Raw genomic sequence first — 55,692 nt, 5'->3', positions numbered from 1 at the left:
GCTGGGGAGTGTGAGGCGAAGGTGCCTGGGGAACTTTGCTCGGAGCTGGAGGACGCGGATTCCTGGGAGCGGCAACCATTGCGGCGGGTTTGTAAGGCTGTGACCCAAGGAATGGAGAGAATGCAACCTAACCCTTTTCCAGCCTCGGCGCGACCCCAGCTTTTGCGGGGATTCTAGGATTTGGCTGTCCCGGTGGGTTCAGGGCAGCCTCCTGCGGACTGAGAAAGGAGAAACTGGTCTGTGGGTAAGAAAGCACCGAGGTGAAGTTCCTCTTTGAGCCTGGAGGGGAAAGCTAGCCAGTGCTATTGGGCACATTGCGCACGGGACACTGCCCCCTCCCCACTAACCAGTGACCTCTCTGTGGAGTTTGGGTGTCTAGGGACAGACCCAGGGTATACTCGTGGGTTTCCTCTGTTCCCTCCCCCAGCCTTTTTTCTTGATGCAGTCTCCTCTGAGCACCCAGCTGCCCTGCCCACGCGGTAGGGACCACAGGCTTGCAGGGAGGACTGGCGATCTTGCTCTCCCTTATAGCTGGCTCACATTGTACCTTCATTCCTTCCATGTTACCGGCAGTTGTAGATTTGCAGGAAGATTAATGGAGCCCCTTCTCTTCAGGCTCTGTCTGTGCAGCAATGTGTTCACGGGAATCAGAGTCCAGGTGAGGGGCTGCTCTGGCCTCAGCTGCTCCCTGCCTTGGGCTTCCTGATCTCACACCTCTCTGTGCCTTGTTCCTGCCTGTGTAGAATGAGCACCATTATAACACATACCTCCCAGGCTACACCAGTGTACAGTGCTCAAGTACTGACCACGCAGGACTGGTGGGGACTGGTGTGCCCTGTCCGTGTGGCCCAGGTGGATGTCTCTCAGATTGGGCACGAAGTGAGTGAGGCAGTGGTATGTAAGTAATCAGAGGCAAGCACCAATGAATCCTATAGCAGTAATAGCTATTACTTCCTTCGCAGCAGAAGGTATGGCCAGAGGGAACTGCCCCTATGAGCTGACTCCCTGTTTTGATCAGGCTGCTCTGTCCTGCAGTGCCCTCCTTCCCCCTCGTGCCTGTCATGTGTCGGCCACCCCTGTGCCTGCTGCCCAGCAGAGGGACAGACCATACCCTGTGCTGTCTCACACAGATCTCCCCCTCCACTTTTCTGGCACCGGCCAGTTCTCAGGACCCACCTGGCAGCCTTGAGTACCATTTGTGTGGCTGTGTGTCTTATCTCTGCCTGTCCTTGATCTCTGCAGTTCAGGGCTGCTTCCCGTTCACTGCTTGGTCTTGTACATATAATAGCTTCTCAGTAGTTAGACTGTCGGACTCATTGGGAAGGCAGTCAAAGCTGGGAGGGTGAGCTGGACTTGCACCCAGGCTGCAAGATGAGAAAGGAGCCAAAAGGTCAACTTCTACTACATGATCCTTTTGAGCCAGGATAATGAAAAGGACCCATCCTATCCTGATTGTTCTGTCCATATGGCCAGGACTTCCGGGACTTGTGATGCTTTGGTCGTGTGAAGGGAGCAAGAAATGGGAGTTTGGGATGAGTGGTGTAGAAAAGAGAAAAGAAACCCAGAATGGGCCCAGATTGGGGCCCAGGACCTTTTCTTCCTCTCTTCCTTCCTGCCTTCTTTCCTCTTAAGGCCACAGTGATTCCTGGCAGTAGATCTCATGGGAGTCCTCTGGGAGAAGCTGGGTGTGGGCTGCCTCCGAGGCAGCAGACTCCAGTTTCTCTAGGTTTTTCTTTCCGACACCCTTGGATCCTATTGTTCCCAGAACATTGGGAATTTGAGTGACTCTGAAGTAGGAGAGCTCCTAGCGTAATGAAGAGACTGGGGTTTCCTTGGTGGGAGTTGGTGTTTGTAGACAGAGTTGTGGAGGTCTGTTCAGATGGGAACTCTGACGGAAACCATTCCACATTAGCCCTGCTGACCCTCACCCTGAGACTCCTGAAATGAAGGTCTGACAGTCAGTCACATGTCATGATTGAGGATCCTAACGACGTACGTGATTACAGTTGGCTCTGCCTGGGCTGGTGTGAGGCAGGGATGGGTGGGGGCACTAGGAATCCGGCACAGAGTTCTGATCTTTGCCATTTAGTCACCTGGCCCCAGTGTTCTGATGACAAACTGCTGCCTCAGGATGTCTGTAGGAGGCATGTGGGAGCTGGGGCGCAGTGGTAGAGCGCTTGCCTAGCGAGTGTGAGGATATGTATATCGTGGATGTGTTACTCAAACCACTTGCTGCCTCAGGATGTCTGTAGGAGGCATGTGGGAGCTGGGGCGCAGTGGTAGAGCGCTTGCCTGGCGAGTGTGAGGCTATATATATCGTGGATGTGTTACTCAAAGAACCATGGTGTTGGGGTGTTTCAGCTGGTGGGCAAAGCCTGGCTCTGCCCCATCTCTTAGTGTCTAGTTTCCCAGGGGTGTGTGCTCATGAAGGCCCCACGCCTTAGAAGAAAAGAAGTAGGTGGACGATTGAGAAGGAAGTCACGGGTCGCCAGCCTCCCCAGTCCCAGGGCAGTGGGGAGGCTGATTTGGGGAACAGTGAGGAGAGGTGAGGGCAGTCGGGGTAAGGGCAGAGAGGAGGAACGTGGCAGAGGGTGAGGCAGTTTGTGGCATGTTAAGCCTGCATCGTGGCATCTCTGGGGAAAGAGGTGGCCAGTATGATGGGGTTGGTGGTGGCAGATGTGAGCCTGCTGTGTCTGCCAAAAAGGTCACAGATATTTTTAGGAAGTAGGTGATGAGGGTTGTTTCTGTTGGACTCCTCATTAGGGTCCGCTGTTGGCCTAGCTGTGGGCTGGGTGCCCAAAGGAGAGGCTACCCTCTCCACCCAGGCTTGTCCCTGTGGGTGTCCCGAAACCTGGGTTTGGAGGTGGGGAAGGTAATGAGTTCAGTTTAGAATTGTGGTGCCTTTGAGATCCCAAGTAGGTCCATGGGTTCAGGGCTCAGGAGGTGTCTGGCTTGGACAGGGGTTTTGCTGAGGTTGTGTTTATATTTGAAGTCATTGTCATGGTGATGTAAAGAAAGTTGAACAAATAAGGAAGACGGAAAAAGAGGAGCCCAAGCTAATTCATTGCAGGAGCTAGAGTCAACCTGCTTCAGTAGGACAGGGTGGCCAGAGGTGGCACTGTTGCCGTGGTGGTCAGGGATGTGCAGTAGCTATTATGGTGGGACAGTGGGAACAGATGTCAGATTGGAACAAAGGAGGGACAAGTGGACCAGGATTTTGAGGCTTTGACAGGAGGATGTCCCCAGGGAGTGTTTGTGTGTTCTTAGCTCCTGCTGCCTTTTGTCTGGGGGTGGGGCTGGTGTGCCCTCTCTACGCAGATATAGGTGCCTGTGAAGCTTTGGTCCTTTCACAGACTCATGCTGCGGACCTAGTCTTGAAGCCTGTTTGTGACTTCTTTGTCACTGGCAGTAACTCTGGGATACTGTTGGTGCAAGTGACTCCAGGTTTTTGTTCTTAGTGTGGAATCATCATAATTTATTATACCTTTTTCCACCCTGCTGGGGGTTTAAATCATTTACTATTTTGTTTGTTTGTTTTTAAGAAGGGAAGGGGTGTGTTTTAGTCCATAGTCAGCCAACTCCAAGGCAGGGATGACAAACAGGAATAGCAGAGCAGAAACAACTTGGCATACACAAGGTAGCAAAGGTAACGAGAAGAGATACTATTTTTTTTTTTTTTTTTTTTTTTTTTTGGTACCAGGGATGGAACTTGGGATCTTGGACTTGTAAGGCAGGCGGCGGAACCACTGAGCTAAATCCCTGGCCCCTCGTTTACTGTTTTCATTGATTTGAACATAAACACTTTTTTGGGGGGGTACTGGGGGTCAAACTTGGGGCCTTGCAGTTTTGAGGCAGGCAGCAAAACCACTGAGCTAAATCCCCGGCCGTTTTGTTGATTTGAATTAAAGCTGGAATAAGCAGCTAGAAGAACCCTGATTGGACTCTTATTGAGTATTTATTTGGGAAGAGTTTATGTTATTATGCTATTAAGTTTTTGGAATTATTAGACATTATGAATGAGAGTCTAACTGGATGTACTAGAATTTTCAGTACTTATATTTATTTTTTGTCCTTTCTACTTTTTTCTTTTCCTATTAGTCATTAACTTCCCTATTATTCATTCCTTCTTTTGATTTATTTTATTGCTCACCCTTTAATATCTACTTTGGTTCACTGATTTTTAGTCCTTTAAGAAGTATATAATATGTAGCCCTTTGCTTTGAGTGCAGTACTAGCTGGTGCCCTTTTGTACAGTGCCCTCCCTGTCCTTTGCTCTCTAGTCATTCTGCTGTAAATCAGTTTTTGTTGTTTGTTTTGTTTTTTTGTGATCCTGTAGCTCAGGCTGGCCCTGAACTCATGATATTCCTGTCTCAGCTTTCCAAGTGCTGGGATTATGGGCGTGCACTACCACACCCAGCTGTAAATCAATTTCCATCCAAGGATTATTTAGTAGGTGGGATCCTGAATTTCCAAGTACATAACACTGCGGAGAACATAATTAAATTTGCTTGTTGAGTTTTAGTTTTATGGGTTATGATTAATAGATGTGATCTGCAAAAATATTTTATCAGACAATTACATTTTCTTTGTGGCCAACCACATGATTACTATGAAAATGCTTCATGTATTTGAAAGAAGAAAATATGTAGTATTCTCTGGGGCACAGACTTCAGTTACATATTTTAACTTGAATTTATCCTTGATTTCCTTACTTACCCATCCATCAAATTCTGAAAGGTCTATAAAAAATTCTTGCTATCATTTTTTTTCTAAGTCAAGCTCTGCTTGTATCTGCAGGAGTTTTCCACTTTCCTGTTGGTGTCTCTGGATTTATCAGACTCCCACATCAGATCATCTGTTGCATGTTTCATGCTTTTGGTCTTTGGGTTTCACATGCTCACGCTGTCTTGCTGCTGGGCGGCTTGAACTGTTGGTGGTATTAGTAAACAGAGCCATAAAACTGATTAGATCATTTGTATTACTGGCGTTACTGCTGCTGCTCAGTGAGGCAGCCATGCATGCTTGTACCGCTGCTGGTTCGAGCCGGTGGGAACATGTTATATTCTTTTATTTTCTGTGTTTTGGGGAAATATATAGCCGAGGATCTAAGAGAATCCCTTTTCTTTACAGTCCTAAAATTAATAAATAAGTATATCTTATAAAACAGCAAGGCTCAAGATTTAAGGTATTCATCAGTAGGAGGGCAGGAAGCCAGCAGGCCTCTGTAGTGTCTGTTCAAACTGACTTCCAGTGGAGTAGTTAGTGACCAGGTCCTGCTTTTCTGCTGGTAAACATAATGCCCTCTCCTTGGCTGTCCCCAGGGTCCTCATGATAGCCAGGCTTTTAGGAGGAATGGATTGCAAATTCCAGGGATGTGGCCTACAAACCCCTTTCAATCTGTTTTCTGTTGCTATAACAAACATCTTGGGGCTGGATGATGTATAAAGAAAAGAGTTTTATTCAGCTCAGAGTTCTAGAGCTCAGGGAGCACACTTGGCTTCTGTAAGGGCCTCTTGCTGTGTCACAATACAGTGGAGGAGTGACAGGTACAAAAGACAGTGGGCAGAGAAGGCTGAGCTGCTTTGTAACACCCAGTTTTCACAGGAAGTAATCCAAACCCATGACCTGTTAGCCTCCCACTAGGTCTCACCTCTTGAAGCGCCCACCACATCTGGCGCCCTTACAATGGGCAAAATGCCTGTTCTAGCGGATGAACCTTCAGAGGGCAAAACATCCCCAAACAACAGCAGAATCTTCTCTTTCTTTGCAGGTCTGGCTCTTTCTTTGGGTCCCGGGGTTTGGGTGGCTCTACCTTGCACTTTCCTTGTTTCTGCTTTTCCTTCTGCATTTTGGGCAGCAAGATGGGCTCTCTCTGCACTTGCAAGGAAATGACCAAGAAGTACGGAAACATGGTCAGGAGCCAAATATCAGCTATGGAGGCTTCGTCTCTGTCTCACCCTTTTTCTATGCATGTGGGCTTTTGTTTTTGTTTTCTTGAGACAGGGTCTTGGGATATAGCTGTCTAGTCCAGGCTGGCCTTGAACTTGCAATGCTTCTGCTTTAGCTTTCCCCAGTGCTGGGATTGTAGGCATGCGCCACCATACCCACCTTCTGGGCTTGTGTTTCAAGTTACTTAAACTGTCTCAACATACTAGAGCGGCCTAAGCCTGGCTAGACTTTGAGATGTTAATGAGTCAACTTCCACATTCTTCTGCATTTTCAGATAGAGGCAAGTGGCTAGGAAAGACTGGCTTGAAAATACCCAGGGCCTGCTGAGGAAGGCTTATCAAAGAGCCCTCCACATGCTTTTAATATTCATATTTCCACCTCTGGTTTTTCTTTTCATTTGCCTGGTATGTCCTTGCCTAACCTTTCATTTTAAATCTTTCTCATTTAAGATTTTAAACCGTTAGACAACTGCCTTGCTCTGTTCTGAATGTACAGAAATCCTTTCTGTGTATACTTGAGTAAGGGCACTGCCAGTACACAGAAAACACGCAGTTTTCCAGATATTTCTGATGAGAGCCACAGTCAACAGGAGTAGCAAATGAAGTTCCCTGAAATGGGAAAGAAAAGGCAATTTAAAATAACTTGGAGCCGGGCGTGGTTGTGCATGCCTGTAATCCCAGCACTCGGGAGGCTGAGACAGGAGGATCACTGAGACCCGTCTATGCCTCATGCCTGTAATCCCAGCACTAGGGAGGCTGAGACAGGAGGATCACTGAGACCCGTCTGGGCTACATAGTGAGTTCCAGGTCAGTCTCCACTACATAGTGAGACCCTGTCTCCAAAAACCAAAAAAAAAACCAAAAAACTTGGAATAGTGGTCCGCTTACTAAATGAGGACAGAGACATTGTTGTGTGTTGTTGCATAGTTTTTATAAATGCTGCTAAGCCACTACCTCTATATTTTTGGTGCTTGCACTATGTAATACTTTCATTACCTTTTGATTTTATTGTTTGTGTATTAAATATTTTTATTTTCAAAAAACTTTTTTAAACCATTGTCTTGTATTAGCACATAGCTAGGTGTGGCAGGAGAGCACGGCAGAGGCAGGGATAACAGCAACAAAACTAATTTGGTGCATTCTGCCCATGATTTGTTTTGATTCGAAATCATGGTTTTATTTGCAGCACTTAGAGGCTGTTTCTTTCCTCGCCTGAGTTTTGCTGTCTTGGGTAAGTTTCTCATTGTTGCTCGTTCCCCGGGTGCCTGTGTTAGGATTCAGGTTTGCTAGTGAATTAGGACAGCTTCTCTCTCTCTCTGTTTAGAAATCAGAGCCAGGTTTCACACATCTGTTCCGTGAGACTATCCAGGCCCTGGGCTCCTCATGTCATGATGTTCCTGGCATTCTCTAGTGTTATGCTTTGCAGAACGAGCGTGGATTACATTTACCTAGAGGCAGGCTCGCTAGCTTCTGGGCCGCGCCCCTGAAGGTCCAGATTTGGAAAGTCTGTGGGGCCCTGAGCATCTTCATTTCCAGCCAGTGCCCAGGCTGTGCAGATGCCACCAGTCAGTCTTGGGGCCACCTCACCACCTGATGGCCCAGGACAGCACACTTTCAATCTGACAGGGCCCAGTTGAGCTGCTGGCAGGGTCCTTACATGGGACAGCGATGTGCCGAGTGATAGCAAGTGTTCTGTTGCTAAAGCAAGAGAGGGCAGATGGTTGAGGGTGACAGCAGGAAGTTTCTGGAACACCACCCACCGCTCTCCTTACTTGGAGCCTTTTCCTGTGTGTATGAGTCTTACTATTGGCCAGGCCCATCTGCTTGGGAAGTGAGGCATTGTTGCAGGGAGCTCTGGCCTGGGGCTGGTGAACAAGCTGGGAGGACCGCTGCATCCTTGCTGTTTCTGAGAGCCATTGGGCTGTTCCTGGAAGCTGGGTCTGGTGGGCACATGCTCTCCACTCAAGCCGCCTCCAGATCTTTCAGCCCTATGGGATCAGGTGCTCCTTTCAGAACCCAGCTTTGTGACAGAAGTATCTTGTTGTGCCACCTCCTCATGTCTTGCCTTCTTTAACCCCAAATAGAGCACTTTTCTAGGAGAACTTGGGGGCAGGAGCCATTTGAGCCCTACTGAGCTGGGTGGCTCCTGGCACCCCTGACATAAGAGCAGTGACTGCCAACCCAGAGTTCCTGCTGCTGTCGTCAGCTGTCATGGAGGTGAGCTGCAGAGGACATGTCCCACAGGTGCCCCTGTGGCCGATGGTGTGATTCTGTGGAAAGTGTTTGGGAGGCTGCAGTCCTGCCCTCACTGTCCAGGTTACCCTTTATGTTCCCCGAGGCTGCTTCCAGCCTGGGGGAGCCCAGACGTGTGTTCAGTGGTGGGGACCCTGGCTGGGCCATAATATATCCGAGTCAAGAGACACTGCCCTGGGCCTTGTCCTATCTCCAGCCACCCTGCCCCACTTGCAGTAAAATAAGCCAGCAGATCCAGATAATCCCATGAAGGCTCCTTCCAGCGCAGTGTTTCAGGATCCTTGTGTACCAGGGCACTGGGGATGGACACTCTTTTTCTAAGAGGTGTCCTTCAGGACCAGCATGCTCAGGCTGAGCCTCTGGGCGAAGCCATGGGCAGTGCCCGTGGCCCCTCTCCTGACCTTTTTTGCCAGGAGAGCTCCTCAGGATGCCATGGCAGGGCAGAGTCTGCAGCACAGCCTGGCTAATGATTGACGTGGGCTCCACTATTTTTAATTCCCGGCGAGTAGGTGGGGACTTGAATGCTTGACAGCACTTCTGTTGGCTCTTGGGTAGTGCCTGGCAAATCTGGTCAGGGTTGGTGAACTGCTGCCCAGGGGCTCTCTGCCCTACATCAGTGACTAAATGGCATCTGTGAGCCACACTTCAGAGGCGAGGCAGTGCCATACAAGGGCAGAGTTGGGGATGTCATACACCCTTGCATGTCACTTGACGGCCCACCCTGGGGTGGGAGGGAGAGAGGGGAATGTCCTGGATGTGTCCTTCCTGCCCCCAGAATTCCTGGAGCCTTTGTACAGCCCGGGGCTTCCGGGACAGGTGCCACCCAGGGTGTGGAGAGATGAGTCAGGGTGCCCTGGTGTTCCTGGCGGTCTCAGTGGCTGTTGAGGACCTCATGGTGCCAGCCCTGTGCACTGATTTCAGTCCTCCTGGGAAGTCTGGGGTCTAGTGTCCTGACTGTAGCCCTTGTAGGATGTAACCTCTGAGCCTTGGTTCCCTTGTTATAAAGTAAGGTGAAAATATGTGTCAATAGGATAGTTATGAAGGCTACAGGGGTGATGTATCATGAGGTCTCAAGGACTAGAGAAAGAGGAACATGGTTAGAACACTGGAGGACACAGAGCACTTTAGAGTGGGGGAGCTGTTGTGGGTGGGAAGATGACGGTGGGCTTCCTGAAGGAGGGGGCTCCATGTGGCCTCAGGGAGATAGACAGCCAGTGGGGCCTTTGAGGATGAGTCTAAAGGAGGAAATCGCGGGCTTTGGCCAAGTGAAGGCGTGTATTTCCCATGATTCTTTTCATCACACACAGACCTGGGAAGCCCCCTCTTCCTACTATTCCTTAATGGCCCAGTGTAACTCTTAGCCCAGGGTAGGTAGGCATGGCTTGAGATGCCTACCACAGAAGCCAGCCATCCCCAGGACCTGACAGAGACGCCCCCCTGGCCATTTGACCTGTGGGTTCTCTGGAGATTTCTTTCAGCTTCCAGTGTGCATGGCTGCTTTTGTCTTTGCTAGGATATGTTGTAAGGAGGGGCTTCAGAGGCTGCTAGGTGGAACAGGAGGCCTCAGCCAGGTGGCCCTGGAGGGGATGCATGCTCTCAAGTCATCTGGACCTGAGGGCTGAGATTCCCAGGCGGTGACCTGTCCCTGAGGACAGGGTGATAGGACCAGGGCCTTCCTGCTGCCGGTGATGCTGGTCACATCCTCCACCCTCGCCCCCTCTGCCATTTTGAGAGAAGGGCTGTGAATATCATTTTATGGAGGTAAGGTGGCTTATCATCTCCTAACCAGAGAGCCTCCTGTGGTACTTGGGGAATAAACCCAGGGCTTTGCACCAAGCTACATCCCTAGCTTTTTTTTTTTTTATTTTGAGAAAGGATGTTACTAAATTGCCCAAGCTGAGCTCAAACTTTTAATCATCCTGCCTCAGCCTCCCACTGTGCTGAGATTACAAGCCTGTACTACAATGCCCAGCATAATTCAAGAGTCTCTTGCAGGCTTTCCCCTTCTTCCAAAGAGGGTAAACTGTTATAAATGATGCACATGAAATCACTTCCTCAGAGACAGGGCTTTGTGAGGAAAAAGAAAAGTTTATTCCAGTGAACAGAGACTAAAATCGGGGATAGATTTTAGCAGCTAGCTGGGAAAAGCCAAATCTGTTAAATCTATGAGTGGATGGGCTGGCAACCAGAGATGGATATCAGCAGCTAGCAGGGAGAGATTTCACCCATGGGTGGATGGGCCAACATCGTGAGGGAGATATTAGCAGCTAACAGGGCAAGGAATTAGACATACAGGAACTGAAAAGGGGTTTGTAGGAATTAAAAAGAAATATTTATAACAGAGGGTCCACGGATAGCCCATGCAAGCGTGCAGATAATCGCTGGACTTCTGGTGCCTGTAGATTGTATCCTGTTTGGGAGAATGGCATGCTGGCTGTGGAGGTCTCCTCCAGGCCAGGCATGCGTGATGTAAGCTACAAGTCCTCCTCGTGGCTCCGAGACAGCTCCAGTAGATGTGGTGGAGAGCCCGGGTCAGCCCGGCCACACTGAGGGAAGCTGGTGAGTCCTCATCCTCGTCCTCGTCCTCATCCTCGTCCTACCCCACACCGCGCAGGCGCAGTCGCAGTCGCAGTCGCAGAGCCTGCATTTCCTGCATCCCCAGGAGGTTTCAACTCTCCCGCTGGGATGGCTGTGTGTCCTGGTGGGCGCGTGTTCCTGGAAGTGTGCTACAGTGTTTACCTCCCCTGCTGCTGCGGTGAGCCTGCTTCGGGCCAGGACTCTGTGTTCTCCCGCCTCTCCGGGCCTCTCGCCCAGCCATGGGACCTCTCTGAGCCCAGGTGGAGTCACTGTGAAGCCAGTGGCAGCTGAGCACCAGCCTGCCTTGCCCAGGCTCTAACCACGCTCAAGGAGGGGCCCTTGCAGTGAGTGGTTTGAACATTTGCAAAAAGTGTGATGTTACAGACATTACCTTAAAGGGGACCCCTAAGTTCTGTAAGTTTCATGCTTCACAAAACTTGGATGCACTGCTATAGATGCTGACAAAACAAAACAAAAAACAAAAAATTCAAATAGAGCACTGGCTGGGAGAAAGCAACACTGAAGCAAAAGACGTTTTAACTTTTGCCTTTAAAAAGTTTAGTTTTTCTTTTCTTTCTTTCTTTTTTTTTTGGAGACGTGGTCTCACTGCATAGTCCAGGCTGGCCTTGAACTCACTGTAACCCATACTTTCAACTCTCCTGTTTCAGGCGTCCTGAGTGCTGGGATTACAGGTGTGCACCACCACACCTGGCTGTGTTTTGCAAACTAGTTGAATGCTATAGTTCACTTGTACCGACAATAGCCTGTTCTTTAAATTAGATTTCAAGCAGTGCAGTTCTCATTATTGTGCTTTTTTACTTTTATTTTATTTATTTTTCTCTCATTGAGTTTATTGGTACATTTTAGGGATACAGTACAGTTACATTCATCATTGGGATCTTGTACCTCTACATGACAGGTCTTAGTTTAACTTTTATGTGTATTGTTATTTATGTATTGCTATAATTATAAAATACTTCATAATTTAAAAATGAGAAAAGACAAATACATTGATCGGAAAGGCTGTAATGAGACCAGCCATCCCGACACACTCTTCCCCTTTCTCTAAATCTGTGTTTTTATCTTTTTTTTTTTGGTTTTTTGAGACAGGGTCTCTATGTACTTGAGACTGACCTGGAACTCACTATGTAGCCCAGGCTGGTCTGGAACTCACAGCAATCCTCCTGCCTCAGCCTCCCGAGTGCTGAGATTACAGGTGTGCGCCACCATGCCCAGCTTAAATCTCTGTTTTAAGTAGCTCTGTATGTTTAAATAATAGTTTATGTTACTATTTCTTAATTTATCAATTTAGACATTACGTGCGGACTTCCTGCTTGGTTAGATAAGGAATTAATACATATATCAATATTTAATGCTGGCGTTATTGGAACCATAAAGTATATCGTTCAGTATGGTGCCAAGTAATTCATCCGGATTACACATTTGGGGTACAACACCCACTGCCCCTGTGGTTTGCTGTAGCATGTCTGTTGCTCCAGACGGGACACAGCTCCCCAGGACACCGGCCGGCTGTGGAGTTTTCCCTCTCTGGGTTCCATGTATTCATTTCTTTACTTACTTCCTCACCTTGCTGGAGTCCTTCAGAAGTTCCTAAGCAAAACTGCATGAGAGGTGGGGATTTTGTTTTGGGTCTTTTGAAAAATCTCTTCCCCGCAAGTTAGCTGGGTCCATTCAGAATTTTGAGGACCTGGGTCCATTGTCTTGCGCTGTTCAGTGTGGGTGTTGAGGAGTCCAGGGTCATTTCAGTTCCCCAGAGAGGACCTCGGTTCCCATTTTTTTCTGGAAAGCACCAGCGTTTTTTCCTTGCTGCTTCACAGCAATAGGCTTTGCTGACACTCTGTGTTTTTAATCATTGGGCTGCCATGGCATGGTCTTTTCAATATAGACATTTATTTCAGTGTCAGGCAGTGTTCTTATATAGTAACTGGTAATTTTCTTGTCTGTGTTTTTCCTATTTTGTTTTGTTTTGTAGTTTCCTGAGATTCCTTTTAGTCAGATATTGAAACTCTTACATCTTTCCTTTTGTTTGTTTGTTTTTTTCTTTGATCCTTGGGGTCTTGTTGTTTTGTTTTGTTATTCTTTGTCCTGACTCAATCATCTGCGCTTTTTGGGGTTGCAGTTTTAACTTTAGCCCTCTTGTTTTCAATTCCTGAATACCCTTTCCTGTTCTGTGATCATTCCCCTCTTTGTAGCATCTTCTTTTTGCTGTATAGATACAGTATTTTCTTACACCCTGAGGATATTATTATGCTTTTGTCCTCTGCTTCTCATCAGCTTGAGTTCTTCTCTTTCCTCCTCTTTTCCGTGTTCATCTCTCCCTGGGTGATCTGAGACTGCGCAGATATTGGATCCTTCACTGTTTGTTTACGTGAGGGAGGTCGCAGAGCTCTTAGGCAGCCGAGGGCACTGGCCTGGGTGGGTGGGTAGGTGGGGACTTGGGATTTTATAGCCTCTCTACGCTCAGAAGGGTCACTCTGGAAGCTCTCATCCTCCTGCACTGCGCACCTTATGCCCCAGCCTCCAGGTGGCCCCTGATAAGAGGAACCAGAAGAAACACCTGGAGAAGGCAATCTGAGGTCCACTTCTTCCCGCCCTGTGGATGAGGTGCTTCTGTTGCTTTTGTTGTAGGGGCTGGAAGCTCTGTGTCCCCCTCCCTGGGTGTCAGTTTCCCCATTTGCAAATGGAGAGAGGAGGTGGGAGGGTGGGAATGAGCTGAGTCACCTCTCAGGGCCTCCTCCAGCATCCTGGTTGTATGAATGACCACCCATCAGTGGCACTGCCCTGCTAGTGCAGATGGGGCCGCCTTCCCTTTTCCTGCTGCAGACAGAGCATTTGCATTGCTGGCTGGGTGTGCCTTGTCTGCCACACAGAACCCATCCTGGAGCCAGAGTCTCACCTCAGTGACTCACGGTGACCGTGGTGACTCTGTTGTTGACCTGTAATACAAACAGGCACCTGTGCTGACTCCCCGAAGTAGGGAGGAGGTGGCCACTGGGTCTGTCTTGCATTGTTGTCGGAAGGGCTCTTTTGTGGTTGTGGTGATCAAATGCTTCCCTTGTCTAAGGCTGAGCCTAGTGCACGGGTTCTCAGACCTCTGTGCCAAGGCTTCTCAGGAGAACACCGGGGAAGGAGCTGGAGGGAGGAGAGGAGAAATGTGTGGTGCTCTGTTGACTTTTTGTTCCTGCCATAGCGGATTATTACAAACCCGTGCCTCAAAACCATGCAGCATTTTTGTGGCAAACTATATATCCCGTAAATGTTAACCATTTTAACTGTTACTAGGATAGTTCAGTGTGTGAAGCGTATGAACACCGTTGCGCAGCCATCCTCCCATCCTGATCAGAATTTTTTCTTTTTCCCAAACTGACTCACAGTACCCTTTTCACATGAACCCCCACCTCTGGCAACTACGTTCTCTCCGTCTCTAGATACCTTTCCGACCCCAGATTCCTCATTTCAGTGAAATCATATTAGAGCCATCCTTTGGTGGCTGGCTTATTTCACATGTTTCATTCTTGTGGTTCCATGTGTTTCTGTGCTGTTCCATATGTCAGAATTTTCCTTCCTCTTTGAGGTGAGTAAAACCCACTGGATGAATACACACTTTCTTTACCTGTTCAATCTTCGCTAGACTTGGACTTTCGGGAATGAGGATGTGCCCTCTCCTGTCCGAGGCCCTGCTCTTGTTCCTAGCTGTGACCTTGGAGTGGGCTTGCTGGTGGCAGGGTGGTTCTGTATGGACTATTTTGAGGAACCACCATGCTGTTCCCACTGTAGCTGCCCGTTCGACCACATGACTCTTATCTTACCGTTTCATCTCAGAGTCTGGCCTTGTGGGTGTCGCGGTGTTGGTGGGCGTTCTGTCTGTCCTCACCTTTTCCAGCCTGCAGCGGCCTTTGCTCCCCTGGGCTGTGGTCCCTTCTTCCACAAGTGGCAGGCACGCTCTGGTGCTCAGACTGGCCTGCATTGTTTGCTTTCATCTCCACTTTTAAAGACCCCTGTGATTTGATTGTGTTCACCCAGATAATCTCGGTTGGGATCCAGTCTTTGTGGCTGGTCACTTAAGGTGACTTTCTCAGGGGCACCAGGGTGGGGACTGTCTGGGACATTTTTGAAGGAACTTTAGCCTCAGCCTTTGCAAAGGCCTCCCTCCCTCCACCCTTCCTCTGACTGACACTGTCCCCAAGCCTTGCTAGTGACTCACGCTCCTCACTTGTGACCTGCTCACCTGGAGGTGGGCACATATGCAAGTTTGCTTTGTGCCTGGGATCTTTGTTTTTTTCCTCCCCAGTGTCAGTCTGTCCTCTTCTAGCTGCTTTGGTCAGATGAAGGTAACTGTCCCCAACTTTACGAAGCTTGTTCTAATCCTTATGCATTCAGTCCTTGCGGTACTTTAGGCTAAGTGGGGCAAGTCATAGCTTTGTGGAGAGCATGGAGGTTCAGAGAGGGTCACACTGTGGGTGGCAGGTTGGGCCCAGACATTGTCTCTCAGGCTGCTTAGGGAGCAAGTTAAAATTATTATCATGCAGGAGCTGAGCTCAGTAGCACATACCTGTAATCCTAGCTACTTGGGAGGCCAAGATAGGAGGATTATAAGTAATCTACATCCTTTAAAAAAAAAGTTATTATATACCACCTACCATATGCAACATGATGGTAGCTTTACATATGAATATTAATGCTTGAATCCTCACAACCTCCTCCCTTGCCCCGTTTTATAAGGATGGAGAAAGGGTCAAAGAGGTCAGGTGATAGGCCTGAGGTCACATAGCTAACATGTGGGAGAGATGGAATCGGAGTGCATCCCTGGGTGGTCCAGCAGCAGTGTTAGAAGATAGGATCAGAGCTGTGTGGGGTGTGGGCAGAATTCGTGCAGCAGAACTGAGGAGTCTCTTATGACTCCATGACCTTTGTGGCTCTTGTTGGGGGATCCTGGGCTGTGCAGGGACGGGGAGCTAGTGTAGAATGTGGGAGAGAGTCATCGGGGTGGTAGAACAACCTGCAGAGGATCTGAGCTCAGGCATTGGGAGTCAGTGTTGCTGCTGTTTAGCCTATGTGGCCGGGAAGCAGCTCCCCAGCTTCCAAGTCCCCAGCTCAGTGAGGGAGGGGCTCGAGGCAGGAGTCTCCAGGGTCCCTTCCACTGGGAACTATTTGAAGGGCCCCACTTCAGGCAAGTGGTTACTACTGCCGCAGGGCTGGGGTGTGGGGCATCCTCTGCCAGGGTGGCCTGGGAGAGCCTGGGTGGTCTCCCTGGGACTTGCTCTTGATCTCCACCAGCCACGGCCATGGTTGGCTGTCTCATCGGCTGTGTTCCTGGGAGAGATTGTCTCCTCTGTACCAGTGAGCAGCTGTCCCCGTGCGGAAGTGGTGACATAAAACGTAGACCTGTCTCTTCCTGTGGCCTGCGCTGTGCTCAAAGACACAGCCCACAGTTTCCCTGGGGGCGGGGTATGTAGAGTGCACGTTTTTTCAGGCTCTCAGTCCACGGGGGCTGCTCTAACGAGCACCATAAACTGGGCGGATTAGAGAACAGGTCATACTGCTCACCGTGCTAGAGGCTGAAGTCCAAGACCAGTGCCATCAGGCGCACTGTCTGCTGAGGAACGGCGCTCAGGCTCATAGGTGGCACCTTCTCACTGTGGGTTCACGGGGTGACTTCTCTGGGGTCCCCTGTTTACGGGCTTCCATCCTGTCATGAGTGCTCCTCTCTCCTGACCTAGTCACGTCCCCAAGGCCTCAGCTCCTGACACCAGCACACCTGGGCTTAGAAAGTCAACAGGTACATTTTGGAGGATACAGATGTCCCATCTCTAGCAGATACTGACCACCCCACGAAGTTAGGATATGTTGCGGGTCTTCTCTGTCACTGTCACTGTGTCTGCCACAGAACCTTGATGTCTACAGAGAGCATGAGCTGAGCCTCCGTGACATGGAGGCCACATTCTGGTCTGTGTGGAGCGGAGCCAGGTAATGACACCGTGTCCACGTTGACACTCTTTCCCTATTAACCACTTTCCTGTCCTTGGAAACCCTGTCTTGGGTTTGTTTTTTTTTTGTTTTTTGAGACAGGGTCTCACTATGTAGTTGAGACTGACCTGGAACTCACTATGTAGCCCAGGTTGGTCTCAAACTCACAGCGATCCTCCTGCCTCAGCCTCCCGAGTGCTGGGATTACAGGCGTGGGCCACCACGCCCAGCAGCGGAAACCCTGTCTTGGGATCGGCATCTGACTGTGTGTGGGCTCTGAGTGCCCGTTTGGTGTGGGCAGGGCTGTATCCCCCGGCTGAGGCTGACAAGAACTCTGCCAGAGGAGGGTGAGAGGGATCACTTTGTGCCCATGGGATCCTAGCATCCAGCCGTGGAAACTCCCTCACTGCCCTCTCAGCCCTAGGGACCTGGCTGGGAAGGGCAGGTGGTTCTGTGTGCCGGGGTGGAGTGGAAGTTCTGAGGATAGGGTCAGAGCCTAGTGTAGGCGCGGGCCCTGCTTCGGCGGCTGCCCTTGTGTGGCTTCTCCAAGGAACCTTTCAGGGAGCTCCCCATCAGCTCTTGCTCCTGCTGCGCCCCTACTCCTGGAGTTTGTGGCAGATGCCCAGACAATGGGGGGGATGCAAAGAAAACATCACCAGTTTCCTGTTGGTGCTTTCTCCATCACGTGGTTGAAAATTCAGCATAGCTAAGACCAGTGTGCTCTGCCTGCAGCTTTCCGCTACTATAACAAAATACCTGAGCTAATCAACTGAGGGAGAGAAAGGGTTAATTTTGGCTCGCAGTCTCAGAGGGCCTTAGCCCATGGTCAGTTGGCCTTGTTGCTTAGGGCCTGTGGAAAGGCAGCACATCATGGTGTGGTGGTTGTGGTGGAACAAAACTGCTCACCTCATGGTGGCCAGAAAGTACAGAGGAGGGGCAGGCACAGCCCTCTTCCTGTGCTGCACAGCCCTCTTCCCTCTTCACAGGCTGGGCACCCTGTGTTCTGTCCACTCTGCTTCAACTTGTCCCTACCCTTCTCCCGTAGTGTTCCTCCTCAACCCTTCACCCGGCCTTCAATCCCCCACGTTTCTCATCCTGGATATTAGCAAACACCCACCTAGTGGGACCCCCTAATCTTATTCGCTGTTTTATATTAGGGAAACCGATACAATGAGAGATTAATTGATATAATGAGAACAAGCTTGGTATTAAATTCTTACCATTCCCATGTTATAGATAGGAGAAATTGAAGCTCATGAAGGTTAAATAACCAGCCCAAGATCACCCAGCTAGGAGGGGCAGAGCTTGGATGGTGTTGCTTTAGAATCCACGTTCTTTTTCCCACATTGCCTTTCGAAGGAAGTATGGGCCCGCCATGACAGTGGACACAGAGACCAGTTTGTACGTCCTGATTCCTAGCTCCACACCATCGCGTCCCACTGGTGTCTACAGCTGGGCTCTTGAGATACCATTCCCAGGGCCAGTGGGCTCCGTGAGGAAGTGTGGGTAGCGGGGGATTCCTGGGCTCTGCGATCAAGTCCTGGCTCCACTGTCGACAGCTTGTCTCTCCCTGTGCCTCCTCCTGCAGCTCTTTTGGCAGAATGTTCATTTTAGTACTCGTCTCAAAGGGTTGTTGTAACGTTAAATTCCACGCAAAGTCCTTAAAGCCTGCCTGGCACATAATGCCTATTTGGTCAATGGTGGCTGTGATTAGGACGTAATACATCGGGAGGTTTGAGGATAGAGTTAAGCCGCTTTCTTTGTTACAGGGCCTCCCAGGGCTTTCACCATGCTGTTTTGAATTGGCAGTTTCCTGGAGGGGAGTGTTTGTTGTATTACCCAACCATATGTAGCAACCAGCATTTTCTAAACTGTTTGGACGACTGATTGCTTTTGAGCTGTGTACCTGCCAGCTTCACAGTGTGGACGGTGCTACTTTGGGGTCCAAGGACTCGATTCAGGCAGTGCTGAGCTGTACCTCCTGTTGCCTATGATTGCTTGGTGCCCCCGCTGGATGAGGGTCCGGGTTAGGTTTTGGAGGCGTGGATGGTGGAAGCTCAAAAGCGAAGTGAACAGACTTGGAGCCTCACCTGTGTCACACCCCAGGATGGGTCCTGCCCCGCAGATGGCCAGTATGCAGACACGAATATTGGCAGCTTCTCGTCCTTGCCAGGAGCCCCGAATGTGTGTATTGTCCTGCTTTTGCTCTGCGTGTGCAGGCCAAGCATGCAGTCCTTACTTCCGCTGAGGAGTGAGTGAAGGCAGAAGTTCTACAGGAGAAAATGGAGGCTGAGCCACACTTGCTCAGCTGCCAATCAATCGGCAAGCAGACGCCTGGCCCCCACCTTCGTGAATTCCCAACTCAAGCTGTATTTATGGATGTACGTTAAGCCAGGTGCTGGGGTAATCATGGTACACAGGGCTGATGGCTTGTGTGTTTGACCACTGCCCTGGAAAATGACAGACGCAGATAGCGGGGGACATTGGCACTTGATGAGAGCTCACTGGTCCAGGGACTGGAGAAGTTCTGGGGTGGCTGGTTTTCGGGGTCACTTATATGGAAGGTACCTTGCATTCATTCCAGGCTCCTGCTGCTCCCTGGTGAACCAGCGCCTGAGTCCTCGACTGGCATAGAAGCCTGATGTTAACTAGAGTTCCTCTTGGTGGTGGTGGGGGTTTGATAAGTTTGTATTATTTAGGGAGATTAAAAGTTATAGGTGGAATGATATATACTGTGTAGGGTTTTCTCCAGAATAATACAGGGAGTGTTAGGGGGACCCTAGATTCATCAGATTGCTTTTGGGGTAATAGTTTTTTTTTTTTTTTTTGGTACCAGATGTTGAACTCAGGTCCTTGTGCTTGCAAGGCAGGCCACCGAACCGCTGAGCTAAATCTCTGGGCCTGGGGTAATAGTTTTTGAAGCTGAGGTATGATGATTTATTGTACTATTGTTTTATTGTGCTATTGTTTCTCCATAATAAAAAGTTGTAAGAAGTGTTGAGCACTGTGAATCATTGCTTCCTTGCTGAGATTCATGTCTTGGAACTCCAGAGCCACTGTGTCTCATGTGGTCTCCTAGAGCCAGCTCCTGCAGAGACTTGGAGTGGGTGTGCGGCCAGGGATCTGGTTGTGTGTGGCTCCCCTCCCATCATGGCCAAGAGCCTTGGATGGAAGCATTGCATTTACTGGGGAGAAGGAAGAGGTAGGGGCCAGGCACTGAGGCCAGGAGCAGAGGTTGTGCAGCCCCCATTCATTTGCTGGGAGGGAGGGGAAAAGAAGGGAAAATAGAGCTAAGATGTGTGATGTACACGTACCAACTCCCCACAATTAATGTAATGATTACGTACTGCTAACATGCTCTAATAGAAATAAAAATTGAAAAAGCGCATGGCCAGCACCGTCTCCTGCCTTGGAGGAGGAGGGGCCTTAAAGCAGGCCCAGCTTGGAGTGGAGGGGTCACTGGTTTTGTGACACGCGACATTTTTTTGTTTGGAACTAGGGATGTAACTCAGATCCTTGCGCTTTCCAGGCGGGTGGTAGAACCACTGAGCTTAATCCCCAGCATGACACACCACACTTGCTGGAGGAAGGCAGGCTTTTCTGTCAGCCACGTTCTGCCTGACAGGCCCCGTCCCTAGTGCTCTTGCAACCTGAACAATTGTGCCTCTGGTGTATTGTAGCTACAAAACCAAGGGATGTGGAACCAGACAGTCTCAAGATCTCTTCCAGTGTGGATGTCGTGACTCTGGAAGTCAAGGTTTGGGGTGAGAGTCAAAACGGGTCCTCTTCAGGAGTCTTTAGACCTAAGAGGAAGGAAAAGCCCTGGAACAGTTCCATGGACACGCAGGGTCTGTGCTGCACAGGTCGCCAGTTGAGATGCTTGCTGGTGAGAGCCTTGGAACTTGGCTTCCTTAAATAGAAACTGCGTCTGTTCTGACCCCTGCACCTGGCTCCCTGTCGCTACATGTTCTCTCCTGCATGGTGCCTGAGGACAGTCGTCAGCAGCTGCTTCTGGTGGTGCATGGAGGCCGTTGCTGCTCAGAGCTGCTCAGAGCTGGCTCTTCATCTCCCAGACAGCGCTAGGAGTGCAGGGGGAACGTGGACAGAAAAGGAAACAAAACAAAAGCCGGTTTCCTCCACACCCACACCACTCTCCCTTTGGCACTTCTGTGACCCGATGGCAGGGTTTTTGCAGACTGACTGATGCTCCAACACCAGCCCGTTCTGCTATGGAGCTCCATTCGCACCTGAACCGGAACAGTGCAGGTCTCACAGGTAACAGCTCCGTCCCGCACGCCTGCCCTATTTGTGCTGCTTTTCATATCACAGTGGTACCCCACATTTACAGTGGGGCCGAGCGAGGACATTTACGCATGTGTAAGTAGTTTTTCCTGTAAGTCCGGAACATAGGTGAACTAAATACACAGGCATGCGCATTTACTTGTGTACACATTTACAATATATATGCATTCTTTTGTGTTTGGCTGTCTTGAACTATACATTAGAAACTGCTCACCTGAGCCAGGTGTCATGGTACACTCCTGTAATCCCAGCACTTGGGAGGCTGAGGCAGGAGGATCGCCATGAATTCGAGGCCAGCCTGGGCTGTATAGTGAGTTCAAGGCCAGCCTGAACTACACTGCAAGATCCTGTCTCGAAAACAGAAAAACTGCTCACCTCTACCGAAGGAGATAGACTCAGAGAAGAGGATAGAGGTGCTTTGTGCCTTTCTGTTCCCTTTGGGTTTCTCTACAGTGTGCTTGTGCTCCTTTTATTCTTTTAAATATAATGTATTTAGGGACGTTTTATGTTCTCAGCAAAACTGAGCAGAAACTGCATAGCTTCCTCCTCCCACCCCACTCCCCGCTCCCACCAAACTGTTGAATTTGTCACACTCTGTGAACGGACACCAACACGTCGTTGCCACCCACAATTCTTAGTGATTGTTGGGGTTCACTCTGGTGTTGTGCGTTCTGGGGGTTTTTGACTAACGTATGATGCTGTGTTTCTACCCATTATAGGGTCACATAGAAGAGTTTCACTTCCCTAAGAGTCCTCTGTATTTCACCTCCTCCTCCGGGCACCTGGCAACCATTCACCTTTTCCCACCGTCACTTGCCATTGCTGTGTCCTGCAGTGGGAATGTGACAGTCTAGATGCAGTGGTGGTGAACCCATGGGCTGTTCGTATCATTGAAAGCTCCAGAAGGTTCGCCATCACTGATCTATAGCCTTTCCAGATCGACTTTTTGCTCTTAGTAATATGCATTCAATACACACCTGCCCATGTCCTTTCATGGCTTGAAAGCTCATTTCTTTTTAATGTAGAATAATATTCTGTTTTCTGAGTGTGCTATCGTTTATTTAGCCATTTGCCTACTGAAAATCGTTCTAAGTTCAGCACTGTGAATAAAAGCACTCTAAATGCTGCTATAGTTGGATCTGAAATGTCCCCCAAAGGCCACATTAAAGACTCGGTTCCCAGCCTGCCACACTGTTAGGACATGGTAGAGCCTTTGTGCAGCAGAGCCTGCTTGGAGGAGGTTTAGCCTCTGGGACCCTACCTCTTCCTCCTCGTCCTCCCACCATTGCTGCCTCTTTCCTGGCCCAGAAGCAGCTGACCTCCGGCTTAGACCTCTGACACTGAGAACCGAAACAAACGCTCCTTGTCAGTGGTTTGTTTATCTCACCCATTTTATCACGGTGACGGAAGGCTGACTCGTGCTCATACCTGGGTGCAGGTATTCATGTGTGGATGTAGGTTCCAAACTCATTTGCTGGGTTGTTTGGTAAATGTTGGTTTTTTACGAAACTGCCAGACGTCTTCCAAGGGGGCGGTGTCACTTTGTACCTCCTCCCAGGAGTGAGTGAGTGAGCACCCCTCCTACTCCACGTCCCTCCGCAGCATCTCACAGTGTGGTGTGGTGGACCTGGGCCACTCTGATGGCTGTGTGGTGGTGTTTCCTTCTCTTAACTGGCGGTTCTTTTTTTGTCTTTTTTTTGGTTTTTTGAAACAGGGTCTCACTATGTAGTTGAGACTGACCTGGAACTCACTATGTAGCGCAGGCTAATCTCGAACTCACAACGATCCTCCTGCCTCAGCTTCCCGAGTGCTGGGATTACAGGTGTGCGCCACCATGCCCAGCTTGGCAGTTCTTAATAACACGTTGTGAGCTTTAGCATTTGCTTGTCATCTCTGTATCCTCTTTCATGAACTTTTTGTGTAGGCCATTTGCCCATTTAAAAAAAATGTGTGGTTTGTTTTCTTGTTGAGGTTGAAGTGCCTTTATCTGAAGTGCCTTCTACACATACTTTCTACCATGCTGTGGCTTATCTTCTCTGTATTTTATATTTTGAGATGGGTCTTATTATTTTGCCATGGTGGCCTTGTCCCCCTGGACTTAAGGGACCCTCTTTCCTCAGCCTCCCAAGTAGCAGGGATCATTACATGTACGCACCACCACACTGGATCTTTTCTTTTCATGTAAAAAATATATAAGCAGCCTGGCGTGGTGGTGCATGACTATAATCCCAGCACTTGGGAGGCTGAGGCAGGAGGATCACTGTGAGTTTGAGACCATCCTGGGATACACAGTGAGTTCCAGGTCAGTCTCAACTACATGATGAGACCCTGTCTCAAAAAACCAAAAAAAGGGCTGGGGATTTAGCTCAGTGGTTCCGACGCCTGCCTTGCAAGCGCAAGGACCCAAGTTCGATCCCCGGTACCAAAACAAAAAAACAAAAAAAAAATTTAAAAAATGTGTATGTATGTATGTATGCTTATATATATATATGCTTCTTCAGAGCTGCGTAGTTTATTTATTTTTGGTACCAGGGATTGAACTCAGGACCTTGCACTTGTGAAGCAGGCGGTGGAACCACTGAACTAAATCCCCAGCCCAGAGCTGCATAATTTAGATAGTATACTGAGATTTTTGTGGTCAAAACAGATTAAAGTTTTAATATTAAAAACTAATGAACACCCGTTCTGGGTATCTTCCCAAAAGAATTAAAAACATCCTACCACAGTGGTATATGCACACCCATGTTTATAGTGGCATAGTTTGTAATAGCTAAATCTTGGAAACAGCCCAAATCTCCCCATCAGCCAATGAATAGATAAAGAAGACGTGGTTTTCTTGTACAGTGGAGTACTTCTCTGCCATCAAGAAGGGTGTGCTTGAGGATTTCTTGCTAAATGGATGCACCTTGAGACCCCACTCTCAAGTGGAATAAATCAGACACCCGTGTAAATATCGCATTGTTTCTCTGGTGTGAGAAACCAAAGTGTAAATAAGGACCAGAATGTATAATAGATACTGGGAAATGGGAAGAAAATGTTCAAATGAGAAGGGCAACAAGAGAGGGCAGGAGGGGGAAAGGATGGGACAAGAAAAAAGAGAAGGAAAAAATGGAAACAGAGCTTTTGTAAATAAGGAAGCAGGGAGGGGTTGAAGGGAAGGGAATGGGAAAAAAAGCAGCAGCAAGATGTATCACATTACAGGTACGAATTCCCTATGATGGGTGTGATCATTATGTGTATTTAAAATGTACCAATAAAACAGACCCTAATGAACACATGAGTGTTCCAGCCATCGGGGAGGGTCATCCCACGGGGGCATCCGCTCTCAGCCAGGCCTGCTGGGTTTGCTACTGGGCACTGAGGGGCTCGGGCCTCTCTGCTTCCCAACATTAGCTCCTGATGGGCTCTGTCCCTGTGCAAGCCCCTGCTGTCCCTCCTCGTTACCCCCTCTGTACCTGTGCCAGGCCTGACACTGCCCCCTTCTGGTCTCCGGAAGTCACGCAGGCTCTCAGATGTGCAGTGGGGAGTCCCGCTGCCGGCCTGAGGCCGGGTCTCCCATCCCACTCTTAGGGTGGGGAAGTGCCAGGCTCCCACGGTGCTGGGGTGGCTGTCACCTCCTGTCCCCACAGACAGTTTCTAGATTCCTGTGTTTGGAGACTCTGGCTGGTGTCCTTGTGGGGCCTTTATGTTTTACCAGGGTACTGTGTACATGTGTGCAGCTTTCGAGAACAGGCCCTTTGGTGACCCCGAGAGAGAATGTGTCCAAGAATCTGGAAGAACGTTTTCCCTGAGTGTGGAGCACAGAGTCAGTGACATCGAGATTTCTGGGACTCAGGGTTGGTGCATGAGTGTGTACATCTTAGATTCCTGGGCTCACCCCAGAACAGGACCCATGGCTCTCCAGGAGAGATCCGGTTAGGCAGGGCTACACCAGCGTGCCCAAGGTCCAGCATGAAAGTCTCCCAGAAGTGTGTGGGAAATGCTGCTTCTCAGGGCCCCTGACCTGTTGTTTCTGAGGTTCTGGTGTGGGGCCCCCGCAGACTGGGTTTTATTGAGCCTCCAGTTTAGCTGGGGAGGCCACAGCTGCAGGCAGAGGGTTCCAGTGAGGAAAGAAGGTGGTGTTTTTGCTAGAGAGCCAGGACTGGAGGATGGCCAGGTTCTAATAGCTGGAGTCATGCTGGAGCCAGCTGCCTGCATGCGGGAAGATCTTGCCACAGTCCCTGCATCCAGGGCCATGATCAGAAGCTGGCAAGGGGGATGTCCTGGCTGTTGGATCACACCAGCAGTAGGAATCACCCCCTGCCCCTGCCCTCCTTGCGCCTATTTTGTCAGAGGACTGAACAGGAGCTAAGAGTAATCCACTCACTTGGAAGGCTGAGGCAGGTGGTGGAGTGTGGTTCAAGGCCAGCTTGAACTGCATAGTGAGTTCTAGGGCGAGCCTCTGTCTCCCAAATAAAAACCAGTAGAAAGAAGGCAGCGTGGAAATGAAAATACTCAAGTATATGCTGAAGACCTGAGGCAAATTAAACCTTTCCTTTAAAAAAACAAACAATGCTGGAGAGCAGGCGGATCAGCTGGCTTTTGTCACCAGCCACTGGAGGCTCAGGGCTGGGTGGGGCTGGGAGGGGAGGGGAAGTCAGTGTACAGCCTCGTGGATGGATGGGGATGGTCCGGTTACCACCCTCCTGTGAGCTAGATTGTGGCAGAGTTAGGGGAACAGCTGCTTGCATGCCTGTGCCCTGGGGCACTTGATGTCTGATGTCACGCTGGGGAGTGGCCCTTGTGACAGGTCAGGACTGGTCGCTTGGGCCTTTGTCAGGTAATAATTGGAAGAGCACTGTGCCGGCCAAACCCACAGATAGGAGTCCGAGAGAGCTGCGGGGTTCTGGAGCAGCACCGGCGCGGGGCTCCATTACCTGGGAAACCCACCCCGGGGAGGGACAGCTGTGTCCCGGGAAGGGCATGGTGTTGGCCTGTGTGCTCAGACCCCAGTGGGGCCTTGGAAAGGCTTGGGGAAGACGAGATCGAAGCAGGCTCGAAACAGATCCTACTGCTTTCAAAACTGTGCAGACGGGAATTGAGAGGGTGAAATAGGAATAAAATGGCTAAAGGGGAAGTGGGAAGGGGAGGGGAAAGGAAATAAGGGCAAAGAAAAAATGGGAACAAAGTCTTTGTAAATAGGGAAGGGTGAAGGGGGTGAAGGGAGGGCAGGGGTGTGGGGAAGAATGAGAACCAAGACCTGTCATGTAAAGGTACAAGATCCTGTAACTGTATTTATTGTTTGCTTTAAATGTCCCAATATACTTAATGGAAAAAAACTGGGCAGACGGGGCTGTGCTTTCTGGAGAGGGAATGCCGGAGGGAGTGTTGGGGCACTGGGGACACCGTGGCCCTGCAGTGGAGTGAGCCCCACCCTGGGGCCCCCTTGGGACAGAGCTCTTGCCCAGAGTCAGGGAAACTCCCCAAAGCCCTCTTGGGAATGCATGCGGTGCCTTACTGCTCCCCTGGCTATTAAGATGAATGGGGCCTGTGTGAGTTATTTTCATCCTGGAAGAGCTTTGTGGCTGTGTGAGGCAGGAGGGGCAGCCACAGGTGCAGTCAGGAATGCCCCGCTGAAATGGGCCTTTTTGTTTGGGTCTCACTGTACACTTCAGACTGGCCTTGAACTCACTAGTGTAGCCAGGCTGGCCTCAGCCTTCTGGCGATCCTCCTGCCTCAGCCTCCCAAGTGCTGGGATTACAGACATATACCACCACACCAGGCTTAAATTGAGCCTTTTAAAGGCTGCTTTTAATTAGATAATACATGCACATGGCAGGAATAGGAAGGGCTCCTATGTAAGCAGCATCACTTCCAGCCTCTGCTTTCCCCTAGTGTTGGTCACCATTCCAGGGATGGTGTGTGCGCATTCACACACAGACACCTCCCAGGTCGTGTGTTTCTGGTTTGTTTCTTTCCATATTAGCCTAGTTTACCCGTGGTATGGCTCCTTGATCAGCAGTGGGGATCATTCCATGTCCTGGTAGACAGAGCTGGCTGATTCTGAAATCAGCTTTACACAGCTACTTAGGGCTCTGTTGTGAGGTATTTAACCAGCATTAAATGGTGTAGGTTTTCTGTTGTTACAGGTAATTCCACATGAAAACTGTGTCCTTAATGTCATTTTGCACAGGTGTAAGTGAGTCTAGGAAGTAAAGTTTTAGTAGAGCTGCTGGGTCCAAGGTGTATCATTGCTAATCTTGGCACTTTTGTGCTTTTTGTTTGGTACCAGGGATTGAACTGGGGACCTTGTGCTTGTGAGGCAGGTGGTGGCACCACTGAGCTAAATCCCCGGCCCACCTTTGTGCTTTTAATTGATGATTCTCTTAGCATCTTAGAAGGTGAACCTCTTTTGCCTGTTCACCAGTTTCTGGTCTTTCTTGTTGTTTCTATTATTTTATAAACAGGGTCTCTGTGTTGCTCAGGCAAGTCTTGCACTCCTGGGCTCGAGTGATTCTCCTGCCTCAGCTTCCTGAGTAGTTAGTCTTTTCTTTTCTTTTTTTTTTTTTTTTTTTTTTTTTTTTTTTTTTTTTTTTTTTTTTTTTTTTTGTAAAACTTGTTTCCTAAGTTTGTCATTTCTCTCTACACCATTTTCTTTCTCTCTTTCATATCATATAGAAGCTTTATTTTATACCTTTGGGGTTTGGAACCATTCCGAGATTTGTTTGGCACATGAATGAGGAGTGAGTGGAGTGGAGAACAGGGCTTTGGTACCTGAAGGCCCTAGGGTGTCTCTAGCGGAGCAGGCGCCAGCAGCAGTGGGCATTCACAGCCCCACCTGCCCTCCTGTGGGGCAGTTCCTGTCTTCAACACCCCCAGGCTGCCTCCACCTGTAGGGCCAGGGCAGAGGGTCAGGCCAGGCAGGGACACCACTGTGTCTCAGGGCAGCACCGTTGGGGCCTCAGCCACCTGTGCTTAGGGCTCCAAAAGATAATACCGTGTGTGTGTGCATGCACGTGTGCGAGCGCTTGTGTGTGTGTGTGTGCCTGCCTGCGGGAGGCCCTGGGCCTGGTCTGTCTGTTTGACCACGCCTACTCTATCCAAGGTCACCAAGGTGTCACTGGCTTCCCACTGCTTTGCCTGGGGTCACTGCTGGACCAAGTGGCTGCACCTGTAGGCCTGAGAACCAGCGCACCTGCAGGGACCAGCGACCCCTTAAGGAAGTCCTTCATCTTCCTTATCAGCCACAGGCTCTGTTCTTCAAAGTAGCAGGAGGGTGCCTAGAGTCTGGTGGGTGAAGGGTGTCTGGCATGGCCCCTGGCTCAGAACACCACTTGGGAACTCATTGTGACCCAGAACCAGATATTGTGTGATATGGTGACTGATGTGCAGAAGAAGGAGCAACTGTGGCGGTGGATGGGTGGCTGTCCAGGAGGGGTGCTGGGAGCTGGAAAGAGCAGGCAGGTTGCCACAGTCTCTGAGTGGCTGGTGTCAGTTGATCGGGTCCCTCCTGGGCAGTTTATCCGGCCCGGGACATTGCCAAGGATCTGTGTACAGAGGGACTTAGGGCCAGCTGTCCCACTTGCTGCCCTGGGTTCCGGGCCTCTGCCTCCCTGCCTGTGTGATGTATGAGCAATCGCTTCTCTGAGCTTCAGCTCCTGGGGTCCTTCCTGCTGCCAGGGGCCAGTCGGGTCCCTTCGCCCAGTGAATTTGGGAGATGGAGAGGGCAGCCTGGTCACCCCAGGGTAGCGTGGGCACAGGGAGACTGGCGGGAGGGCTGGGGATAAGGGCCCAGGAGAGAAGGCAAACAGACCTGGAGCCCTGAGGCCGAGTGCTGTCTGGCACCTGAGAACAGGTGCGGTGCGCAGGCTGTGCCCTGGTCAGCGGAGGTGGCCGCGAGGCGGGGTGGACTTTAATTTTATTAGTCCATGTTTGCAGAGCACGATGGTTACATTCATTGTGGGGAGTTGTACGTGCACGTAACACATCCTCATTCTTTCTCATCCCCCTCCCGCCATCTCTTGGTCCTCTTCTCTTCTGTTAACAGATCTATCTCACCATTTCCTATTATCTGTCTTTTATTTTGCTGTTTATTTATCCTTTGGGTTTCTTGTATAAGACAAACCATGTGGTAGTTAAGCCTTTATGTCTGATTTTTGTCCGTTAACATGGTTACAGGGGGCCGAGGATTTAGCTCAGCGGTTCGGTGGCCTGCCTTGCAAGCCCAGGGACCCGAGTTCAATCCCCGGTACCAAAAAAATCAAACAAAAAGACAAACATTATGGTCCCAGGGTGCATCTGTTTTCTTACAGATGACTCAAGATTATCCTTCTTTAGAGCAGAGGAGTACTCCATTGTTGGGAACCCAAGGGCTCAGACTTGAGCCTGGCAAATCCCTGCAGCCATGGTGCAGGGCCTGGCCCTGAAGTCCTAGCTGGAGGCCTTGCAGGGATTGGAGATCTGGGTGCAGGGAGGAGAGAGGGTATAAACTGCATTGCAGCAAGCGGGCCTGTGCACCTGCTCCTTCCTGGGCCCCGTGGTCGCTGTTCTCATGAGGAACCGGGACTGCAGGCCAGGGTAGAGATGACCTGGCTAAGTCTGAATGCCCCTTTTCTTCCCTTTCAGATCTGACCATGAGCTACCCAGGCTACCCCCCGCCCCCTGGCGGCTACCCCCCAGCTGCACCAGGTAAGAGGGGTCGGAGTTCCCTTGCTCCCCATCCTCCCCAGCACTGCCTCGTGGGAGGAGAGAACAGAGGAGGGAGCCTTGGAGCTGGTTCCAGGAGTCCTGGACAGGGCCAGGGTCCTCCTGCCTTGTTAGCCAGTAACTGTGAACAAGTCTTTCACCTCTCTGAGACTGCATTTTTGCCTTTCCTGGATCTCCGCTTGCAGAGCTGTCCTGGACACCAGAGATAAGACAGGTGAAGCCTCAGTCATGGTGTCCCCTAAAGCATTGCCATTGTCACAGGTGCTGGCTGCACAGGAAGGAAGTAGAGGCATCAGTCACGTGACTGAAACTGGCCTGGCAGCAAAGTTTATCTTGACCCTTAGGAGTCCTTTTTGTCCTGTTTGGTCCCCGAAGCTGGAAAAAAGTAGGAGGTCTCCAGGGATGATAGGGAGACATTTTGAGGATGGTCATCTTCTAAGGGTGTCTGAGCCGCACTGTCCCTTCACCCCGGGTTACCCCAGGCCCTCATTCATTCTGGAGAGCCGAGGTCCTGGGGCCCACTTTGGACTCGCTGTCCCTCGCCTTCGGCAGGCAGAGGACAGGCCCAGTGGTGGGGCATTGCTGCTGTGGCCGCACTGCTGGAGCAGCACCCCCACCCCCGACTGGTTAACACTGACCTTGTGCCCCTCTGCAGCAGAACTCCCGCGGCTCTGCTCTTTCACCCCTGAGCAGCAAGAGAGGGCGGGCAGGCGGCTTAGTAGAGGCTGTGCCAGGAGCGTCTGCAGCCTCCCCCCATGGTGCCAGCTGCCCTGCCGCAGTTAGTTCTCAGGGGCAGAGTTCATGTGAGGCATCGCTCACTCAGCCCTCACCGCAGCAGCTTGGGCTGCAGGAGACGAGCCCCGAGTAGCTGAGAGCCCAGGACATGGTTGTTGCTGGTCCAGAGCCGGGCATGTCACTGCTATCCCCTTGTGGGTAGTGGTTGGGGTCCATGTTTCCCGAGATGCAGGCCCGAGTCCCTCCAGGCTGTCATTCTGCCTCTCCTTTCCTGTTACCGACTTATCACAGTGAAGAGCTCAGCTAGTGGGGACCCCTGCCCTGTGCCCGTGCAGCTCTGAATCCACGGGCCCAGCGCAGAGTCCCAAGGTGGTAGTTCTGTGTCTGTGCTCCTGCTCCATGTCGTGGGCCCTCGCTGCCTCCTGAATGCCCCACTGAGTATTCAGTGGGGAATGGGGGCGAGGCCTCCTCTCTGGCCTGACTCTCCACCTGGCCTTTCTGTCCTCTGTAGTGCTGGCCCAAGGCTCTGTTCACCTCTCCCGACTCCCTCTGCCTCCCTCCACTGGGCAGGGCATAGGCTGGGGCTGAGAGCTCGGTGTTACTTGCAGGTGGCGGCGCCTGGGGAGGTGCTGCCTACCCGCCGCCCGGCGGGCCCCCCATCGGGCTGGATAACGTGACCAACTACGCAGGGCAGTTCAACCAGGACTACCTCTCAGGAATGGTGAGTCTATGCTTCTGCCCGGGGCATGGCCACACCGCCGGCCCCCGGGGATGTAGGGTGTGCCCAGCTGCCTCTTAGAACAGGAGGGTCTTCATCAAGGCTCTGCCAGCTGCATGATGCCGCTCTCTGCGCCTCAGCTCTCCCTTCCATAGATTAAGGAGTAGGAAATGCACTGAAGGCATGATTTTTCTGGGTCCTTCTGGTCCTGGTGTGCTTGGTCGGGTGGATCTTTGTGGAAATCTGCTGAGTACCTTATGAGCTCAGTGCAGGGTCTGAGGAAGTGAGGCTGTGTGTGTGCATGCGTGCGCATGCTTGTGCTGTAAGTGTCTTGTGTACCTTACGTGTGCGTCCTCATATGGGTGGCTATTCTGGTTTGGTCCTGGCTGGGAGCATAGCAGTAGCTTGGGCAGATATGCCCGACTTTCATTTGTTTTAAAATAATGTATTTTATAAGGTGAAACCTAGAGTGTGCTTAGTGGAAACAATGCAGCCAGTACACACCCAAATTTGTGCGAGGCCCAGTTCTAGGCACTGGGAATTTGTGAATAGAACCAGTGGGAGTCTCAGGCCTGGAGCACTTACTGATGGGAAAGGGGCAGCCAGAGTCAGCTCTGTGGCAGTGCTGAGATGGGGGAGCTGTGGGAGCAACAAGAGCTGGTGAGGGGTAGGAGCTGGGTAGGTGGGGAGGGGTGGGGCATTTAGGATAGGGGTCGAGGCAGGCCAGAAAGGGACACGGACTGAAGCAGTCTGCCGCAGGGGACGGGTGTGCTACATGGATGTGACCCAGAGAGCCCTGGGCAGCAGGGGAGGCTAGGGTGGCCGAGAAGGAGTGGGGGTCCAGGTCTCCTGCCCAGCCTGCAGGCCTTCATTGTGAGGAGCTCGCGTCCACCCAAGCCTCACCGCCAAGGTGCGTGTTCAGCAGGGTGATGAGATGGGGCCCCACCAAGCCTATGAGAAACCCCTGTACTTTCTGGGCCTCTGAACTCTGCCTTCACTCGTGGGCCTGGGAAGGAAGGAGCAGGCTTCGGAGGGGAAAGGGTGGGGGTGCCTGGTCTGGGCCCACAGGGAGTCAGGGTGCCGGCTGCATCTCGTGAGGTGCTCCAGGGCAGGGGCCAAATTCTGCGATGGGGCTCCGGTCAGGGAGGGCAGTGGGCAAAGCATGGCTGGACCTGCAGTGCGTCACAGGCTCCGCTTTGTGCCCTTGCAGGCGCCCAGCATGTCGGGGACGTTTGGAGGAGCCAGCCTGTACCCTGGAGCGCCCGGGGGAGGTTACCCTCCTGTGCCCCCTGGCGGCTTTGGGCAGCCCCCTCCTTCCCAGCAGCCTGTTCCTCCGTATGGAATGTACCCACCCCCTGGAGGGAACCCGCCTTCTGGGGTGCCCTCCTATCCACCCTACCCAGGGGCACCCATGCCACCTCCTGGGCAGCCGCCAATGACCTACCCTGGGCAGCCACCAATGCCACCCCCGGGGCAGCAGCCAATGCCGACCCCAGGGCAGCAGCCGATGCCAAGCTACCCAGGATACTCAGGGTCTGGGGCCATCACGCCCGCTGTGCCCCCATCCCAGGTGAGTGTGGTCCAGCCCTGAGCCCAAAGGCTGGAGACTTTTGGCCAGGATGGGAAGGCTCAGTCCCACAGCTTACATTTCTTGGTTTGTTGGAATATACTTTTCTCCCAGGCCCCCACCCCTGGGGCTGAGGGAGCCGCCTGCCCCTTCTCCCAGTCTGGCTAGACATCCTGAGTGCAAACTGGGTCAGGGTGCCCCAGCAGCGCCCTTCATTCCTGCTGTGACGCAGTGGGCTGTGTGCTGTGAAGGAGATGCCCAGGCCACCAGCCTCCAGGCTCCCGTGCCCAATAGGCCCCAAAATGTGCCTTCTGGATGGGGTTTGGAATGTTCTTGCAGTCCCCTTTGGGGAGGGAAAATTGTTGGCAGGTCCTCCGGGTTTCTTTTGGCTCACTTTGGAGAACAGTCTGTGCTTGCAGGGCCTAGGACCCATTGTCATGGTTACATGGCCAAACTGGCCCAGCACAGGGCTGGTGGTATGTGTGAGGTGACTGTTTTTAGCAGGGGGTCCTCTCTTTCCCCTCCCAACCCCTGCCCCATGTTCCCTCAGCCATCATCTCTCTGAGCATGCGTCACTTACTGTAGCTACTGACAGCAGGCAGGTTAGCCTGGTGGCTGAGTGCCTTTGAAAGGTTGGGTACTGCAGCTCCTGGGGCCCTGTCTGGAGCACCCTGGTATGTGCCACATTTCCCTGTGGCAGGAGAAGGCCTTAAGCCTCTGCTCCTGCAGCCTGCCCTAGAGGAGCTGGGTGGGCATAGGACAGATTCTCAGGGCCAGGATTTAGCCGTGGGGTCTCTCCGCTCAGGAGCCAGGCAGGGATCCAGTACCAGGATTTGAGGATGGGTAACGCCATGTTGGGCAGCCTTTATTAGAGTCCTGTAGGAGAGCTGTTGATTTCTGGATCCTTCAGACACCCAACTCTTGTCTCAGAGTCTGGGGGTGGAGCCGTCTGAGGGAGGTGGCATGCAGATCCTCTTACCTATGATTGTCTGTAGTTTGGAAACCGAGGCACCATCACAGACGCTTCCGGCTTTGACCCCTTGCGAGATGCTGAGGTCCTGCGGAAGGCCATGAAGGGCTTTGGTGAGAGACCCTGGGGGGTTGATGTCCTCCCCTTACCCTGATTCCTGGGCAGTTTCACAGGGGCTCTGTGGTCTGGGGAAGGTCAGCTGGGCCCAGTGGTGATGGAAGAGGAGGTGATGCAAGGTGGGGTTGGGTTGCCCTGGAGAATTGGAGGCTGCAGACTGGGATGTCAATAGGTGCAGAGCCTTCCTGTGACTCTTGGCTCTGCGGCTCCCACCTCCTCCTCCCCAGGCACCAACGAGCAGGCCATCATCGACTGCCTGGGGAGTCGCTCCAACAAGCAGCGGCAGCAGATCAGCCTGTCCTTCAAGACGGCCTATGGCAAGGTGAGGCACGGGGAAGCAGGACCTCTGGCGGTGGGGTGGCTGCGCTGCCCCTCGGTTGGAACCGGGGGGCCTGGACACTGAGCTACACAGGGCACTTCCCGCTGCCACCTCCTGGTGAAGGATGCCCCAAGGGAACAGTCCCTGAGTTCACGGGGAACTGAAGTTGGCACAGGTACCCACAGTTCTGGGCTCTAGTCACGACTCACGAGACTGGGGACACTTCCCCTCCCCTGGCTTCAGTTTTCCTTCCTTTGCACCTGGGGAGGTTTTGCTCATGTGAGCACTTTGGAGGGAAAGGCTTTCGGGTCAGAGTAGATGCCGGGGGGCTGGGCTTGAACTCCCAGGTAAAAGTTGGGCCAATGTTGACTAGAGTCAGCCCCCCTCCAGCCTCAGTGCCCTGTGTCCCTGGCTTCCCCTGGTAGTGCAGGCTCTGAAAAGGGTCCTGGCAGGGCCTGAGGTCGGGCTTCTGTCCTTGGGGCCAGGGTGATGCCCATGTCCCCCATATCTCTGGAATCTGTTCTCGTGTGTACGCTCCCCCAACCCCTCACAGGTTCTTCTCAGTGCAGGCTTGTTCCGTACAGTTCTCTGTTTTTGTTTCGTTTTGTTTTGGTACTGGGGATCAAACTCGGTCCTTGACATCGCAGGCTTGTTTTACTTGCTCGTGTGAATATCTAATTAGGATTTGATCAAAGACCTGAAATCTGAGCTGTCGGGGAACTTTGAGAAGGCCATCTTGGCTCTGATGAAGACCCCAATGCAGTTTGACGCCTATGAGATAAAGGAGGCCATCAAGGTGTGTACGTGTGAGTGTGTGCGTGCCTGGGTCGGCATGATGTGGGTCTTAGTGCTGTTGCTCCGTGCACTCCTGGCTTGGAGTGCGTGTGCTGTGGGAAGGGGTTTCCCATGGTTTCCCCCAGCGTTTGCTCCTCTCGGGGCCCAGCTGAAGTGCGGACCAGCTGTCCCTTCTCCAGATCCCAAGTGGGCAGCTCCGGCGCTCAGTGCCTGTTCGCCGTCTCTGCCATCCAGTCATTTTTTGACTGTGGTTGGGGCTTATTAGGTCCTTAGGGTCCCGCAGGGGCTGGCTTAGCCGCTGCCCAGCGCCACCTCCAGTAGCTTCCTGTGTGTGGGGGGTGCTGCATCCAGGGTGGGGGACAGTGGTGCCCAGCATGTGCGTGGCCCTGGGTAAGGTGGCTGGTGCGTATGCCCTCTGTAAATGCTGTGTAATCCGAGGGTAGCTTGGCACAGTGGTAGTCGTAAAAACAGCTGAAGCATGCCGTACTTCTTGCCTGACCCGAACTAAATGCCCTACGTACCTTAACTCATATGATCCTCATGACTCCTACGTGGATCACTCCCATTTTATGGACCAGGAGCCCAAGGCACAGAGAGGCTAAGTAACTTGCCCCAGGTCACACAGCAAGTAAGCTTTGGAGCCAAGATTCAGACCTACCTGAAAGCCAGGCTGCTGACCCTGTCCTCCACCTTCCTGCTGTGCCTAGCATGGTAACTCCTCTGTCCTCGCTGTTGCTGCCCTGTCCTTGAGGTCTCCACACACTCCACAGTCCAGTGGGGAGTCTGGTGTTTCTACAAGGTCACTCTGATGTCTCTTGCTGACTGCTGGTCTTCCCAGTGGTTGTCGTCTCACTCAGGGGCTGAAGTTGGAACACGGCCACCTGACCACGTGCCGTGTCCCTGGGCGGTTGCTGCACCTCTCTGAGTCTCAGTTTCCCGGTTGGTGGGAAGGCCATCGTGGATCCCTTCCCAAGAGGCGGTCACCCGTGTCGTGGTGCTGGAGGTGCAGTGGCCGTGTCTGTGTCAGAGGCCCTGTCATGCGGCTCCCGCTGTCCCTCCCTCCCAGACACTGTCACAACCTGTGGTCTGCTGTGTTCTCCACCGCCACAGGGGGCCGGCACGGATGAAGCCTGTCTGATCGAGATCCTGGCTTCTCGCAGCAACGCACACATCCGGGAGCTGAGCCGCGTCTACAAAACAGGTGCCTGCTGCGCCCGCAGGGCCTCTGTACCCTGTGGCCTTGGTCACACCCTCTCTGTGGACCCTGTACCCCTCCAGGCCTCCTTATCACCACTTCCTTCCACTCCCAGCCTGCTGGGTCACACCCGATGCCCTGCCCTACCTGCAGTTTACCTGGACAGGTGACTAAGGTGGGGACGTCTGGCCCGGAAGACCTTGCGTGTGACCTGGCCGAGCCTGACCAGCGCTGTGACAGCCCCCGGGGCTTAGGCCTGTGTGTCCCTGGAGGACCTTGTGGACCACGTGTCTCCCTGGCTCTGGGCCCTGGGCCCTCCTCCCACTGCTGCCCACAGCTGCCCAGATCTGCAGTGGGCCACAGGGTGACCTTCCTGTGCCTCTCTTGCAGAATTCAAGAAGACCCTGGAGGAGGCCATTCGCAGCGACACATCCGGGCACTTCCAGCGGCTCCTTGTCTCCCTCTCTCAGGTGCTTCCCCACACGGGAAATTGGAGTGGGACGGTGGGGTGGGGCGGCAGGGAAGAAGGGGAGAATGGGGTGTCGTGGTGCATCGCTCCAAGCGTGGGCTCAGCCTGGCACCCTGCTTCCTCTCAGGGAAACCGAGATGAAAGCACAAATGTGGACATGACCCTCGTCCAGAGAGATGTCCAGGTGAGTGGCCGGGTGGGGCATCCCCCTGGCTTCCTGAACCAGGGGTGTCCACTACCCTCTCGCTTCAAAAGAGGAGGTTTTGTAGGATTAAAAGAATGGTGGATATGGTATGGCTTCTGGGTCCTGCTCTGCCTCTCATCAGCTGTGCCCACGAGCAAGTCCCCGGCCTTCTGGACTTCACTTTCCCCTCCTTGTAAGGAAGGGAAATAGTGCTGGGGATTTAGCTCAGTGGCACTGCACCTGCCTCACAAGCACAAGGTCCTGAGTTCAAACTGTTTACAAAGAAATGTCAAGAGAGGGGAATGGCATTTCAGTGGTTGACAAGTCACAGTTATGGGTGTGGGTCTCTCGTGACTGGTGGTCTCTCCATGTCCAGGTGCAGCACCATTCTGTTTGCATAGTGCAGAATTGGCCTTCGCCTGCTAAGCTTCAGAGGGCGGGAGCCTGGAAGCCAGCTGTCACCTTGGTGTGCAGCCTTAGAATTCTCCGTCCCCCTTCTGAGTTGCAGACAAGTCGGGGAAAGTCCAGGCAGCTGAGTGGCTTCCTAGAGAAGTTTGCATTTCACCCCCAGGGTGCTGGCTGGAGAGAGCCTGGCTTCCTGGTGGGATGGAGCTGGGGTACCTCCCCCACCCTTCCTGGAGGGCAGAGGTTTCATGCTGTCCCTCCTCGTCCCTAACCTGAGTCAGCTGCACCTTAACCTGTAGAATATCTGAGCTTCTCCGAGCTTCTGGGTTTCAGACCCTTAGGTCACTGGGGCAGGGTTGCAAGTTGGCAAATATTTTGGGTTTAGACCTTCAAAAGTTTAACGGGCAATTCCAAATTGTGCCACTTTTAAACCTACTTAATGGTCTAGGTAATGAAAAATATCAAATTACGTGAAATCCCACATCCACAACTGTGGGCCGGCTATCAGCTGTTAAGAGTGTTCATTGTCTCATGTGTTCCTTCTTATCTTAGGGAAATTGCTTCTCAAGATTGGACATTTTCACACGGCAGTGTGGATTTTGTGGTCCTGCTGCTAAGTGCTCACCTCTGGGTGCTAAGTCCTGGCCCCATAGCTCTATGGCAGCTTTCTCTTGGATATCCTGCTCTGAGTTCCCCATCCTCAGAATATCCCTTGCTACTTCCACTTCTGTTGCTACTTCTGCCTCTGAGGCTCCCACTGCCAGGGCGCTGGTGCCCATATCCTTCCCCTGAGGGGCTGAGGCCACGCATGCCCCCCCTTGCCTGGGTGACCTGTGCCGGGGCTCAGGACAAGGCCGGCACAGCATGTCTTCCTCCTCACACAGGAGCTGTATGCGGCCGGGGAGAATCGCCTGGGAACAGATGAGTCCAAGTTCAACTCCATCCTGTGCTCCCGCAGCCGGGCCCACCTGGTGGCAGGTAAGGCAGTCCCGGCCCCTCAGGGCTGGAGGGGAGCTGCCCCCTGCTGGTGATTTACCAAATACCACCCAGGGCTTTAGGCCAGCAGGGGCTCTGGAGGAAGTCAGGCTGGGCCGTGGGCCGCTGCTGGGGTGTGGGGCCACGTAGCTGGGAGTGTCCTGGGGGCACCTCACCAGGTGCTCTACTGTGGTGTGACACGGTTGTAACAAACACTAGCTAACTGTTGTTATGTGCATGGTGGAGCTCTGGCCACATGCCCATCCCATCGTAGGGTTGAGGGTGCCATGGGAAGAGCACCACGGTCCTGTCCTCACCAGGCTTACCACCTTGTTCAGGGACAGCCAGGGAGCACATACAGAGCAGTCTCTAGGTCAGGCGGCAGCTCCTGCAGAGAGAAATGGTAACAACGGAGTCAGGCAGGGCACAGTAGGGCCGAACCGGGGAGAAGCCCATGGCACAGTGCTCTGCAGTGGGGACCGAGAGGGGCTCCCAGGGAGGGTGCTGGGAGGAGGGAAGGTTAGAATGTGGAGTCTGGGTTCACTGGGCTCCGAGTGGGAGCAGTAATGCCTGACTTGTCTTGATTTTGTTCTTTTGACAGTCCATGTAATTCAGGCTATCCTTGAACTCACGGCAATCCTTCTGCCTCGGCCTCCTGAGTATTGGGATTACAAAGTATCAATCACCATGCCCAGTTAGCCTGTCTTAAATACACTCAGAGTACTTACCTTAGCCATAATGGGGCAAGTCCTCTAGCACAGGGTCTCGTTTTTAATCAGTGTTGAGTATTTCTCTAATTTAGCGGACACTGAAAATGAAAAACAGAATTGTTGTGGGAGTGCACTTTGTAAGGCGGAAAAAAAAATCCTCAATTGTGGCCGCACAAGGTGGTGCGCACCTGTGATCCCAGCACTTGGGAGGTTAAAGCTGGAGAATCACTTGGAGTTTGAGGCCAGCCTGGGCTGCATAGCGAGACCCCGTCTCAAAAACCCACAAAACAAGACAAAAATCATAATACAGGGACCCTGTGTAATCCCAGCACTTGGGAGGCTGAGGCAGGAGGATTGCTGTGAGTTCGAGACCAGCCTGTGCTACATAGTGAGTTCCAGGTCAGTCTCAACTACATAGCGAGACCCTGTCTCAGAAACAAACAAAAAAAGGAACCTGTGTATATGTGCATCTCTGATCTTTGGCGGTTCTGTGGGACACCAGCTAGACCAGCTCAGCCCTACCTAACAGCCTTCTGCTAATGCAGTCACCTCTTTAAAGACTCCATCTCCATCTCCAAATGCAGTTTCATTCTGTAGTACCCAGGGCTAGGAGTTTAACATGGATTTGAGGGGAACCCAGTTTGCTCTGTGATGTGTATCTCTGCCTCCCTACTAGTTTTCAACGAGTATCAGAGGATGACGGGCCGGGACATCGAGAAGAGCATCTGCCGGGAGATGTCGGGGGACCTGGAGCATGGCATGCTGGCCGTGGGTAGGTGTCCCGGTGGCCTGTGTGTCGCCAGCTGCTAGGGTGCTCCTGGTCCTCTGCTTGAGGGTTATTGAGGGGTGTTGCGTTGAGAGAACCTCAGGGCCTCGTATCACCAACTGCAGTGTCCGACTGGTGGGACCTCATGCTGCTGCCGGGCCCAGAGGGCAGTGAGCCCCGCCGTCCGGGCTGGCTGTGTCTTGTTTATGTTCCCGCTGTGGCTGCAGAGGGGGGTGCTGCAGTGTGGACGTTGGTGGGAGGGCATCCAGCCGCTCTCCCGTAGGAAGGTGACTCACATCCTGCCAAGTTTCCTCTAAAAATACCTCTCTGCAGGCACTCCTCAGTTGTTTGTGATGGAAACATGAGGAAGATTTTACTTGCAACAGCAGAGCAGGCCCATGCCGGGGAAAGCTGGCTGAGCTCCGGCAGCTGTGCCCCCAAAGCAGGGTGCGGGCTTGGGGTCCGTCCCGCCATGTAGGCTGGGGTTCTCCCTCTGTGGCACCTTTTACCCACCTTGTAAAATCTTTTCCCATTTTTTCACACACTTTTCTTGGACAGACAGTAAATCCTCTTAAGTCCTCATTTCTTTGCACGTCCCCCATGGTGTGGCTCATGGCCTGAGAACTCCAGAAAGGCACTGATTTTCGCTGTCTCTGTGTGGGTCCCAGGATTGCAGTCGGCCCCTCCTGCCTGCTTAGCAGCACAGTTCTTTGCCGGGCAGTTCTTCCCTCCAGGTCCCTGTGGGCCTCCATCCTTTTGTCACAGTGGCAGCCAGGAAAGAGAGTGGGTTGGTGTCCAGGCTCTGCACGTTCCTGTTCCAGAGAGCTGGAGTCACGATGCGCCTGGTGTGGGGGTGGTGGTGGTGAGGAGATGGGTGCAGTGACGGGCTTGGCATCCCAGCCTCGGGGGGACACCTGTGGACTCACTCCATGCCTTCCTGGGCTGAGAGTTTGCTGCGGATCTAGTTATGCTGCCTTTCTCTCTCCCAGTGAAATGTCTCAAGAACACCCCGGCCTTCTTCGCTGAGAGGCTCAATAAGGCCATGCGGGTACGTAACACGGCAGAGCCTGGCCTGAGTCTGAGCCGTGAGTGGGGAGGGTGGGGACTGGGGAGGCGGAGGGCGTGGCCTGTTGCTCATGCCCCTCCCTTTAGGGAGCAGGAACCAAGGACCGGACAGTGATTCGCATCATGGTGTCCCGAAGCGAGGTTGACCTCCTGGACATCAGAGCGGAGTACAAGCGGATGTATGGCAAATCGCTGTACCATGACATCACGGTACGGACCCTGGCTACCTCCTGTGGCATCCCATACTGTGCCTGTGCACCTCCTGGGCACACCCCACCCTGTTCCCTTCCGCTCGCCTTCTGGAATAGTCGTGTGCTTGGTCTCTGGGCTGCACATGGGCACTGGGTGAAGGGACCTCAGCTCCATTCTCTCCAGCTTCCCTTGTTCATGCACTCGCTTCCAGGAGATTGTCAGCTCCTGAAGGTGCAGTGCGGCAGGTCTTAGCCCTGCATCGCTGGCCTGGAGCCCCACTGCCCAGTAACTGCGTGGGGTGTCTACCCAATAGCATTCAGAAAATCTCAGGGCCTCGCCTACCTCGGCCTTGACCTCCGGAGTCCCAGCCACTCTGAATTGTGATCCGTCAGCCAGAAGTCCTGTCCCAAAGGCTTCCTGACTCCTTGTAAGGCATAGTAAGGCAGCAGCTCAGTGCAAGGGCCTGTGGTCTCACTTAGGAGTCTGGTTCTGGCTTTTCTGCATGCTAACTTGTGCGATCTTGAACCCACCCGGGGCCTGGCCCCATCATGTTTAAGATGAGAACAGCAGTAGTTTCTCCCAAGGAGTGGTGTGAGTATTGAACAGGCAGTTTTTGCCGAGTGTCTAACAAATACTGGCTGCAGTGGATCACTGTGTTCCAGGGCCAGGCTGGCAAAATGTGCTCTTGTCTGCCTGGACTGATGGTTGCAGTCTGAACTCACCTGAACTTTGAAATTGAAAAAGTCGTCACCAGGTGGGAGGCTGAGGCAGGAGGATCGCTGTAAGTTCGAGGCTACCCTGGGCTGCATAGTGAGTTCCAGGTCAGTCTCAACTACATAGTGAGACCCTGTCTCAAAAAACAAAAAACAAAAAAACAAAACAAAACAAAACTAAATTCACCAGGGCCAGGTCCTCGTTCCAGACTCCCTGGCATTTGTCCCTGTTGGGCTTCTCTTTGAAAGAAGTATATGTTATAAAGACACTGCTGTGATCAGCGGAGAACTGGTAATTAGAGAGAGAGTACTTCCTGAGTAGCAGCCTGCTGAGCTGTCTAGAAGAAGCCATAGGCCTTGCCTCCCGAGAGCCAAGGTGGCAGGAAGTGCTCAGGGATCAGCAGAGCCCCTGCTCCCCAACAGTGAGTACAGAGGTGTCAAACAGCACAGGGTTCCTGGACACGTGGCACTCTGGGTGACAACAGTGTCCTCCCTTGTGTGGCTGAGGAGATAATGTGCTCCCAAGCGGGACACGTTGTTCATTATGGTAGAACCCCAGTTTGGTGTCCCGCACATGCCTGGGGAAAGGAATATTGATCAGCCTGGGTAGTGGTTTGGAGGCTGATTTTAGATTTTGTGGGATTTTTACTTACCTTTGATGACTGGCATGAGCGCATCTTTCTGTTCTTTAACAGAGGCTTGAGGATGGCTGAGGTGCACTTCCTGAGGTGCAGGCCACCTGCTCTGGGACACCTGGGGCAGGGACACACACACACACCCCTTAGCATGGGTCTGCTTGTCCACAAAGGCACTTGCGCCAGGAGAGTCAGCAGGGGACACCTGGGGCAGGGACACACACACACACACACACACACTCCTTAGCATGGGTCTGCTTGTCCACAAAGGCACTTGTGCCAGGAGAGTCAGCAGGCGGGAAGTGGCCATACCTCACTTAACTGATGTCCTTGTTCCTATGACCAGGGAGACACTTCTGGGGACTACCGGAAGATCCTGCTCAAGATCTGTGGTGGCAATGACTGAGCCGTGGTTGGTAGCTCGCTTCTGCCCCCTGCTGGCAACACAGTGCCAGGATGAGGCCAAATGATTGTTTCTCACAAATGCACCAGTAGCCCCGAGGTGCACTTCTGTCCCTAGAGCCGTGGCCCTGTCCTGCTCTGCCCCTCCTGGTCTGGACACTCTGCTGCAGGGCCTGTTGTGGCTAGAGCTCCCTCAGGGAGCCTTCTCCTCCCACTCCCGGCAGCCTCTGGCTGTTAGAGTAATGTTTTATTTCCTGACTTGTGCAATCATTCCTTGTTGCTTGTGGCTAAGACTCAGCATCATTTTAGTTGTATAATTTTGTATTATTCCTTGGATGTTATTGCCCAGCAGATACATATTAGTCTGTGTACCAATACACGTTTCTGGTGAGAACCGTGAACGTCTCCGAGGGCCTGCAAGGGTAATGTGTGCATCTGGTGAGAATGTGTCATGAGCTTTGTTTTTGCCAAACCCACTCCTTCTTAGGGGGGGTAAAAAAAAAAAAAAAGAGAGGCCAGACAGTCATTTCTTCCATCTCCCATGCAAAACCACAAGGCAAAAGCCCGTTCCTGACCAGTAACAGGGCTCTTTGTACTTTGGAATGTGCCTTAAACCTGTATGTCTGTAGCCAAAAAACTTTTTCAAATTAAAGTTGGCCAGCTCTGGAATGTTCTGGAAATCTGTTCCTGGTGCCAGCTTGTTTTCTTTCGCTTCAGGGCCTGGGGGTTCTGCCTCATTAGCCAGTGAAAATCTACACAACTTGTAGAAATCAGTGTTGGGACCCTGAGCATGGTTCATTCACGGGGACTGGCATATGGATGTGAGAAGGGGCTCCCCAAAACACCCTGGAGGTCGAGCACTGACAGGGCACAGGTATCCTGGGAGGGTGCAGCTGCAGGCCCCTGAGAGTAAGGGAGTGGGTGGCCCGCCACCCAGGTCCTGGAAAGGGGGCACAGGTTGGAGTCTTCAGTCAAAAGAGAGCATGTGGCTTTCATCCCTGCAGGTCCTCTGTGCCCTAGGAGAGGGGCGTCCAGAAAGGACAGGGTTCTAAGAATCACCACGTCTTTTCCAGAAGCACAGAGCTGGGCTCCCTGAGTACAGGGCTCTACCCTCTTCCTTCCTGACCTCCTGTATTTGAGTCGAGAAAGGGAAGAATCCAGAGGGACTTGGCTGGATCGAGCCTGCTGGGCCCTGGCAGAAACCCAGGGGAGTGGCCTGTGTCCCCATCTGCTTGGGGACACTGCCTAACACGTCACTGCCTGTAAGCAGTGAGAAGAGTTCCGGCAGCCAGGAGGCTCCGTAGAACGCTCGGGAACCGGGCATTAGCCTGTAGCTTGACCTGCCTTCCCGAACTGCTGCTGGTGTGGCCGTTGGATGGCTGTCTGCTTCAGCATCCATCCCTGGGGGCCCGTGGAGCCAGAGCTCAAGCTGAGGTCCCACCCCTGCTGGTCTCCAGGACACCCCTGTCCTGGGGCGGGCCTCTGCCCATGGGGTGCCAGCTGGTGGGATGGACGCCAAACGTAGTACGTGTGCTGAACTCAGCCTGAGCCTGGCGGCCCCCTGAGCGATGACAGGGCCTAGAGCTCATGTGCTCTGGTGTGACTGTGAATGTCCTGTGACACTGCTTTCTCTACACTTGAGTTCTCAGCTTGGTTCCCAGCCGGCAGTATGGAGCTTGTAGATACATTTACTTTGGTCCCCAAGAGAATGTTTAGAAATTTGCGTCTGTTGCCAGCATGTAAGCATTGGGAGCTTTCATGTTTTAAAAATCTGCAATTCTTCAAATTCTTGTCTTTGAAACACTGCCACACACACACACACACACACACACACACACACACACTCACTAGGCCTGCATTCCTGCTTGGCTGGAGCCAGTTTCAGTGTCCCTTTAGGCGTGGGTCCTCCACTTCGTGTATTATAACAGGCCTTGCTGTTGCGGCCCCTGCAGACCCTTAAATTTGAGACCACTGGTCTACACATAGATCCTCTTTGTTCTTGGTGCTGGCTTTCCCTGCTTTCCTGTGCCTCTGGTTGCCCTCTTGATCATGCCCAAGGGACGCAACCCATCTTAGTCACTTTCTTGTTACTAGAACAAAATATTTGACACCCACAACTTACAGGATGAGAGGTTTATTTTGGTTCACGTTTCATTCCGTAGTCAGCTGGCTTCAGTGCAGGACATGCAGAGAGCCATGGTGGAGGACAGCTGCTCACAGCATGGCGAACAGGAAGCAGAGAGTTAAGGTAGGACCTGGGAGGGAGATAAAGCCAGGCCTTTCCCCCAGTGACCTGCCTCCTCTGACCAGACCCCACCTCCCAACAGCAAATTGGTTATACTACCCCACAGTCCAGTCACCTAAGTGTGTGAGGCTTTGGGGGCCACTTTAGATCTAACAGTGATATTCCACTTCAGGCCCCCAGAAGACTCATGTATATCTCTTTATGCAAAATACATGTAATCCCTCTCTAAGCATTGCCAAAGTCCAGTTCTAGCAGTGCCGAGAAGTCCAAGTCTCCTTTAAGACTTAAGAAAAGCTCTTAGCTGTGAGTCCCTGTAAAAGTTAAAAAGAAAGTTAAACACTGCTGACACACAGTGGCACAGAATAAACATTCCCATTCCAAAAGGGAGGAATAGGGTAGAAATGAATGGGACCAAAACAAGACCAAAGCCTAATAGGGCAAACTAAATCCTGTAATTCCATGTACAGCAAGTTGTGGGTAGATATTAACTGCCAGTAGCTTAGGGGGCTCCATCTGTATAGCATTGCCAGTGGCTGTAGGCTTTGTGGCTTCTCTCTTGGGCTGGCATTGCTTACTCCTTGTGGCTTTCCGCAGACATCCCATAATCCTGGCTTCAACTTGCGGAGGTCTCCACTGCACTTTCAGCTTCACTCCTGCAGTTTCGGACACTGCCCTCTCGGGGATGCACTACCAAGCCTCCCGGGCCTCCTGAAATCTGAGTGGGAGCCTACATGACCCCACGAACCGTGGATTCTGCGTGCCTGTACCACATGGATGACACCAAGGCCTGCCGCCAGCTCCAGCAGAGGTTTCTCAGCACCTGGATGGCTGCACACTGTGAATCCCAACCAAACGATTGCTTAGGCAGCCTTTCCCAAGCAGGGTGCCCTGGGACTCTCTTCTCAGAGCGGTGCTTCCCTTCTGTAATTTTGAGCCCACGAAGGGTTGGGACCTTGCTCGTTCCTGTGATGCCCTCAAACCACCCTTCCTATTATCCTGATCCAAAGTACGTGCCTTTTTGTTGCTGTTGTTGTTTATACTGATCTTTTCAGCAACCAAGGTCTCCTCTGCTCCTATCCTAGTTTATAGGCATTTCTTTTCTGGTGAAACCAAAAACTTGACGTGGGCTTTTTTGAGACAGGGTCTCACTATGTAGTTGAGACTGACCTGGAACTCACTATGTAGCCCAGGCTGGTCTCAAACTCACAGTGATCCTCCTGCCTCAGCCTTCGGAGTGCTGGGATTACAGCCGTGTGCCACCACGTCGGCTCAAAGTGGGCTTTTTGCACCTGATTTTCAATATAAACCTTTTAAAAGCCCCCAACAGGTATCCAAGCCATAGCTTCAACATTGGGCTGCCTTGAAATTTCCTCTGCCAGATTAATCTGCCACCCTTAATCTCAGGCTCCCACAGAGCCTCAAGGTATGAACAATTATAGACAAATTATCTGCCAGAGCAAACACACATAGCCAGGAGTCCAACTGCCAGGAGTCCGAGTCCTTGCACCCCATGAAAACTCTCCAGGCTTGATCTTTTCCATCTGTTTTTATATCAGTATCTTGGGCTTCTAAGCTCTAATCAGAATTTCCCATCAAGCTTGGTTTACAGCATTCTGGGGCTGCTTTTCCAACTGGCTTCTTCAAACTTTTCCAAACTCCTGCACCGAGCAGTTGAGACATGGAAAGTGTCCTTTAAAAAAATCACATCATAATGTTAAAAGTCGATAATCTTACAGGATTCCATTACTAGCTCTCCGAGCTTGGGTTAAATCAGTTGTAAAAAGAAACTCAAAGAGCTGAAATAAAACCGTGGAGAAAGAACTAAGGAAATCCAGTGGAACCAAATAGAGGACTACATGCTAGGACCAAAGGGCATTTTCCCCCAGAAATGCAAGGGTCATGCCATATAGGAAAATCAGTCAATACTGCAAGCTACAGGTAAAATGAAGGGGTGGGATGGAGTGGTGCATGCTTGCAGTCCTAGCTGCTTGCCAGGCTGGGGCAGGAAGGCTGGGAGTTTGAGACGAGTCTGGAAAACAGACCATTTCTGAAACGTAGTGCAATGGGAACCACTCTCCCACCCTGGCAGTGATCCTCTGCATTTTCTTTTTTCAAGTGCAGAGAAAGCATATGAGAAAACCCAGCGGTCTTTAAAACACTCAAGGATCTAGGAATAGAAGGGAAATTTCTCAGTCAAAGGGCATCTACCCCCCCCACCCATAGCTGACACTGCTGGTTGGGACTTTAAAGTAACACAATTGCTGTGCTCAACAGCCTAGTGGTTCTTCCAAAAGCTAAATGTAGTTTTACCACCCATTCAGCAACTTCACTCCTAGCCATATACTCAGGAGAAAGAAAACCATGGGTGCACACAAGAACCTGCCTGACCAATTCTTCACAGTATTGCGCACAGCAGCCGAAAAGTGCCAACAGCCTGTCATTCTCGGGGGGGATGGAGGCATGTGTCCTGTGCACACAGTGGAACATAGCCACAAACAGGCATGCAGAACTGAGACTGAGACTGGAACGAACCTTGACAACATGTGCGTGGTTTCATTTATATGAAGCGCCCAGTATAGGCAAGCCCATAAAAACAAAGACTCGCGGATTCCAGGGGTGGGGGTGCACGGCATGGGAAATGACAGCTTAACTGCCCAAGGGTTCCTTTTGGGGTTGATAAAAATGTTTTAGAATTCGATGATTGTGAATGTACTGCTAACCACTGAATTTGAAGTTTTAAATTGGGGCATTTGGTACGTCTGTTTCATTGCAATAGGGATTGAAAAAAGGAGGTAGGGTTACAGCTCAGTGGCCAAGTGGAACTCGGTCCCCAGCACAGGGGTGAGCGGTGGGGTGGGGAAGAGCGTCGAATGACTCCTGGAGATCACATCAAAGTGCAGATTGAGAGTGAGGGCCGGGGATGTCGCTCAGTGGCGCCACGCTCCGGTACAGGGGGTGGGGGGGTGTGCAGATTGGGATTCGGTAGGTCGGTGGGGTGGGGGGTGGGGGGGAGGGCCCAAGAGCCTGCGTTTTTGACAGGTGTCCAGGTGGCGGCGCTGTTGTTCCTCTAGGGCCTCACTCCACCAGCAAGGCTGCGTCCCCTTCGGATTCTGCCTTCATTGCCACCCTCTGTGCATGACCCCTGCCCAGTCTGCCCCTATAAAGAAGTGGGCCGAAACACGGCCAGGGAGGGTCTCGGACCTCAGTCCAGAGGGAGATGGGGCTCAGGGAGGGTAGCAGAGGGAGGAGGACTGTGCAAACACAGGGGACCGGACGAGTAGCTTTTATTTCGCATGAAGGTGGGGAAGGACGGCGTGGCTCTGCCCTCAGAGGATGCTGTTGAACGGGCATCACCTCCAGTAGCTGCCCCACCTCGGTGCTCAGAAATGATCTGGAAGAAAGAGGTGGCTCAGTGTGGGCGCTGGGGTCGGCGAAGGCACCTCAACCCTGCGGAACCAAGCAGCTTTCTCCCGGCCCCTCCCTGGGAGCTGCAGTCCAGGGAAAAGGTTGCAAGGAGGGAGCAGGGGACAACCCCACTGGTGCCCACCATGGGAATGCCATCTTCCCCAGGGAGTGCCAGGTGCAACCAGGGGGCATCCAGGGAAGGGAGAAGGAGGCATGCGGAGGTGGTGTCTACAGAGAAGTAGGGGCTGGGCGATGCCTCCCCGGTGACAGGCCCAGGGGCCGACCTCTGCCCAGCCACTCACCATCCCCGAGGAGATCGGGGGCCGGGCTGAAGGGCCCCGGGGGCAGGTTCCAGGCCAGATCCTCCAGCAGTCCCAACAGGCTTTTCACCTGGGTCTCCAGGTGCTCCACCGTCTTCTCCACCGTCTGCAGTGGGAAGCAGGGCAGAGTCTAGGGCCGGCGTGGGACAATCTGCCCAGGTGACAGCAACCTAAGGACCACGGTGTGCACGGGGAGGGGACCTGTGCTGAGGGTCCGGGTCCTCCTCATCCAGTGCTGCCTCTCCCCGCCTCAGCTTCCCCAGAGGACGACATCTTGGGGGCTCATCCTCCAAGGCCCTCCCCGTCTGGTACTCAGAGGTCTTAATACCAGGCTCTCAGGGGTGGATCTCAGGAACGCTGGTTTTCCTTTGGCATTGCACACCCCGAACTCACATTCCTTTTGTTGCCCCGCCCCCTGGTGGCATTACTGCCAAATAGCAGGTCTGGAGTTTTAACTTTAAAATTTTCTTTATTCAGGATCCCTAATGGATTTTCTGAACCATTGGACCCTGTTGGCATATGATGCAACCTATAGAATCTCCTCAGAATTACTCTTTAAACAAAAAAGGATAACTTTAAATGCAAAAGTAAAACATAAAGGACTAGGAAGGTCATCAAATACATTATTCAAGTTAAAAATTTAAGTTTTGATATTATGCATTAAGTCATCAACATCAGGCCTATCAATTACTGTCATCCTGGCCCAGTGTGGATTGTGAAGGACATGATGAGAAAGTCCTAACAACTACGATGGGCTGAAATCTGTGATTTTGGTCATGGTACTGGTAATAATCTTATGGATCAGAAAGGTACTTTTTGAGGAAAGGTTTGTGACAAAAGATATAAACTCCCACAAGTTTGTAAATCCGAAGTTTTGAGTTATGGTTGTACCACAAAACAAGATGACTGAATTTCCACTTCCCCTATTTTGGAGAGGTGGGAGGCTGGGTACAAGCAAGGTCCCAGGGGAGGCAAAGGGTAGAGGGAGCTGGTTACCAAGCAGCCCAGTTAGGGCAAAGGGGTGTTGGGGCACAGAATCAGCCTGGATCTCCTGACATCCAGAGAAAGGTGGATCAGTGCCCCAGAAATCCACCCATCTGGCAGGTAGTCCTGAAGATTCCTGTCCCCCGTCCCGGCCCCCTTTCACCCTTATTACCTCCTCCATGACGTCTAACCGGCCTTGGACAGCCTCGAGTCTGTCACAGCCTGTGCTCCAAGCTGGGTCTCCTTGGGAGGTGCTGAGGGGCTCTGCAGCTGTGGGGAAACAAGTCTAGTCAGTGTGGTTCCCTCAGTTTCTCTTTAGCTCAGAGACTCCTGCAAAACCCTGGGAGTAAGGTGAGTCCTGACATAGCCATGAGGCCCACAACGAGCCAGTGTGTGGTGTGGCCGCCCCAGTCACTCCCTTGACTCTGCGGCCATGGCCACTTACAGAGGCAATGCTCGGGCCAGGTGATGTCAGGAAAGGAGAGGCTTCCACCCTGGAGAGATGGACAGGCAGGAGATCCCAGGCTCCTTGGACAAATGTTCTGGAAGTGTGGAGTGGCTGCAAGTTTCAGGTGGTGGCAGATGGGACAGGGAGCAGGGATTGTGAAAACAAGCCAAAGAGTATAACTGCATCCCCAGGCCTTAATCAGGCCTTGGAGGTTCATTTTAGCAGATGAATATTTTTAGTTTTTAAATGTAGAGAATGAGTTGGAGTCACCTGTCCTTGGAGGCAAGAAGTTGCTGCAATAATCAGGGTAAGAAGTGATGGTCACAGACAGCAGTGAGAGGAAGAGAGGGGCAGAAAATGAGGGGGGATGTGATAGCTATAGCGTTGACAGTGGTCACGCTGGCATTGATGAGTGTTGGCGTGCAGTGTAATGCACACTAAGCAAGAATGTTAATTCAATCACCTCCCCACAGCCTGTCTTTACCACCTGTTTAGACACAGGGAAACTGATGCTTAGAAACATTGAAAGTATATGCAGCAGAATGAGCCTCTGTGAGAACAGAATATCAGATATAGAAGACAGGATTGTGGTTAGTAATCATGAAGATAAAGATTTCTAGAAATACCAAGGGACCACACACACACCCACACACACACACACATCAACCCAACATCTGCTAGATGATGCAAAGAAGAATGATATAAGATTGATTGAAGTCAATGGAAAAGCAGCAGATAATGCAAATGACATTTAAAAAATAAAAAACTTCACAGAAGTAGTGGCAGCAAACTTCCCAAGCAGGGAGGAAGAATTTCACATACAGATAAGTGAGGCATATATCTCCATTAGCAGGCCAGGATTTAGCTCAGTGGTACTGTGCCTGCCTCACAAGCACAAGGTCCTGAGTTCAATTTCATTTGCCAGAAAGGAAAAAACTCCATTAGCCATGATCAAAAAAAATCTACACCAGGCATATATATTAGTCAAGATTCCAGAAATTCAATACAGGAACAGAATATTAAAAGCTGTTAGATGGGCCAGGGATTTACCTCGGTGGCACTGTGCCTGCCTGGCAAGGGCAAGGTCCTGAGTCTCATTGCTGGTACTAAAGAAAAAAAGATATTAGAGAAAAGAAACAAATGAGCTATAAAGGAAAGTCCACTAGAATCACAGCAGTCTTCTCAATACAAACTCTCAAGTCAAAAATAGCTTGGAGTAAAGTATTTCAAGCCCTAATAGAAAACAACCCAGATTGATGTACCCTGCAAAACTATCATTCAATACTGTTGGAGAAATAAGATACTTTCAAGACGAAGAACACCTGAAGAAATTCATGACTACCAAACCAGCACTCCAAAATATTTTGAAGAACATTCCAGGGAAAGATAATGAGGGCTGAAACTCCATGAACCCCAACAAACGAACCCACCAAGCAAGGCAAATAATTAAACAGAGGATGCTAACAGGGAGAGCCAAAACAGCACGGCAAGGATGAGCCAAAAATATGTTATAACCATCCATGCTAATGCTCTCAATTCATCAATCCAAAGAAACAGACTGTCAGAATGGATCAAGAACCAAGATCCAACAATATCCTGCATGTAGGAAACGTCTAATTCAAAAAGAAGTTCACAGACTGAAAGTCAAAGGGTGGAAAACAATAGTCCATGTGACAGGTACTGGGAGAAAAGCAGGGTGGCTGTTTGCAGGCCAAGTGGATTTCAAGCAAAGACTGATTAAGAGAGACAAAGAAGGTCACTACATCCTTTTAAAGGAAACAATCCAAGAGGACGAGATAACAATCATGAATATATATGCACCAAATATCAGTGCACCCAACTAGATAAAACAAATATTAATGGAAATGAAAAATCAAATAAACACTAATACAATTGTAACGGAGGGCCTCGACATCCCACTGGCACAAATAAACAGATCAACTCGACAAAAACATCAACAAAGAAATGTCAGAACTGAACCAAACTTTTGAGCAAATGGACTTAGTAGTTGTCTATAGAATACTCCACCCCACAACATCAGAATACACATTCTTTGCAGCTGCACACAACATATTCTCCAAAATAGACCACATACGAGCTCATAGAACAAGCTTAAGCAAATGCAAAGGAATTAAAATTATCTGGTGCATATCATCAAATCATAGTGCAATGAACCTGGAAATCAATGGCAAAAGAAATCACAAAATGCTCATAAACACATAGAAATTAAAAAACACTTTCCTGAACTACCAATGGGTCACAGATGAAGTTAACAAAGAAATTAGACCGTTTCTGCAATTAAACAATAATAAAAATACAAAATACTGAAAATTATAGGACACAGTGAAAGCAGTTGTATAAGGAACATTCATAGCAGTGAATTCCCATATCAGAAAAATAGGGCAAGCTCAAATAAATAACCTAATATTGAACCTCAAGCTTCTAGAAAAAGAGCAGTAATCAAGCCAAAGCTTGTATAAGGGAGGAAATTACAAATATCAGAGCAGAACTTAATGCAATGGACACTAAGAAAGCAATACAAAGAATCAGTGAATCAAAGAGTTGGTTCTTCAAAAGATTACATAAAATTGACAAACCCTTAGCCAACCTTATCAAAAAAGCAAAGACTCAAATCCATGCAATTAGAAATGGAAGGGGTGAAATCACAACAGATCTGCAGAGATCCAGAATATCATCAATACCTACTTTGAGAACCTGCACTCTAATAGGACAGAAAACACAGAAGAAATGGGCAGATTCCTAGATAAATATAAATTACCAAAGTTGAATCAAAAAATATAAGAATTCTAAATAAACCAGTATCAGTCAATGAAATTGAAGATCTAATTAAAAACCTAACAACAAAGAAAAGCCTAGGCCCTGATGGATTCAGTGCTGAATTCTACAAGAAATTTAGAGAAGACCTAATGTCGCTACTTCTCAAACTCTAATGAAACTGAAAAGGAAGAAGTACTCCCAAATTCATTCCTAGAATCAAGCATTACCCTGATTCCAAAGCCAGAGAAGGATCCAACCAAAAAAGAGAACTACAGTCCAATCTCCCTAATGAACAGACACAAAAATCCTCAGTAAGATACTGGAAACAATAAAGAAGGGTGAGCTCGAGACATTTCTAGCTAAATGGATGCACCTTGTGACTGAATCTCTTTTAAGTGAGATAAATTGTACCCACACGTTTAAATACTGCACAGTTTCTCCGGTGTGAGAAAGTGAGAGTGTAAATAAGGACCGAAGTGTATCATAGATATTGGGAAATGGGAAGAGAACGTCCAAATGAGAAGGGGAACAGGCGGGGGGTGGGTGAGGAAAAAAACAGAAACAAAGCTTTTGTAAATAAGGGGACGAGGGCTTGAAGGCAGTGGAGGGGAATGGGAAAAAAAGAAGCAAGACATACCATGTCCAGGTACAAATTCCCCATGATGAACGTGATCATCATGTGTATTTAAAATGTACCAATTTTTTAAAAGGCTTAAAAAAAGGAAACTCCTGCTTAACACCACCCAGCTTTTCTGCCTGAGGGGCAGGTGGAAGACAAGCAGGGTGTAGATTCTGCTGGATGAACAGGGCAGGCGAGGTCAGTGGTGGGGACTCAGATGCTGGAAAACTTGCTCCTGATGCTTGGCTAGGAAGGCAGGGAGCTCAGATCACTGGGTCCAGAGCGTTACTTTGTCAGCTTATTTTCGTAAGCACCAGAGAAACACAACTATGCTTGTAGCCAGAGGGACAGGAAGGAGACCGGAATGTGTTTCCTGAGGAGATGGAGGCCAAGGAATTTGGGGTTGACCCATGGAGGGAGAAGAGAGGGGAGGCAGTGAAAACAGGGAAAGGTAAGCTTCCTGGAGGGCCCCAAGTGCAAGCGAGTTCCTGCCCGATGGCTTCTCTAAGACTGATTGGATCCTCTGCCGGAAATTCCTGGACGGAGGGGAGAGTGTTATGTTTTAAGGAATCCTGGGAGTGGGTTGTTAAAATAGTAACGCTGGTGACAATATTTATACACAGAAATCAGCAAATACTTTTATTCTTTGAGAGCCAGTTTATTAGGGAGCCATGAGTGGGGAAGGGGGGTACAGAGCTGTCAGGAGATGTGGGCAGTGGCAGGTGACGGGGACCATGGAGGTGGGCTGGTGTCACTGAAAGGTTTGGGGACACCTGTTGATAGAGCGTGGCTCTTGAGTGTCCCCAGAAGCCCATGTATTAAAGGCTGGTCCCCAGGGTGGTGCTACTGGGAGGTAAGGTGGACCTCCCAAGGTTAGGCCTCGTGGGAAGACCTTTTCAAAGGGGACCATGAGACCCTGGTCTCTTCTTTTCCTTCTTCCTGGCTGATACGGTGAGAGGTTTTGTTCTGTCTCTCAGACACCCATGCACTGGCATCTCCAAAGCCCAGCATTCCTTTTCTCTTTAAAACCAACTTCCTCGGGCATTTTGTTACAGTGACAGTAAGCTGAGGAATTCAGAGTCTTAAATGGAGATCAGTTTGGCTGTTAGATTCTCCTTTTCATGATCCCCATCCTCTGAACTTAGAAAACCCATTTCAAAGGGCAGTGGAGTATTCCTGAACTGGAGAGGGGAGGACAGTGTTATAACAGCGTGTTCACTACAGCTATAAAAGTGAGTTGTTTAGAGACCCACGCTGAAATATTTTCTGCTGAAATGCCATGATGTCTTGGATTTACTTCAAAATACTCCAAGCCTGGGGAGCTGGGTGGGGCAAGGGGAGAGTGTGCAGATCGACCCTCAGGAGCGGGGTGAAGGGCAGGTGGGGCGCAGGTACAGTTAGATGTTTTCCACCGTGAAAGGCAGCTGTCTGCTGGAGTCGCTGGAGTACAACCCCGGTGGATTGAGCACGTGGGTGTGAAATGCTGGGGAGATGGAGGCAAGAGCCCCTTGTGGCTCTGACTGGAGAGGCTTGGAAGTGGCCACGGTCAACGGACCCTGGAATCTTTCTCTTTTGTTTCCGTGACACTGGGGTGCTCTGCCTGGAGGGGAAAGACTTTGGGGCGCCCGGAACCAGAAGTGCTGTCCTCACGCACAGCGGGCTGTCATGGGAAGGGGGAAGGGGGTCTGTTGGCCAGGCCTGTGACACGCCCCTTCCGTCTGCCTTTGGCCAAATTGTTGCCCTAAGCGGCACCTGTCCTCCTGCAGACCCCAGGCTCCTCTTCCCCACCTCGAGTTCTCGCAGCCCAAGAAGAGCTGTGGATTCCGCGAGCAGCCAGATTCCGCCTCTTTCCCTTAGCCTCACCCCTTCCCCTCCGTGTGTGCCATGAGATCTGACTTGGCCTCAGGATCCCTCCTGGGAAGAGGCCGGGCTGAGGTCTTTCGCTCGTTCTCCCAGCAGCTCAGCACTAATCTCTCACATCTGGACAAGGCCTCACTCTGCGCACCGCCGCCCAGGGGCCCATGAGCTCATCCGGCCCTCCGGGGAGCTCTGCTCACACAGAAAGCTTGGAGTGACGCCCTGCCCCTTCCCCCACGCGGCCCCCGTGGCTTCGGCTTGAGTGTGCGCACATAGGCACGCACATATACGCACATACGCACACACGCGCGCGCGCACACACACACACACACACACACACACACACACACA

The 55,692-nt window shown here is 51.3% G+C and overlaps 2 protein-coding genes and 1 long non-coding RNA gene across 4 annotated transcripts in view; 2 read left to right on the top strand and 1 right to left on the bottom strand.

Moving 5' to 3' along the window:
- Positions 1 to 5,741: 5,741 nt before the first annotated feature.
- Positions 5,742 to 8,089, top strand: LOC104857710. Its single transcript, XR_778930.1, has 3 exons — positions 5,742 to 5,770; positions 7,135 to 7,179; positions 8,033 to 8,089. It is a non-coding gene; the product is annotated as an uncharacterized LOC104857710 (long non-coding RNA).
- Positions 8,090 to 25,948: 17,859 nt separating this feature from the next.
- On the top strand, positions 25,949 to 43,370 carry Anxa11 (annexin A11). Its single transcript, XM_010617789.3, has 15 exons — positions 25,949 to 26,153; positions 29,673 to 29,735; positions 31,097 to 31,209; positions 32,417 to 32,776; positions 33,769 to 33,856; positions 34,088 to 34,182; positions 34,862 to 34,975; positions 36,085 to 36,175; positions 36,560 to 36,639; positions 36,766 to 36,822; positions 38,112 to 38,205; positions 39,589 to 39,684; positions 40,668 to 40,726; positions 40,831 to 40,953; positions 42,630 to 43,370. Exons 2-15 carry the CDS (start codon positions 29,681 to 29,683, stop codon positions 42,687 to 42,689), a joined length of 1,485 nt encoding a protein of 494 aa, XP_010616091.1. The 5' UTR covers positions 25,949 to 26,153; positions 29,673 to 29,680; the 3' UTR covers positions 42,690 to 43,370.
- A 2,750-nt stretch (positions 43,371 to 46,120) lies between these two features.
- Plac9 (placenta associated 9) overlaps positions 46,121 to 55,692 on the bottom strand; it is an 11,307-nt gene continuing 1,735 nt past the window's right edge. The window contains exons 2-4 of one of the 2 annotated variants that reach the window (XM_019206586.2): positions 49,812 to 49,909; positions 48,638 to 48,825; positions 46,121 to 48,321 (exon numbers count right to left, since the gene is read on the bottom strand). In XM_019206586.2, coding sequence (XP_019062131.1) covers position 48,321; positions 48,638 to 48,825; positions 49,812 to 49,909 — 287 coding nt within the window. In that variant the 3' untranslated portion in view covers positions 46,121 to 48,320. The remainder of the gene's footprint in view (positions 48,322 to 48,637; positions 48,826 to 49,811; positions 49,910 to 55,692) is intronic. The other variant, XM_010617788.2, reaches the window with a different exon arrangement.

This window comes from Fukomys damarensis, unplaced genomic scaffold, assembly GCF_012274545.1.
Source record: "Fukomys damarensis isolate Sample0158 unplaced genomic scaffold, DMR_v1.0_HiC HiC_scaffold_20, whole genome shotgun sequence".
Taxonomy (NCBI): domain Eukaryota; kingdom Metazoa; phylum Chordata; class Mammalia; order Rodentia; family Bathyergidae; genus Fukomys; species Fukomys damarensis.
Note: the sequence above shows the minus strand (reverse complement) of the source record. Positions and strands in the feature narration are given on the sequence as shown.

Bases quoted from the DNA above. Each gene is read 5' to 3' on its own strand.
- Anxa11 (XM_010617789.3), top strand. From the start codon at position 29,681: ATGAGCTACCCAGGCTACCCCCCGCCCCCTGGCGGCTACCCCCCAGCT. The intron at 38,206-39,588 runs GTAAGGCAGTCC...CCTCCCTACTAG, and splicing joins CCGGGCCCACCTGGTGGCAG to TTTTCAACGAGTATCAGAGG. The intron at 39,685-40,667 runs GTAGGTGTCCCG...TCTCTCTCCCAG, and splicing joins GCATGGCATGCTGGCCGTGG to TGAAATGTCTCAAGAACACC.